Here is a 65,947-nt window from a genome sequence, read left to right as displayed (position 1 = left end):
GGCGTCTTGAAATATATAAAACTATTAATGTAGTCTCACCTAATAGTTTAAACTTTTGGGTTGAATTGATTCTTTATGGACCTCTTCCACCATTTTGTTTGCTTCACTCTGTGAGATTATAGAGATTATAATATAAGATAACAAGGTTTTTCTTTGAATGCCTTTCTAGTGGTGTGTAAATGTCAAAAAAGACACTATTCGCATGATAGAAATTTCCCTTATGACCGGCATCTTCTTTCTTTCATGTTAATTGGTTTTACCAAATGCTTTTCAGTATCCGTATTTCTTTATACACAAGGAGAAAGAAGTTTTCAAAGAGTTGGACTTTTATATATATTTGTTTTAAAATGAGAGTTGACCTATCAACAAAATGTGAAAAATGTCATTTACCTGAAAATATGACAACGTCTGTTTGTAGTTCATTAGGTAGGTAGAGAATACCCAGAGGTGCGAGATAACTCTCTTTAAGAAACTCATTAAAGAACTCAATAAAATAGTCCCGTAACTTCGAGAGAAGAGATGCCTCCTAATAAAGGGGGTCACAATGACCAAGCTCGTGCCACTCTTTATCAAAATCCAAGTTAAAATTTTTATTTCCTACACACATATAAAAGTGTGTGGAATACATACTCAAATATAAAAAATCATTTCATTGATGTCATGAGCGTATTTTAAAAGTTATATTAATAATTTTATATTATATTTTTTTATGTCTTTTCATAAAGAAATTTATTATCACTAGATTTGAAGGATAAATTATACAAAAAAAAATTTATATTCAAAAATTTCACAATATTTAATTATTTATTAATAAATTAAAATGATAAAAATAAATGTTAGATTAATAAATTTATATTATATTTTTTTTATTCATGAAAAACGAAAAAAAAGCACTTTGATTTCCTACTCAATTGAAACTCAATACAAAATAGAATCAGGACGAATGCACTTGACTGTGAGATAAGAAGGACCAATGGTCAAATATATATACGAGAGAGGATCCATCTACCATCACTAAAGTATACCACCTTTATAACTAACTTGATCACCGTTGGATCAAAATTAAATCCAATGGCTCACGATTAATCTTTATGGGGTGTTTGGTAAGAGGATTACTTTGAGATACCCAAGAAAGTGAGGGTGGGTTTTTAAGAAGACCATTTTTGATAGCACATTTGGGAAAGTGATTTTCCCGAGATTTCGTTTTGTGTGTAAAATGTAAACCAAAATATCACCCAGAGGGTGGTATTCTTCGATTCCCATGGGCTGAGAAAACTTCTCAAACTTCGTTTGACAAAATTATCCACCTATCTCTCTTTGTTCCATGCGTCAATCGAGCTTTGACCCAATAATGATTTTTCAGCAGCTTGGAGAGGACACAAAAGTTGTCGAGGTTGTTGCTCTGTTGAACAAAGGAGATGAGTTACTGTTAATTCCGATCCTGACCTTGCCTGATCCACATCATTCAACCAAAATCAAAAACAAAACAAGAAGGAAAAAACCAGATCAGTGAGATTGAGTAGAGTAATGAATCAAAAGAATAAAGGAAAACAGTGATGATTATTTACCCATGACCGGAGAAAAAGGAGAGTGAAAGAGAGGTGTAGTGGAGTGAGTAGAAAGAGGAAGAGAGAATGGGTGAGAGGAAGTGAGAATTATAAAGGGTAATTTTATAAAATCACTCTATATTCTTGGCAATATTTTACAATTAACCAAACATAGCATCAGAAAAATTAACCAAATATTCCCGAAAATATTTTGGCCTAACAAACAGCTTTTTGGTAATATTCCTGAGAAATTCAGTTTCCCACCATATTCCCGGGAATTGTGATTCCCGGGGTGAAAAAATTCTCCTTTATCAAATGCCCCCTATAATCTTAATTTTTTACCTTTCATTCTCTCTCACCTTCTCTCATCCTCTGACAACTCTCTCTTAGTCCTACGTCCTCTCTATGGTTCTTCCAAATTCACATGAAAAAATGATATACTTATGTACAGGGTGCTGCACAACACGATACAATGACGCTTTTCTTCCATTCAATTAATCTCTATTCCTCAATTCCATGATTTCTTTCCCTTTTTTCTAGGGTTCACAACGCTCGCTGAATTTGTTTTTTTATAGTTCAAGGTAATGTTCTTCCATTTTTACGATCCTTCTCGATTTCATTTTTTTACTTCGCGAATACTTGTTCTCCATGTGGATCTATGATGGGTAATTCATTCAAGTAAGAAAATGAAGCTTAAACATGCTTCATTTGTTGAGCAAAATTCCAAATATTTGAAAAATCAGGGAATATTGGTAAGAGACGCTATAAACTTGTTAATATGCATTCTTTTTACTTGTTAGATGTTGTAGTGTCATGAAAGTTTATCTTTGTTACGTCATTAAGATTTTTTTTTAAAAAAAATCATGTTCATTCCCTCATCTCTAATCTTATATTTCACTGATACAGAGCCCAAAATAGAGATTTTCTATCATTAAACACAATTTTTTCTTTCTAACTAGTTTTTTTATTACCATTCCTTGCTAGGTGATATCTAATCTTAAGATCAAGTTATTATTGGCAATGTTTTTAGAAACACAAGTTTTAGAATCAACTGCCCCATAACAAGGCAAAAGTGGTAAGTTTCTTTATTTGGTATTCGCCTCTACTATCTTTTATTCATCATTTTTTCAACCAATTTTTTTAATTATTTTATCGTGTTTGGTTTATTTTTAAAATAAAACACCATAGAAACATTTCATGGATGATTTTTTGTTTTCTCATGTTTATAATACAATAAAAAACATGTGATGAGTTGAATAATAGGCTAAGATGTGTCTTGAAACCGATTCTAGTGGTATTTGACAATTGCCAAGTTAATGGTTTTTCATTTCTAGTACTATCATTAAGTTCAACTAGATTTTTCTTCTGTCAAGTTAATGGTTCCCCCCCATTCTTTTCAGCTATATTTTAATGAATCTTCTTACATTTTACAAGGATGGATATTCATCACCATATCACAATAGCTCATCCAATAGTTTTTTGGAAATAATTTTTGCTTATTATATCAACTTTCTAGATTATGGAATTATTAGCTATTGTAAATATCTTCATCTTCAGGCATTATCTGCATGAATTATATGATCTGAAGACACATATCAGCCTACTATTCAATTATTAACTGATTATTTGGTATCCTTTTTTATGAATGCTGCAACAATTGCAAGAATAGATAGTGAATGCACATGTGTGGACTCACAATACCCGTGCAACAGATGTGATGCATATATTCGCTGGAATTAATACATAAGAGATATGTCATTTGGTTATATTAATGCAGATAAAATTGTTGGTGTTGATAAAGGGGAACACAACTTAGTTCTTGGACACAGAAAGCAGATTAAATGAGCAACTAAATGGCGAGTCAATTATTAAATTAAAGGATTGTGAAATGGTTGAATTTCATGTGATTAGTCTTTGTAATAAGGGTTCCGATCCCATGTAGATCAAATGAAAAGAAGAAAAAGGAGAAGAAGAAAAAGCCATCCTTATAAGAAGAGAATCTCATTGCTTGTGTCATTAGTTTTAGTGTTTATGTTTGATTGTGTTATTTGTAATAATCTAAGGGCTGAGAAACACTTGTAGTCACTGAACTTTCATGTTCATAATAGAGGAATTGTGCATGTATCATTAATCTGTTAAATTAGTTCTCTAACATGTTTAAGAGTAATGGTATTTATGCAATCTTTTCCTTTAGAGACTTTCATATATTGTACAATTTGCTCATGTTCAAGCAGCCTCACTCAAATTATCTCATTTTAAACTCAATTGTAAGCACCTGTTAAATTGAAGCCGGCAAGTTATTTCAGGTGTAATATTAAAACCAACATGACTAAAGCTAACATAATGAATTCCATAAACATCTTAATTTTTGAAAAACATAATATGATTGAAACTAAAATAAATCTAGATGTATTTCTTTGCATGTGCACTTATTATGTCCTTTTTTTTTTACAATTTTTACAATTATTAGTATGCTTTGATGCTTCTTTAATCCCGCTACGAATCCTCAATCCCTGTGAAGTGTTCTAGAAGTTCCTTTTTTGCCCTTTCATTTGCGAAAGGCAAGGATCCTTCAAGTTCATCATAGAAGACTCTTCACAATTATGACCAAAGTATTGTAAGTCAGAATCGTCAACACTACTACTCTCCTCGGATGTTACAAATTTTTTTGCAGCAATAGAGAGAATCAATACCATCACAAATAAATCTAAATGCTTCACTAGAATTACATGTAAACTCATCAAGTATAGAATATCTAGAGCGTAGGTGAAAGCTGCAAAAAAGTCTATCTCCATCAGTAACACACATGTCCTTGTTTGTACTTAATATAACATTTCCTTCCTTGCTCCAGCGATGCAAGATGAAGTGTTCAGGGATTTGCTCAACATTTTCAATCAAAAAAATAGCAAGAACATGCCAGCATAGGATTCCTATGAAGTCAAAATAAAGGCAAGAACAATCAGCTTCTCTATTATAAGGAAAATCACTCGATATGTCATCTTCCATTTCATCAAGCATGTCATTTCCCATTCCATCATATTCCATTTCATTCAACATGCAATCATCACTGAAGTTAATAATATCGTATGGATCATCTTCAATGTTGGCCTTCATTAAAATAACATGTAAATAATAAATAATAAAAAAATGGTATTATAAAAAAATACAACAATGGATTCTAAATAGACATATATTAACATATATATTGAATATTATATAATATTTCTTTTATTAAATGTTAAAAAAAATTCATAATAAAGCACAACATGGGATTCATGGCTATAATAAAGCATAATATAAAAAGAATTCATAATAAACATATATAAACGATGGATTTTAATGTAACCTTATATTTTACAAGGATGTATATTCATCACCATAGCACAATAGCTCGTCCAACAGTTCTTGGAAACAGTTTCTGCTTATTATATCAACTTTCTAGCATTATCTGCTTGAAATAAATATGATATGAAGACACAACTCAACCTACTATTCAATTCATTTAACTGATTATTTGGTATCCTTTTTTTATGAATGTTGCAATAATTGCAAGAATAGATAGTGAATGCATAGGTGTGGACTCACAATACCCGTGCAACAACTGTGATGCATATATTCTCTAGAATTAATACAAAATAGATGTATCATCTTTTAATATTGTATAATATTTCTTTTATTCAGTGTAAAAAAACGAATTCATAATAAAGCATGACCTGGGATTCATAGCAATAATAAAGCATAATAAAAAGCAAATTTATAATAGGTAAAATAATATCTAAAATTGTTGTACATGTAGCAATGACAGATGTATGGTTATGATTTTCCACATTTAATGCTTTCACATTTTGTATGGTTATGATTCCCCACATTAAATGCTTTAACCTATATATATGAAAAATTTGTCACTGCTGCACGTAAAACGGCTGCAGAAAAATCGAACCCTTTATAATAAACATATATAAACGAGTTCATAATACCCTCCCACCAGTAACTGAACATGTGGTTCGCATGTATGCAAGATGATTGGATTCATGGCAAAATGAAATATGTTAACAAATGGGAACAAACCTGCAATTTCGATAGAAAGCGAGGTACAAATTTATCATTCTGTCATGTGCAATTATAAGACCTAGAAAGAGGATTGAGAGAAAGAATGAAAGGGTAAAAAAATTAGGATTATACAGATTAATTGTGAGCCATTGGATTTAATATTGATCCAATGGTGATTTAGTTGGTTGTAAAGATGGTATACTTTAGTGGCGGTAAGTGGATCCCTCCTATATATATAAGCTTCTAACAGAGAGAATAAGTGGTGGGTCCCACCTGTGAAGGGAAAAAAATATTGGCACGCAAAATGAATTATTTGTAACATGATAAAAGATTTCTCCTACAACAGAAAAAGAAACACACACACTAATAGAGACAAAAATCAACTTCTCCTGCTGCAGGTGGAGAAATGAATTTTCTGCAGACATGGGAATATGGTGGGGGCCACTTAAAGAAAAATAAAAAAATAAAAAAAAGGGAGGGGGATTTTTCAATGTCTCTGCGGATGGGGGAATAGTTTTCCTACAACAGGAGAAACTATTCCCCCCATAAATATGGATTTCAAATCTTATGTGCCCATTTGATGTCTCCGAGCATGTCCCCCAAATCAAACTTTGACAACTAAGCAAAACTACACGCCTCTCTTTGAGTTAGGGTGTTCGCTGTCTAGATTGAATCAATTTTGAAGCAAGAATCATCTGATCTAATCCCTTCAGTTTGTATTTTTTTCCAAATCCAATCTAAATTTATCCCGTTTAGATTGGATCAATTTTTGATTTTTCAAAAAGCCTAAAATTTCAGCCATACAAAGTTACAAAACTACTAAAAAATTCAAGTCTTCAAACTCATGAAGATTTGAAATAGAATAATAGACAATAAAAAACTAAAACAATGTAGTTTGCTATCAATAACATCCAATACTTTAAGTCTACAAAATAACAAGATTCCAAGTCACCGTCGTTCTCTTCCATACTTCACTCTTTTATCTTTCTCAATGCTCACTATGTGTTCTTCAAAACAACTAGCAAGACAACAACTTTAATGAAAATAAAAGATTAAGAGAAGGTTAAAGCAACAATAAATTTAAAATAAATACATGAACAATTGAAATAATAAATACCAAATTAAGGAAAATGGTATTAGCGAAATTTCAAAAATAATAAATACATAATATATTGGATCGGGTTTCACCAACCAAACTGAAAATCGATCCAATCAAGTTAAAATATGCGCTTTTTTTTCAATTTTCGGTTAATTTGATTATCGGTTTTTTGGTTCGGTCACCGCAGTTTGAATCATTTTGGATTGGTTGATGAACACCCCTACTTTGAGTTGGCATTATTTTTAATTTTATTTGCTTGTTAATTTTTAATTTGGAAGACAGACTTGGGGACATGAAATTGGGACAAAGGAATAAAATCCATAACAAATAAACTCTAGTTTAATGCTTGTGTAACATGTAACAGCACTAATAAAGACATGTCAAATAGAGGATACCAAAAAAAAAAAAAAAACAGACATGTCAAATATAGCATAAAGGAAGGAGCATCTAAAATGAAGTTCGGCTTGGTTGTAAACAATGCAGGACTTCCCCTTGGGCTGTTATAGAGGTTTGGTCTTAATTGAAAGCATGTACACTCTTTGTATGAGACTTTTTCCCCCCTGATATCTTTGTATCAGACTCAAGGGACTATTTATAGTAACTTAATTGAATGGACTGGCGCAAACCTTTTATTTGGGAATTGGGCCGATCGAAACTTAACAGTCTTTATTCAATAATAGCATTTAGCTAATACATGGATCCCACATCTTTTGGAACGCTTAAATTTTTAGAATTTATTTTTTTAATTCAATTAAATTTTATTTTTGAAAAAAATAAAAAATTAATTAATATAACTCTAGATAAGTTTTAAGAAAATTATTTGTAACAAATTAATATATATATATATATATATATATATGAGGTAGGATACTTTGACATCAATGTCAAATTTAAAATTTGACACCTCATCTTAGAGCCATTAGATCAAAAAATATCAACATTGATCTTTTTTGATCTAATGACTCTCAGATGAGGTGTCAAAGGATCCTACCTCATATATATATATATAAATATGGAAAATTGTTTATCCTTTTAAATGACACAACTTATATCATTTCACTCTCACAAAGAGATGGGACTCACACCTTTATCTATCTCTTCCTCTCTCTTAAAATGACACAATTTTACATCATTTAAAATGACACACACTTTACCTTTATATATATATATATATATAGGGAAAACATTTTCTCCTTTTAAAGGAGAAAATTTTTCTCATGTTAGTGACTCACAATATAAGTGGAGCCCACAAAATAGTGGAGAGAGAAAAAGTTTCAAGGTGGGACCCACTTATGCTATGAGTCACTAACATGAGAAAATTTTCTCTTTTAAAAGGAGAAAATGTTTTCCGATATATATATGGGTAATATTACTCTCATGTAACATGAGAGTAGTTCTCTCATGCTACAGAGAGAATCTAAGTAGGGCCCGCTATTTAAAAGAAAAAAAGAAAAAGAAAAAAGAAGGGGCACGATTTTCGAAATGAGAGAAAATGAGATAACTACTTCATGTAAAATGAGAGTAGTATTTCCATATATATATATATATATATATATATATATAACTTTTTTTTTTTTGAAATATTCTAAAGAGGAGTGTTGTTTCCCTCCGACAAAAAGGTAAGAGAGTACAAATTCTCCGGACTATATTCTGAGTGTTAGGATGGTGTGTTTTCATGGTTTATGCGCTGGTTTCATGATCTTAAAAAGAAATAATATTCCACCATATAACAAAGGTTTATAGGCAAAAAGAAGCAGGGTGTACTCCAGTGTAGTCAGGGGAATAATTCTCACCCAAGTGAAAAAAGCTGGTGTAATGTTGGAGAACCATATTTACATTGGAAGGAAGAGTGATAAAGAAGGCACCTTTCCAAATACTCTGTCAATTGGTACAACCTCATTGGCTTTTCTCAGAGAATCACCATTATGAAACATTCTCTGTGTCCACCCATGCATGGCAGAACAAGAAAACCAAACAACACAACACATCACAGACAAGAGTTGATAATCTTCTCTCTTCCGAAATGGCTTCTTACTTCTTAGACATATCTCCGTGTTCCTATATGCGTGTACCTGTTGGTTGTCTCTTGGCTTAGGCTAAACTTTGAATGCATAATTGTATAGACAGTATAGAGAACCCCACATTCTTCTCAAGACACTTATTGCCCTTCTTTTCTTTTTATGGTCCTTTTTCTCTCCTTTGCTTGGGCAAAAGATTCAGAATATATCATTATAGCCTAAAGAGACGCATTGAGAAGCTAAATTCTAAAGAACGGAAAACAAATTTTTCTTTTTATGCTCACCCATTTTTAATCCTGAGAAGAGAGTATTTGAGACTTGAAAATTGTATTCATAAAACAATAATTTTGAGCCTTATAATCATTTAATAAATATAATCGCTTCATTTCCCCCCCAATCTTGATTCAAGCTTTGGGTTGTCAAGGAAATGGGCTTAAATGGAACCACCCCTCTTTGTCCAATCCCAGAGCCTTTTGTTAATTCTATCAGTGGGCTACCATCAGCCATGCCTTAGCAAAATCATTCAAAACAAGAAATAAAAAATTGCTTTAAGTTGGTGATCATTTTGACTGTCTTCTAAGATATATGGGCTTTTTTTCTTATATTTTTTTATTGTTGTATAACAACTCACATTAATAACTTACATATTTGTTTGTGGGATAAAATATTATACTTATCTTTTTTATACTTATTCTATATAATTCTCTTTAATATCATTAAATTATAATGAGAAAATAAAATGGATAAAGATAAGTTGAGATTATAATCTAATAATATTGGAGAGAATTAAATAAAATAAGAATGAAGAAAACATCAAACATAATATCTTATCCATCTACCCCTCTCTTTTTTCGAAGTTCAAAATGGCTCTGGTTAAGTTACAAGTTGATTTCTAAGGCTAGCAGTTAGGCACCGAGTGGTCCAAAATTAGGGTGGACACTTTTTCCCTCCCTCCCAACTTAAGATTTTGACATTAGAAGCAATTTCACCACATCCCTGTATAGCTTCTATAGTTCAATAATTCAGTTTAGCACATGCACTTCTTTTCAACCTTTTTCTTTTCCTTCAGGGAACCGATTGAAAAAACATTGTCCACGCCATGACCCCAAACTTTTCAGCTTTTCAAGTCTTGGCCCCGCCAATTAATTGTCAATCCCATCCCACTTTATAACTAACTTGTTCTATGTAGCGTCCATTCCTATTTCTCTTTGACTTGTTTGCCTCCTTAGTGTATTCTTTTCAAAACATCAAAATTCGGAAATTTCACTAACATGTGCTGCAGTAACTATAGCCTACCCATAGCTGAAAAATACCTAACTTCTTTTCTTCTCCAACTAGCCAACTAGCCAACTCCCAAATATGTTTTATACAATAATTAAGGTAAAAAAAGAAAAGTTAGTCACCATCTATATATTTCCCTTAACTTTCCTCCATGGTTAATCTATATGCTTTAATCTGGTTCACTTGATCAGTTGCTATCAGAAAGTGACTTAGAAAAACCAAATGTGCAGACAAGCCCTTCCATTATATGGTTTCTGCGAGGCAGCATCCTTATCTATATTTTCTGGTGCTAATAAACACATAAGTACTAGACTTGTCCATTTCTGCCATCAATTATATTTTTCTGTTCTTAAAGACATCAATTTCATAACAACGCCTTGTTCCATAGGCCATAATCAAATATATCCCACATATAGTCATCAACCCTCAATTTCTTCTTTATACATGCTCTGTGATTTGAATCTTTACCAAATCATGGGTTGTAAGTAGCACATGTCTACCATCTAGAAGGGCCAGCCTTGTTTTTCTTATTGAATTGATCTTGATAGCTAGCTTGTAATGTTACATCTTCCTACCTTTGTATGACCATATGTCTTCTTGCTTACAAGAAAGGAAATGAAAATATTAATGTGATCATCAATTCCATGCTACTGCTACTCTTCATTATAATATAAAGTAATTGAAGTATGATGGTGATGTGACTTATGAAAAAGATGGGGCTATGAATGATACAGATAACTCTTTGAAAAGCATACAAGATATCAAAGAAATAGCTTCCTCTTTCCGGGTGAGATAGCCTTATTGAGGGACATTTTTGTTGACTTTATTTGGTGCGTCTCTCTTAAAATTTGAGCTTGACATCCCAGTCTGTGCTACTTGAAAGAGATGCATCCCCGTAAAAATGTGATAGTTTTAGAATACTTTTAAAAATGAAATTATACTGTCGCTGTTAAATTATAACTTTTAAGTTAACAACACACATGCATGTTTAGTCTAAGAAATAGTATTTGAATAATTATTGCTATCGAGTATAACTTTTGAGTTAAAAAGTTAAATGCTTGATTCAACTATTTAATAAAAACCCTTCACCTGAATTTTTAAAGTGAGATAAATGTTATCTCATCATACTGAATTTCACTCATACTTGCCTCACACTTAGAGCCAGCAAAACGGGCTCGCCGGCGGACTGAATTTTTCAACTCATCTCAAAAGCGGAACCGGGCGGACTTATTTTTTGGCGGGTATAGACAGGCCAAGGCAGATCAAAATAAAATAGGCTTGAGCCAGGCCAACCCGCCAAACGGGACGGGGCGGGCTGAGTTTTTCAACCCACTTTCAAAAGCGGGGCAGGGCGGGCTGACTCATTTTATGACGAGTTGATGGCAGGCCGCCCACTTTGCCACCTCTACTCACACCTAGTGGGGTACAAATGTTAAAAATTATTATAATTTTTTCTCACTCCTTTTTGTGGAATCTTATTCACCTATAAATTCCCCCTCATGCTATATATGTATTACGTGTAAAACCAATTGCCACATTTTTCCTTTTCATAACCCCTTCTCATTTTGGGCAACAAATAAACTAGTCCGATAATCCCATATCAGGAAGAGATTCTCTTTGGTCTACTTGATCCATGCAGTTTATGCCATGGAAACTTTTAATTTGGTGATTATAGGGGGGAATTGATTTAGGCAAAGATCAACAAAAGATTTGTACCCAGAGTATATCTTTTGTTAAGAGAAGATGACCAAGCTAAAGGGGCTAAAAATAAAAGCAATAATGTACGTGCATAAGAAGCACACACATGTGTTTCTTTGCTACTCTCAGGTAACGTGAAATAAAATATAATTAATTCATGAGAAATTATAGTCAACGCTTAAGCAATTTTGCGCTTCATACTTTTATTCATTTGATGCATGGAACTTCTTTTTTAAATGTATGATTGTTTTATTTAAATAAATAAATAAAAAACTAAGATAAGCAATGAACTTGACCACATGAGCGGTCAAGTGTTTCATCTTGCTTAGCACTCTCCTTAATTCACATCAAATATATATTATTTCATGTAAATAATTAAATAAAGATTAATGAATTTGCACTTAACAATATTCAAATGATTAATTCAACCTGTGCTTAATATACTTGCTTAAACTATATAATCATTTTTTAAAATTCTATTAATAAGATTTTAATATATCTCTATATATTAAATTAGATAGAGTACACTTTCTTAAAAATAATCTAATTTCTTAATTTATTATTGCTTTAAAAAGAATATATTCATCTGCTGGTGAATTTTGACAAAACACACACCACATAACCATATGATTCTTATATATTTCTAGTTTGAACTATATTATTAATATTTTTAAAATTTACAAGAAGTTCAACAAAAAATAAATACGTTTTCAAAGTTTTGAGAAGTAAAAATTAAATAATTAAAAAAGGGTAAAGGATTTCTCCAAGTCAATGGAGATAAGTTATCTCCGGTGAGCCCAAAACGACGTTATTTTGGAGCGAAAATCAAGGTATTTTTGTAATTATAATTTATTTCAGGATTATAATAATCTTTCTCATTATAATTTTTTAACCCAAAATGACGTCGTTTTGAACTCATTGAAAATAATTTTATCTCCGGTGACCGGAGAAATACTTTTTCCATTAAAAAATTGAATACTTTTAAATTCACATTTAAGAAGCAAAAGAGAAAGGGAAATTATGAAGAAATAAAAACGAAATAGTGAAACGGACGCAAGGGAATGGGCCCTGAAGCATGGGATGGAAGATGAAAAGTGATGATAAAGGGTTCACACATGCATAGAGTCACTAACATTAACACATGGAAACCAAAACCAACTGCCACTATGAAACAAATAATTTTTCATGATTAAAATGCACAACACTAGCACCCACTCTTTTTGTCATTGAATTCAATAAAGGTCAACTTACATATAAACCCCGTGATATGGATCCATTCAAACCTCCACTAGCCATTTTGGATTACTCCCAAAAGGACCCTTCCATGAGTTTTCCCTACCTTTTGTCATGCTCAAATTATTTTGTCCCTCTGCCCTCACCTCATCAAGCGATCGCAAACATTACATATAATTAACTCTTTTTTTTTTCTGGTAAAATTGACCCTTGACAAATAAGTTCCTTTTAGAAACCCTCCACCACCCCCAACCTTACCGAGCAATGGAAAATGTTTATTATTTAAAACATTTTTCTCTCGATGGAATGAGAGCATGTGTTCGATCCTTCCCAATACTATTTTTAGAAGAATTTTATAGCCTTAATCCTGGATTCTCCCTATTTTTGGATGTGTTATTATATAAAATATTTTTCTCTCGATGGGAGTGAGAGCATGTGTGTTCGATCCTTTCCAATACTATTTTTGGAAGAATTTTATAGCTTTAATCTTGGATTCGTCCCGAACTCCGAATTAGTCCATATGAAACCTATAAAATTACCAAGGAGAGAAATAAAAAAAAATATAAAACCTTTTTCTCCTAGTAAAATAAAATTTGATTATTTTTACCCAACCTTTTTTACTTTATCTCGTAATTTCCTTCTAGAAACCCTCATTCATCCTATGAAAAACCCAACTATATAAAGATCCTTTTCTTTTGGTCCAATCCCAATTTATACTGTGTTACAAGGCATCCAAGGAATTCCAAATTCTAATTATTTGTAGATCATCATATCTAATGATATCCCCTCTTTTAACGACTTTATTAGAATTAGAGTGTGCTAATTGATAGAATTGAACATCAACTCAAAATTTTGGGTTCAATTTCTGATAGCGGTCAGTTATTGATCATAGGAAACTTAAGAATGAGAGAAGATGAATTTTCCTAAAATCTTCTCCCGTATAGAATTTGGAACTAACTTTTCAATTTCAATCAGTCATTTAATTAGAGTTTCAGAACGTTAATCAGAGCCCAAATCTTAAACATTAAAAACTTTCTCTAGTATGTAACCAAAAAAAAAAAAAAAAAAACTTTATCTAGTAATGACATTTTTACTTTTCCTAATGAATTTAATTCTGGCCACTTTAAAAGTTAAAACCCCTCCTTCTCTATTAAAATGAAACGCGGAATTCTGTACTTACAGGGATTAAATAAGATACCTGCTGAGCCATGTGGCTTCAACATTTTTTTATGTCCCAAACCCACCTAATGAAAAGCACATATTGTGGACACACCACTTTAGGGCTCATGAAATTTCTTATCTAGTATTTTTTTCTTAAAAACAAAATTAGTTTCCTGAAACGTTATTAGGTTTTCTGCCCGTTAAGGATACTTCTAACAGAAAAGGGAGACCTTTCTTTGATTCTTCTCTGTAGGAATCCACTAAAGCACCTTTGTACTATTTGAAAAACAAATTAAAAGCCTAATGACAAGGGAGTGGGAATACTTTTTATTTTCCCCCTTGGAAGCAAATGATAGAGTACTACAGACTACAAAAACAATATTGTGTACGATTTGCATTACTATATGAACCTATCATATAACCACGCAGGAAAAATATGTTGTTACACCCACTAAAGGGAAGAGCTGAGCTGAAACTGATTCGCACTTTAACACAAAGCATTTGCAAATCCTGACAAATGGAGGGAATGAATTGGTAATAATGCGTATCCTTTTTTTTTGTATGCCATTTCTTTAATCATTATATATCTGCTTTATTGTGTTTGGCATCTATAAGGTATAACAGAGCATGGAAGCTTCAATATCTTTGTGATCAAGAACTTTGTATCCTACTTTAAATTACCCCTTTTTCAGTGAGCCATTGGTGGGTTTATATCTTGAGGCAGCTCACAACTAGCTGGAACATTCCTTTACCTGCTTGATTAATTAATTGCTTCTTTTTGGTGATATTGAAATGAATTTGCATTGTTTTATTTTCAATCTTATTTATCTTGGATCACATTATTCTTGGTTATAAAATTAGCGCATTTATTGATTAGTTACTCCCTCTCTTTTTTATTTATCAATATTTAAGTTATCCAATTGCAGTAACTCATCATTTCTTACAATTCTATTCTCATTTGTTAATTTTTTTTTTAGGGAAATGAGTTTCTACAGTTAGTTATAGGAGAAACTCATTCTATCTTGCACACACAACAAAACATCCCTTTACTCTTTTTTTTTTTTTTTAATATGGTGGGCCCCACAATTTTTTTCTATATGTAGAAACTCAGGATTTTTCATCTAACATGAGAAATTTATACCTCTTTTTTTAATGATGTTATTATTTATTTATTTTTTGAAAATATTACGTCGGTTCATCGACTAGTCTGATTCGGGACGGGTAGAGGATTAAGGTTTTAAACCCCTCCTAAATGTGATACTGGAGAGGATCAAACACATACTCTCACCCTCAACTGCTCAGTTTTCATGCGCCAACTGAATTATCATTCTTTGGTACGATGTTATTGAAATATAGATAAACTCGCTATGAAAAGCCTGGCAGAGACTTAAAAACTATTAAGTTGTGTTGCTCATGACACAAAGGAAGATATGAAGTCAAAATTTTAGTATATTTTACAGAAACTGGTTACGTTTACAACTTTTTTGTTTACAACTCTTACAACCTCAACTATGTTCTCTCCCGGGAGTACACTCTCCAGTAGTGTACTCCCGGGAGAACATAATTGAGATTGTAAGAGTTGTAAATAAAAAAAGTTGTAAACGTAATCCTCCCCTATTTTACAAGTCAAAGAAATAAACTTTGATGAGTATATTTTACTTCTCTCACTGTTACAATAAAAAATTGCTCCTGTTTATGTATATGTATCTATTTATATATAATTAAGAACAAATAATTAACATAAATAACTTCACCTAATCACTAGGTTGTCCATGTATGTCTGTTGGTAGAAATTTGCCTACAAAATCCCAGTCTAGATGATAAGATTTGGCACTCACAACTGGTAGGATTTTGAAATTATTTGCCATTATTAGGTGGCGCTTTAATCAAAGAAAAGGTTAATAACGAATTATTAAAGCCAAAAGTTGCCTCTGATCTGAGGGAATGTATAAATTAGTCACTAAGTTACCAAAAGGAGGGGTTTAGAAAGTCATGCTTGGTAGTTGAGAATTTGGACAATACTCAAGTGAAAATGGCCAGGTTGGGAAATTGGGGTTTTCAAATAGCTCTACTTGTCAACTCATGGGAAACTGTTGGATGTGAACTCATTGGCAAATTGCTAATTTACAAGAACATGAGCAGGACAGGGGGAAAAAATTACACCAGAAACGAGGTTCGTGTCTTGTCTCAGTTGAAAATGATAAAGAAACATTCATATTAAACAAAAATGATCAATCAAGTGAGTATAGTCAAATTCGCATTCCTCTGCAGAGAAAAAAAAAAACAGATCAGTCCCTTCTTTTTCTTCTTTAATTTGGATAGAAAAGTAAAGTCAAATTTGTACATATTAAATTTCTCACTGTGATTGAGAAACGCTGTTGTTTAGTTAGGGGTCATTTCCTCCATGCATGTCATTATTTTAGAATTCAGATGTGAGTGATAAAATTTTGCATGGAGATGAAAGTATAGAATATATGAATGAAAGTATGAAACATCTAATACTTAAGGGTTTTTGGTTTAAATATAGTGTCGGATTCACTTAGCCAATTAATGTGTGTATGATAATTTTTCTCACCATGTGTAACAATCATTTCTCTATTTTACTTTATATATGTACTGTTGGTGGTACATAGATATGTCCCATAAAGATGAAGTATGTTAATATAAGGGTGCTCATAGTGATAATGGTAGAGATCAAAACATTGTAGAGGCTTCCTATGGTGTGCATAAAAAGGGTGTTTGTGTATGGTAAAGATGGCTCTGTATAGGGGTAGAGTAATAGCATAGGTAGAGAGTGAAGAAGCCCTTCCTCCATGTGTGAGGGGAGTATTTAGAGAGGATAGCTCTCTCCAGCATGGGGGAGCGAACTGATCAGTCTCATGAGCTGACTCATCAAGCCATGTCTTGTCCTGAGACATGACATGTTGTCCACTGTCAGTGTATAGGGGCAGCAGTGCAGGAAAAGTCCCAGTGGTGAGCCTCTATGACTTGCCATAGGTGCCCTCTAGAAGGTTCTAGATTGCGGGCTTTATCCTGCTTAGAACACTGCACACTATGGTAACCGGCCTAAGCTGTCATACATCTTGGTACCCTGACTCGCAAACTACCAAGCTGGGGGGCTTCTGTTCTGGATACCCACTTAGGCCTAGCAAGATTGGGGCCCATATCACTAAGCCTACAATCTAGAACTTTTTAAAGGGCACCCATGGCAAGCCATAAAGGCTCACCACTGGGACATTCTCTTTCCTTGTACTGCTGCCCCTGTAACTGACAGTGGGTAGCATGCCTTGTCTCAAGACAAGACATGGCTTGATGAGACAGCTCATGAGACTGACCAATTCGCTCCCCATGCTGGAAAGAGCTCTCCTCTCTGAATACCCCTCTCACACATGGAGGAAGGGATTTCTCCATTCTCTACCTATGGTGTAACTCTGCCCCTATGCAGAGCCATCTTTGTCATACACAAACACCCCTTTTATGCACACCATGGGAAGCATCTTCAGTGTTTTGGTATCTACCATTGTCACTATGAGCACCCTTATGGGACACTTCTATGTACCACCAAATTTCAACAGTACAATATCCAAATAGGAATCTTTCTAAATAAATACAAGAAGAAAAAACTCACTTTAAAAGGTAAACTTAATTAAGAATTTTTTATATTAAAATATTCTTTAATTAATTATTTATATTATTCAAATTCTTTTCCCCTTATAGAGACATACACCAACTCGGGAAATTTTTTTGGGTGCACCAGGACTTTGTGCTCCTCCCATTAAGAGAATGACATGTGGATTAAAAAAAAAATCATTTTCTTCTTTCTCCTCTATTTTTTCTTCTCTCTCCTAATTTCATTGGTTTGTCCCACCCAATAAAAAATGATCCGGGAGCACTTCAAAACATCTCCAACTCTGAATGTTTACACTTTGGCAATCATGCTAATCCCTAAGGCGAAGCTGACCTTACGAGCCTGTTTGGATCCTCTCTTTTTTAAGCTAGAAGTTACTTATAAGCTAAAGTTAAAAAAAGAGCTTAAAAAAAAGCTAAAAGTTATTTGGTAATTACATAAAAGTTTTAGCTTAAAAGTTATCTAAAAGCACATATTTCAAGAAAATTATTTCTCTCTATCTTTATAACTCTTTATTTAAAAAAAAAGCACATAATTCAAGAAAAGCAGATAAGAGCTTAAAAAAAAGCTCCTCTTAGGATAAGAGCTTTCAACTTTTTTCTTCATTATTTTAGCTTTTCATTATAAGAGTTTTTTTCAAAATCTGTTTGGCCTAACTTATACTTATAAATAATTTATAGCTTAAAAAAAAAAAATCCAAACAGGCACTACATATAATTGCAAGCATATTTTAGGGACAGTGACCAAAGTACCACGCTTGGACAAAAAAATTACCAGACTGCCACGCCAACAGTAAATTTGTCAAAATGCCACGCGGCATAATTCTCTACACAGTGTAGCGAATTATGCATGCAAGTAATTCGCTACACAGTGTAGCGAAATATGCCACATCAGAATGCACAGAACCAAAAATGCCACATGTCAAATTTTGAGAAATTCGCTACATAAGGTAGCGAATTTCTCAAAATTTGACATGTGGCATTTTTGGTTCTGACGTGGCATATTTCGCTATACTGTGTAGCGAATTACTTGCATGCATAATTCGCTACACTGTGTAGCAAATTATGCCGCGTGGCATTTTGACAAAATTTACTATTAACGTAGCAGTCTAGTAATTGTTTTGGCCAAACGCGACAAAATAGTCACTGTTTCCGTATTTTATGCCATTTCAGACATTATCTTAATTTGAACAGTAATAAGCAACAAGACAATTTGCACTGCTCAAGAAATGGAAAAGCTCTGCTAACGTTGGCTTGCTGAGTACTCCTCTCGTTTCTTAACTTGGAGCACATTGATAATATCTTTGAAATAAATAATATATATAATCTTTACAAGCATGATTCCTACAATTTTCATAATCTTCGGACCACACTACATAAGGATATTTGTTAATCAAGTTGTTTTCCTTTTGCCAAAAGTAAAATTATCTGAGCGATTATTCCAAACACATATGAATAGACTACTATGTCTATTACTCTACTTGATAACAAGTTGTCCTTGCTCTCTTTCCTTGATTTTTTTGGGCAGTAGATGTTGAAAGGTGTGAAATTGCAAGAAAAAAGGTGGGTCCATGAGCAATATTGTCACAAGTTCAGTTGTTAGGATGCCAATGGAACCATCTTGTGGTAGAAGTTGTATATGCAACGCATGGAATCAACATAACTCAATAATTAAGATCACATGATCTCTTTTGATATTTAAAAGTGTACAAAAGTGTGCACAGCTAACCACAAGAAAGACAATGGAATGACATAATTGGTGTCACAAAGCACCACTTTTGAGAGAAGTATTTGAGTGGACACTTGAGTATTTGTTGTATTTGATATTTGGGTTAAACTTTAATCATCTAACCTATTGGCACAAGAATGGAAAACCATTTATTACGGTGTTATCAAATTCCAAACAGTCATGGTTGCGGGTACTGGATTAATGGATTACTAATTTAATTAATGAGTAATTGATTTAACCATTAGAATTAAATATATAATAAAAGAGTTTGGTGTTTGTCATTTTAAATGACATAAGTTATGTCATTTTAGGAGAGAGATAGACACAGAAAAATGAAAATCATGGGAGAGAGAAAGTGAGTGATTTTTTTAATTTAAAATTCAAATTTTCTGTGTCTGTATCTCTCTTAAAATGACATAACTTTCTGTCATTTAAAATGACAAACACTTTTCCCATAATAAATATAAAATTTTAAAAAATTATAGTTAATAAATAGAGTTGGTTCAGGGTAAATGTAGTAAGTTATAATTCACATGGTCTAGATTTAAATTCCATTGATAGTATTTTTTAAGTATTTTGTCAAAAATTCCACAAAATTGATTTTTTTTTTTAAATCGGTGCCCGTTGAAGCCAATTCATGACTAATTCTCCAATTTTATACAAGTCAAATACATAACCAATTCAATACTTAAAACGGACCAATTGAGGGTCCAATTTACGGGTCAACTAGTGGGACGGATTAGGTCGATTTTAATAACACTACTTATTGATATCACCCTTAGGGCTTAATTAATAGCCATGATAATTTACTTCTCTCAATACGAGAAAGAGAGTTGTTACCTCTTTTTGACCTTCTCAATTCAATGGCAGTCTCTCTCCCCCGAATTTGCCTGATTATAAGCGAATACAATATCATTGTGCTGTGAAACTTGATTTGTTAATTGTGCCTTTTTTTTAATGGAAATTTGATCACCGACCCCTTTTTCTTTACACCTAATCTTTAACAAACAAAATGAAAGTTTATTTGACTTTTCCCCTTTATTTTATTTCATTCTTATTGGATGTTGGACTTCTTGTGTAAATGGCAGGGCCATACCTCTATAATCAAGCCCTTATTTTATTTCTTTATTTATGTAACGCTCAAGACAAGAATTTGATTTATAAAATTGTTCTGAAAGTGGAATTCTTCGCCATATAATATATTATGTTTTCCTTTTGTTTTTATGTGTCCTACAAATCCAATCTCTCAGGGATTTTCATCCTACTCAATAGTGGGGCCAAATCAAATCATTCTTAATTTAGTTTAGAGGAGTGATACATTTACGATAGTGCATTTTCTTTTTTCTTTTTTCTTTGGTACGTACGATAGTGCATTTTCTGTTTTCCTATTAACTTGTAATTTAGGGCAATAAATTTAAATATTATATGAAGCCTAAACATTTAGGGCGATGGTCCAAGTCTCTCCTTTATAACTTTTGCTGTTAAACGGAGAATATTTTATCATGATTATGGACAACAGTTATTGGAAATAGAGTGTTTCGGAAAATGCATATCGACACAACAAGTTATACGACAAATTATAGTCACAATTTCTTTTAAATTTAAGAAATTAGTTAATATTTTAATTCTTAAAAAAATTATATTATATAAGACATCCATGGAGTATAAAATATCACCAGATAAATATAAATTTTTATAAATATGATGCACATGTACAAACTTTTAATCAAATTATGAATTAGGTCGGTAGGCAACTTTTTGTACAAAATTATTTATTAGTGTAAAACCGTTGCTAATTTATAGTTATTTGTAATAGCTTTCCTGATCCTTGGTTAATTTTAAAATGTTTGCATAGATATCATAGAAAATTAAAAGATTAGTTCATATTTAATAAATTTGCTCATGATTAATTTAATCACTACTCTGAAATATATTGGAAGATTGTGAGAGATAATAATTTTAAGATTGAATCCGAGAGTAGAATTAACTTACACCAGTGTAAAAGGTCTTATATTCAATTTCAACAATTAATTTTTATTTATATTTAACAATTCTAATTTATTAATCACATAAGCCGTGATTCGAAACTGGAATCAACTTATTCCGATATAAAGTTATAAAACTTACACCCAATTGTTAATTTATTTATATTCAATAGTTTTATTTTATTAATCACATTAGTCGTTAAATAATTATTTCTCAGTTCCACATAAGTGCTGCGAATGAGTGGCATCTGGCTTACTCTTCACCGTAATAATAAAAACAAGGTTTTTGACATAATTAAAAAAAGTGAATAAGATGAATATACTTTATATTAAAAAGCATTTAATTGAATTTCTTTGGATAAAATAAAATAAAGTAAAAATGGTCAAATGAAACAAAGAAGCCACGAAGTCAGCCCGCAAAATCAGTAGTAATTCAAATGTACACGGCATGTGCTAAGGCGAACAAAACATTTTTCATCGCATGTATTTGAAAACGTCACAATAAGTTGATGACTTCTGTAAAATAAGTAAAATATATAAAATGACCAAATAGTGTAGGAAAACATACACGAGAAAAAATAAAGGGTATGTTTTTATCATGTTATACTCCTCCTATTTATATATTAAAAATTATGTTAACATTTATTTATTTCTTTAATTTTTATTAGGAAAAAGTTCAGAAAAATTTTATGCTATTGCTTTGAATCACTTTCATCTCTATACTTAAAATTAATTTCCTTTTTTGAATTAGAATGATTTAAAGAGTAATGTTATTTTTTAATAATGAAAATTATGAAGGTAATTTAGAAATGAGTTGCGACTAATAGTGAAGCGGTAGGTGATCCATACATGAGTGATAAATGTTTTAGAGTTTGCTTTTTCTACAATTATTGCATATAAGTTATCTGTGGTAAGTCCAATACGACGTCATTTTGAAGTAAAAATTATGGTGTTTTTGTAATTTTAATTTATTTCAGGATTATTATAGTCTTTATAATTATAATCTTTTAATCTTTTAATCACAAAACGACATCATTTTAGAAGTAAATGGAGATAACTTATATGCATTAGCTGCATAAATATTTTTCTGAATGTTTTATAATTACCAAAAAAAAAGAATGAATAAGAGTGTTAACTCATTGGTAAAGTAATTCATACCATCGAGCTAGTTTTAATAAATAATAAAATAAAGTATACCAATTAAAATATTAAGAAAATATACTCAATAAATTATCCATACGAAGTGAATAACTTGTTGCAGGCCATTTATGCATGCAGTGCATGGCGTTGGCAACAACTGGTTAAAAGCCCAAACAAGTTTGTATCAGAAGTGACTTTCTCCATTTGCAGTTTACGACTTTCCCATTTAAGTTTCAGATTAACATATATATCAGATATGCAGCGTACCTATGTACCTATTCCACATCAGTGGTCGATAGGTTCAGTGTCAACTCTCAACTCTCTCACCCATATGGCCATATCCATGTCATGTGAGCTTTTCAGAAACTTTCTTCCCGTACAACAAATTTTCTATAACGTGTATGAATTGAATCTAGCATATAGATAAATGTGTTATTCTTGTAGTTAGATTACACAATTTTTTCTTGTTTAGTCAGTCAATATATGTTCTGGATCAATATATTATTGACCATGTAACACGGAGATTTTGATATTATATAAAGAATTAATTCAACCCAAAAATTTAAATTGATGAATGAGACTATATTAATAGTTTTATATATTTCTATGACATTTAATAGTTAATTTTCTTCTTTCTTCCTTACACATGTGTCTTTGTCACATAAGGAATTAAGTTGCCTTGCATAAGAGTGTGGAACTAGGAGAGCTTTTTCTGTACTCATGTAGTACTTACATCCCTTCCAAATGGAAAAAAATATTAGGACTTGAAGAAAAATATAGTTAAAAATCTGAATTTAAATGGAATAAAAAAAATTATTTAGAAAAAAAAAATAACGACTTGAATACTCCTGCATTGGAAAAAACATCCGGGAACTACTACATGGCAAAACAATGGGAAAATCTTTCTCTCAATTATAAATAGCTCATTCTTCCATTGGGTGGACATCTTCATCATCACACTCAATTTTGTGTTGTTTTTATGCCGAGTTACGGACATACACAACAAAATTGTGTCATTGCACCTTTCACTTTATTCTTAGCCTTCGTATGAAACCTTATGCATGTGATTTTTGATTTGAGCTCTTGTTTACCATATTAATGCCTCAACGATGAATGTTACATTGATATACTTTATCAGTTCACAATATTTTCTCATTGTAATATAGATTACTAAATTCATATGAATATTTTTTAATACTAATAATACACCTACTAATGAATGCATATACTTTTAGCTTAATCTACGGTATACCATAATTGTATTTCATTAAATATTTTAATAATAAATATTTCTTTACTTAATTTTACTTCGAAGTCAAGCACACATCTTTTACGTGAAAATAAAAAAAAATCATTACAAATCAAATTAATCACATCACATATTAATTACAAATGAAATATTGGGGCGTTTGATAGAAGAAAAATATTTTTTTTACCAAGGAAATATAATTACTAGGAATATAGTGGAAAAACAAGTTTGACAGGAAAATTTAAAAAAAGTTGTTTGGAAGACCGAAATATTACTGGAAAAATTGGATAAAATTTTATGAGTGTATATTTGGTCGAAGATAAAATATTGATGAGAAAATGAGTTTAAATGACCAAAATAACCCTTTTATAATTTTTGAATGTGAATAACCCTTAGAATCAAGGGTATTGTTGTCAATAATTTATTGCTCTTTTTTCCATTTTTCCGGTTATCTTCAAATACCACATCACAAGTGGTATTCTTGCATAGTGTATTTGGTCCCATTTTACAAGCAAGTATCGAACGCCAGACAAATAACTTTGATGGTAAAATATTCTAATGTCCTGTACCAAATACGATATAAATGAAATACCAATCTCATATGCCTATTTATCTTCAAACATAACTCTTACCAAACACTACCCTATGTTGCACGACACCGACACGGGATATGACACGACACGACACTCCGATATGTTAATTCTAAAAAAGATTAAATTTCGACACGTTTTGATATTATATAATATTTTTAATTTATGTAGTGTATATTATATTTAATATTCAATAATTTAACAAAAAAATAAAGCTAAACTTATAATATTCATCAATTTTGTAAAGAAACATGCGATGTCCTAAATGTTTATATTAAACTCAATAAAATAATAATCGTAATCCAACGAATCTAATAGTGAGAACTCAAAATGTAACGCAACGTAACCTTTAAATCTTTTTTGAGTCTTTACAACGAATATTGGAGTGTCAAGAAGTGTCAAAATATCGATGAATGTCGGATACGATACATCTTTACAACAAATATTAGAATATAAAAAAGTGTCAAAATATCAATGAATGTGAGAGACAATACCTCAAAAAATTTAAAATGTCGAAATTTCATAGACACTGCCTATAGTAAATACCCCCAACCGTTTTCAGCCTAACACAAGGGGGAAATTTTTTATTATTTTCAAAAGAAACTAGTGGTGATGCTCATTGGCAATTACCCCATTTTACAATCCAGGCTCTTTTTCAGGTTCGACAATTGCCCATGGATGTAGGGTACTGAGCCACTGAGCAGAACAAACAGAGCCTTAGGCGAAGACTGTACGGTAAGCGTGAAAAGTCAGAAAGAAAGTAATCCTAACATATGTCCTTTTTTTTGTCCTCCCTTTTATCTGTATAATAATATTATTATGTTCAGATAATTACTATTTTTTCGAATTTATTTTCTTAGTTTTCATGTCAATCCGATGAAAAGGAAAAGCTACTATTGTTTACCCTAATGTATTGATCAAATTATTGAAACGATGCTACTGACCACAATCGGAAAAAAAAAAAGAAAAAAAAAAACTCTAAAAGCTCAAGAAATTTAAGCGTCAGAATTTCAGGAACGATATCGTTTTTAAGCTAAAAAAGGACCTGACCGGTTGTTGTTTCTGATCTCTGTTAAAATCAGAGAGTGATGTAAGTAAGATGCTACTTTATAGTCTCTGATGATACAGACGTTAATTATAATGTTTGAAGCATAAAATATGAATAATGGTCTATTATTTTAATAAATCATTTAATTTGCTGTCTCTTTCACTACTTAATCAAAATTTGTAGGGATCTAGAAACATTGATCAAAGTGTCACTATTTTTAAAAAAAAATTATTCAAATATCACGCGAACAATATTTTTTATCATACTGTCAAGCGACGTAATTCGCTACGACCGATAGTGAATTATGTTTGTCAATAATTTTATGACATGTGGCACATTTTCGCAGAAAAAATTGACCAGACGAAATTCGCTACTAGTGGTAGTGAATTTGGTACACAATGTGGCCACGTGCCATGAAATCATTTGCGAATGTAATTCGCTATCAGTTGTAGCAAATTATGTCGCGTGACAGTCTGATAAAAAATACTGTTCACGTGGCATTTGGGTAAAAAATTCGGCAAAGTGCTACTGTTTGGCAAATTTTTTACCCAAATACCACGTGAATAGTACTTTTTCTCCGGACTGCCACGCAACGTAATTCGTTATGATTGGTAGTGAATTATGTTCGCCAATAATTTTATGAGACGCGGCATATTTTCAGAGAAAAAAGTTGATTGGACGAAATTCGCTACTAGTTGTAGCGAATTTGGTATGTAATGTGGTCACGTGTCACAAAATCATAAGCGAACGTAATTCACTACCAATAATAGCGAATTACGTCACGTGATGATCTGATAAAAAAAATACGATTAACGTGATATTTAGATAAAAAATATAAAAAATTTGCTAAACAATAACACTTTGATCACTCTTCCGTTCTCTCCAGGATTGCCCGACAAATTTGGTATCGTACTTGGCTTTCTTCAATTTTAGTACATAGGATTCCTAAAATGTTTCAATGTTGCTGGGAATTAACACATCTGAGTTTCGATTTGCAGCCTATGAATACGTTTTATGGTTTTCTAACCGCATTTTAAGTTTTTAACTAGACACGTATTGGCTTTATGTCATTAACCACTTTGTAAAATTAGATACAAGATAAAAGAAAACAATTTTAGTGGTGGATGTGTGGAAATGTTTTCTTTTGGAAAAAATACCGGTCTTTTATGCGACACCAAGCGGAGACAGAGAGACCAAGATGCAAAGTATTTTTATTATTATTACTATTTGTTTTGTTTTCATTATTTTAGCAAATTAACTTCAAGTTGAAGCCAAAGCTGAAGAATATAAATTGATGATCATTTATTTATTTGATTACAAAAAGGGGTTGTGTTAAAAAAATAGTTTTACTCTTTTTTGTGTTTTTTTTATTAATGAGTTTGAATCTGTTTCAGTCAAAAATTGATCTTCAAGTTTTCAAACTACAGTGTTCTTTGTCGGGTGGAAAATCAAAACTCTCTCTCTCTCTCTTTGTGTGTGTGTGTGTGTGCATGCCTCCAAATTTTCTCTGTCTAGGTTCTCACCATGTGTCACTTTCGGTGTGTTTTTTTACAGAAGAAGCAAAACTGAACATTAAACCACTAACAGTGGCTGTTCCCACTCTTGACTCTCAGAAGATAATAGGATCATGGTATTGAGGAATATGCCAACAACACACAACACCACCACCACCGCAACCAGCAACTTACACGAACAATAAGAAGAATGAACGAAGAATAAAAAGTAGAGAAATTAAGAGTGAAAGAACCCCATCCATCATACACAGATAAAGACAATAATTAGAAAAAGGATTAAGAGAGAGAGAGAGAGAGAGAGAATAGAAAAGTTAGTTAGCGTGAGAAACATGAGAGCACAAAAGACAGGTAAGAGTTAGATAATAAAGAAGAGAAAGAGGGGGTTGGGAAGTTGTGCATAAAAAGCTAAGGGAATTTTTCAAATGTCACAAGATTCTGAGGAGATAAAGACGATTGAGCAGTGGAAATGGTCTGAAATGCAAGGCCTTGAGCTCGTGTGTGATGATGATGCTAATGCTACTCCCACTTCCACTTCCACTTCCACTTCCACTTCTCACCCATATAAACCCAATCCACCAACGTTAACAGGGTACTCTGAGGCAACAAAGGCAGAGGAAGGTGCTAGTGCTACTCAACAAGGAGTTTCAAGGGTAATGGAAACCTCTGAACCCAACAAAGATGGTGTTGGTGTTGGTGTTGGAAAGAAAGGTGAGAGTGTTCCCTCTGTGGGGTTTGGGGACCTTTTTAGATTTGCTGATGGGTTGGATTACATTCTCATGGCAATTGGAACGGTTGGAGCAATAGTACACGGTTGTTCTTTGCCTATCTTTCTTCGGTTCTTCGCGGATCTTGTAAATTCTTTTGGGTCCAATGCTAATAACGTGGACAAGATGACTCAGGAAGTGGTGAAGGTAACAATTAATAACAGTATTCAGAAGTTCCATGGCTTTTTTTTTTTTTTTTTTGTGATTGAGATTTTGGAGTCGTAATGTGATGAATTATTGAGAGTTTTGAGGTAATGTTTTTTTTTGCAGTATGCGTTTTACTTCTTGGTGGTTGGTGCTGCTATATGGGCATCCTCATGGGCAGGTGAGTAGAACTAAGCTTCTGCTTTGGTTTTCAATTGAGTTCCATTTTTTAGAGTTGTGGATGATGTAAAAGAGGTTGGTGTTGTTGCAGAGATTTCGTGTTGGATGTGGAGCGGAGAGCGTCAATCAACGAAGATGAGGATCAAGTACCTGGAAGCTGCGTTGAATCAGGACATTGAGTTCTTTGATACCGAGGTTCGAACATCCGATGTTGTTTTTGCAATCAACACTGATGCTGTTATGGTTCAGGACGCCATTAGTGAGAAGGTGGAGTAGCAAATTGAGCAAGAGTTTTTTTTTTTTTTTGTTTCATTAGATTGGACTAGTTTTTTAATTGGGTTGTTGCTTGGTGCTTGATGTGCAGTTGGGGAATTTCATTCACTACATGGCCACGTTTGTTTCTGGTTTTGTTGTGGGTTTCACTGCTGTTTGGCAATTGGCTCTGGTCACTCTCGCTGTAGTTCCTATGATAGCTGTGATCGGAGCCATTCACACCACCACGTTGGCCAAACTCTCCGGCAAAAGCCAGGAAGCTCTTTCTCAAGCTGGCAACATTGTAGAACAGGTAAGAGTAAGACACCCCATGTTTCCAAAGTTTCAACTTTCTGAGTGTTAAGAGACAAAAATTTGAACTTTTGTTGTTAAATAGCATGTGGGGTTTTGTTCATATTGCAGACGGTTGTGCAAATCCGAGTAGTGCTAGCCTTCGTTGGGGAGTCTCGAGCATTGCAAGCTTACTCATCAGCTTTGAAGGTTTCTCAGAAGATTGGCTATAAAACTGGGTTTGCAAAGGGAATGGGATTGGGTGCCACTTACTTTGTTGTTTTCTGCTGTTATGCGCTTCTGCTGTGGTATGGAGGCTATCTGGTTAGGCATCATTCCACAAATGGAGGACTTGCCATTGCAACCATGTTTGCTGTTATGATCGGTGGATTGTGAGTAGTGCATTATTTTCATCTTTTAGCAAAAACATAGTGATTAAATCGTTTTAATTTTGATTTATTGATCAACACAGGGGTTTAGGCCAGTCTGCACCCAGCATGGTTGCATTTACTAAGGCCAGGGTTGCTGCTGCAAAAATTTTCCGTATAATTGATCACAAACCCGGTATAGACAGAAACAGTGAATCTGGGTTGGAACTTGATACAGTTACTGGACTTGTGGAGCTGAAAAATGTGGACTTTTCTTACCCATCCAGGCCTGAGGTTCGGATCCTCAATGATTTCTCCTTGAATGTGCCTGCTGGCAAGACCATAGCTTTGGTGGGTAGCAGTGGCTCTGGAAAGAGCACTGTTGTCTCCCTCGTTGAGAGATTCTATGACCCAACTTCAGGTAAACTTTGATGAATTTGAAAGTTACAGTTTTTATTTGAACTTGTTTGGTTTAATTTTGAGATTGAAGTTTTATGCTAGTTTTGGTTGTAACATTGCTGAACAACTGTGCAGGACAAGTTCTGCTAGATGGTCATGACATTAAAACTTTGAAGCTTAAATGGCTGAGACAGCAGATAGGATTGGTGAGCCAAGAGCCTGCTTTATTTGCTACCACAATTAGAGAAAATATACTTTTGGGTAGGCCTGATGCAGACCAGGTTGAGATTGAAGAAGCTGCCAGGGTTGCTAATGCACATTCCTTCATCATCAAACTTCCTGATGGCTATGAAACCCAGGTTAGTCAACTGTGTTTTGTGAAAATGGCTCCAGGAAATGCATGTTGTGTGATGATGATGGCACTGTTAAACCAATCACTTCATTGGATTTGAATATCTAGCATGGAACTATAGATGCATTGGATTGTTTCCACCGTGTTCTTGTCAGTCACTGTTTTAATATTTTAAAATAAAATATACATTGTTAAATAGAATAAAAAATCGATAATAAAAATAGAAATTATTTATCTCACAATTGTTACTGTTGGTAATGAACATCATACTGAAACAGCTTAATGTCTCGACTATTTATTTGGTCAACAAGCAAAACTCTTTTTCTTATTTTTTATTTTTTTAAATGTGAAATTTGTTTAGAGGTCAAAGTCAAGAAGTGCTTGCTCGTGCATTGCATCTGGAAAAGACCAAGAGGGTAACATGCTTCAGTCAACCATGTGCATGTTCATGCTTAAGACAAACAACCAAGCTGGAAATGCGCAGAATAAAACAAAAAAAAAAAAATCTTCATTGTATGGCCTCCATAAGAATAGATAATTTCTGCACGAGACTATTAATAAACTAATTATGAATTGATAGAAGGGATCATATATATCATATATGATAATTTAAGGATGATGGGGCAGAAACTGCTAATATATTCAAGACAATTTTAGTCCTAGACTAATTTAATTGAGATAAGTTTGCTCCCAATCTGGATTATTATAAGACTTTTAGAAAATGGTAATTTGTTAAAGTAATTTTTGATAAAGAAAAAAATTATTTTGTAATGGCAGGTGGGAGAAAGAGGATTGCAACTTTCTGGAGGACAAAAGCAGAGAATAGCAATTGCAAGGGCAATGCTGAAAAACCCAGCAATTCTTCTCTTAGATGAGGCAACAAGTGCATTGGACTCTGAATCAGAAAAGCTGGTGCAAGAAGCCCTTGACCGGTTCATGATTGGCAGAACAACTCTTGTAATTGCCCATCGCCTCTCCACTATTCGCAAAGCTGACCTCGTAGCTGTGCTTCAGCAAGGAAGTGTTTCTGAAATTGGAACTCATGATGAGCTCTTTTCTAAAGGGGAAAATGGAGTCTATGCCAAGCTTATAAGGATGCAGGAGATGGCACATGAAACTGCTATGAGTAATGCCAGAAAGAGTAGTGCAAGGTAACTAAAGTGATAAACTGTTTGAAGTTCATTTTCAATGTCTATGAGAGTATATTCATGTTTTTAACTGCTAGATATTCATGACACTTTCATTCGCAGGCCTTCAAGTGCAAGAAACTCTGTGAGCTCACCCATAATTGCTCGGAATTCTTCTTATGGCCGGTCACCATACTCGCGGAGGCTGTCTGATTTCTCTACATCTGATTTTAGTCTGTCCCTTGATGCATCACATCCAAATTACAGGCTTGAAAAGATAGCCTTCAAAGAGCAAGCCAGTTCCTTCTGGCGACTTGCAAAAATGAACTCTCCTGAATGGCTTTATGCTTTAATTGGCTCTATAGGTTCAGTTGTTTGTGGATCCCTTAGTGCCTTCTTTGCTTATGTTCTTAGTGCTGTCCTCAGTGTCTATTACAATCCAAACCACAGACACATGATCCGAGAAATAGACAAATATTGCTACTTGTTGATTGGGCTTTCATCAACTGCACTTCTTTTCAATACGTTGCAACACTTCTTCTGGGATATTGTTGGTGAAAATCTTACAAAACGAGTGAGGGAGAAAATGCTGACGGCAGTGCTCAAAAATGAAATGGCATGGTTTGATCAGGAGGAAAATGAGAGCGCTAGGATTGCTGCAAGGCTTTCTCTTGATGCCAACAATGTTAGATCAGCCATTGGAGATCGAATTTCAGTAATTGTGCAGAACACTGCACTTATGCTAGTTGCTTGCACTGCAGGGTTTGTGTTGCAATGGCGTCTTGCCCTTGTCCTCATAGCTGTCTTCCCTGTTGTTGTAGCAGCCACTGTTTTGCAGGTTTGCTTTTTCACATTTCTTTTTGACATGCTTTGCAATTCAATTCTGTATCTTCATTATTTGTATTGTTTTGGGTTTTGTACAGAAAATGTTCATGACTGGTTTCTCTGGTGACCTGGAAGCTGCTCATGCTAAGGCCACACAACTAGCAGGTGAAGCTATAGCCAATGTAAGGACTGTTGCAGCCTTCAATTCAGAAACAAAAATTGTTGGCCTTTTCTCCTCCAACCTTGAAACTCCACTACAAAGGTGCTTTTGGAAGGGACAAATTTCTGGAAGTGGATATGGGATAGCTCAGTTTGCACTTTATGCTTCCTATGCACTTGGTCTTTGGTATGCTTCTTGGCTTGTGAAGCATGGTATCTCTGATTTCTCTAAAACAATCCGAGTTTTTATGGTCCTCATGGTATCTGCCAATGGTGCTGCTGAAACTTTAACACTGGCTCCTGATTTCATCAAGGGAGGTCGAGCCATGAGGTCAGTCTTTGATCTCCTCGACCGTAGAACTGAAATTGAACCTGATGACCAAGATGCTACTCCTGTTCCTGATCGTCTTCGCGGTGAAGTTGAACTCAAGCATGTAGATTTCTCTTATCCCACACGCCCAGATATGCCAGTTTTTCGTGACCTTAGTCTTCGTGCCAAGGCTGGTAAAACTCTTGCACTTGTTGGACCTAGTGGTTGTGGTAAGAGCTCAGTCATTGCACTTATACAGAGATTCTATGATCCTACATCTGGTAGGGTCATGATTGATGGAAAAGATATCAGAAAATACAACCTCAAGTCCTTAAGAAGGCATATTTCTGTGGTACCTCAAGAGCCTTGCCTGTTTGCTACTACTATTTATGAAAACATTGCTTATGGACATGACTCAGCTACTGAGGCTGAGATAATTGAAGCTGCAACTCTTGCCAATGCTCACAAGTTCATATCTGCTTTGCCTGATGGATACAAAACATTTGTTGGGGAGAGAGGTGTTCAACTGTCCGGGGGACAAAAGCAAAGAATAGCAGTTGCTAGGGCCTTTGTGAGGAAGGCAGAACTCATGCTTCTTGATGAGGCCACAAGTGCACTTGATGCTGAATCTGAGAGGTCTGTTCAAGAGGCTTTAGACCGTGCCTCCTCAGGAAAAACAACTATTATTGTTGCACATAGACTTTCAACAATCAGGAATGCGAATCTCATTGCTGTTATTGATGATGGGAAAGTAGCTGAGCAAGGTTCACATTCACAGTTGTTGAAAAATCACCCTGATGGGATTTATGCACGCATGATTCAATTACAAAGGTTCACACACAACCAAGTCATTGGGATGGCCTCTGGTTCAAGTTCTTCAACAAGACCAAAAGATGATGAAAAATAAGGCTAGCCACTCAAATGAAATTACCAGCTACAGGAATATATGCCATATACCACCCATTATAATTATTGCCATTTTTTTTGTCTTGACCAATAGTATAGTTTGTGTATCTCCCTACCTTTCCCCTCCTATTCAAGAATGTATCTTCTTGTCTTTATGAATCTCACTAAGGAAATGACGAAGATGCATACAGGAACGAGATTGAAATGGATGATTAGTCTCTTATGAATTTATTGAAAGCCTCTTTTTTGCATTTTGTTAGTCACCTTTGCTCTAAAGAATCAACAACACGGCAGGAGGATATCCTTCAGATTACTAGAAAAAGAAAAAAAAAGAATCAACAACACTAATGAGTCTATATGAGCAACTCAATATCTACTGTCTACTGTACTTAGTAGTATAAACAAGTGCTAAACCTACTCCATTTGGCTGCACCACAAATGGATTTGAGTAATTATTAGAAGTGCTTTTTAAAAAAAGCACTGTCATCAAATTGAATTTATTTCCAAAGAAAATGTGTTTTCTTGAGGTAATGCAAAATATAAGTGAGTTTTATATGTACATACCTAATTTATGAGCAATTTTTTAGGTGTAATACGAGCTACGCTTAGCATAATATTCTGTTAAAAACGCAAAAAAATCAATCTGCCCGTGAATTTCGAGTTCTTAAGTTTAAAATCAAGGATAAGGCAACTATAAAATATATATATATATATATATATATATATATATATATATTTGCATAAAGATGTGTTTATCGTTGATTTAATTTAAAATACATTATAATCTTAGCTTATTAAAATTCAATGGTTAATACGCCATTACTTTTATATTTTGTCAAAAACATACAAAATCCATTTGGGGGTGAATTTAGAATATTTCATATTAAAATAAAGGATAAGGTTACTTTAAAATCGACTTATACGTTGAAAAGTGTATATATCTAATTGTTGATTCAATATAAAGCACATTAAAATATGTAATAGGATATTATGTCTACTTATTTTTATGTTTATTTTACTTATTTTTGTCCAATATTATTAGATTTTGATCTAACGGTGTTGGAAAAGAATAGATGAAATAGACATAAAAATATGCAGCACAATATCTTACCCTTTAAAATATTAACATATTAAAATTCAATAGTAAATGTATCATTACTTGTGTATTTTATAAACAAACTCACTTTTATGTTTATTTTATTTTTCTTGCTTAAATCATAACTAGGTGAAGTGTTGGGTTGGGTAGTGAAATATCCTACTAAAATCCTATCACTTTCCACAACACTGATAGAGTGGCGGTGGCCTTGAATGCAAAACTGGGACTCTGGCACTTTAGCTTCTTGACCATTTCAGAAACATCGCAATCAGATATCCAAATTCAAGATGATGCACGATCCTTTTCATGGCAACTCTAAATCTTATATGGTCCTCATCCCAATGAAATGCAGGCGCATGTGACGGAGCTTGTAGGGGACAAAAATCAAACCACATGATTGTGGCACAAACGTGCATGACTTTGAGGTTGATCACTGAAAACCGGAGAAGGATCGATATATATATATATATATATGGAATGAGTTTGTGGACATGCGTGAGAAAATGACACAAAAGGAGGAGTGTCCACGGTGCTAGCTTAAGTGCGTGTTATCCGTAATGGGGACCAAACTTTGGTTGCTTTGTTGAGAAAAAAAAAAAAGGTAAAGATATGAATAGCAACATACGGGGTTTTATTGAAAGTGGTTTATTGAAAGTGGCTCCTTTGTGGGGATGACATGCTTCACAGTACGATAAAGAGCCTCAGCTCATGTTTAATGATAGTGAGTTTGGTAAGCCTTTTGCTTAACGACAAATTTCGGGACATTAACATATGCTTCGACCCTGATATGGTTTAATAATAATTGAGATATTATATGTGCTTTCCCCCCCAACAAAATAGACATAGTGTTATCACCAAATAGAGAACCCAATGAAAGGGCATTCATTATAGAACCAGAGGCACTGGCCTCGTATACCGTACAATTGGGTGAAGTTGACGTGTTCCGAAATAAGCCTGTGTTATGATGAAAAAACTTTCGTTCAGTATTCAACTGGGTACATCGTTTTTTCCAAAAGGAAAAAAATTTCAATGTGGGGGAAATTTTTTTTTCAAAATTGATGAAATTTTTTCTAAATATGAAAAAAAGATATATCCAATTGAGTACATACGATGCACCAAAAGTTTTGTCTATTAACCTGTTTAGCTAAAATGGGCCACTCATACTTGAATCTATGCTAACTCAAGATTATATTTCATAGCCCAAGTTTGTTTGGCTGGGGCTAGTTAATCCAGATATTTGATACAAATGAAAATATATTGAGGGCTGAATTATTTAGCCTTTTGAAATTAGTATTTTTTATATTATAAGAGATAATTTTATATTCTACATATATATAAAAGTGTGTAGAGAAACATTAATCACTTAACCTTTACATCCAATTGGGAGATGTGATAAATTTAATATGGCTTAGGTTGACGTTTGTTTGACATTGGTGCTATGATTCGATAAGCACACTGGCAGCTCAAGAGTAATTACATGCAAAATTGAAAATTCATTAAATATTTTATTACTTGATGAGTACTTGTCCTCTCCTTTTTTTCTTTCTTAGGGTTGATGAAAAGTGGTCTGGCATAAATCCAACTAGTAAATTATGTGATATAATTTTAAAGCATCTCTTTTTGGGATCCAGTTAGAAAATATTTTGATAAGCATCTTGACCTTGGATACGAAAACCCACTCGTTTACAAAATTTGCTTAGCCAATACCATAAAATAAAATGATATCTGGGTAGACCAATGTGAATGTGAGCCAAATATTAGGATCAATGCAAATGCAAAGGCTAAAAAGTTGGTTAGGTTAGGCTTAAGTACAAACCTCAAAACTAAAATGTGCTTGCTTGTGGACATGGTATGTGAAACAGGCTTAATAGAGATTTTAAAAATAGCCAATAATAACAGATCAATAAAACAAACAAAAAATATTGATAAAATCCTATCTTCCATCAACACACAGCCCTCAGCTTCTTACACCCCCCCTTTTACCAAAAAACAAAGGAAAATAAATTAGAAATACATTAGCTTTGGTCGGTTATTTGGCATACATGCGCATACCCATCCCTGCAGCTAATTCAGCATCCAGGTGAGTATGTGGGGCAGGGCCCACCATTTGCTTGACACTCGACTCCTAATCAGTAATATCAAATATCAGGTATTTTGATTTATTTATTTTTCTTAAAACTGTTTTAAATAATAGTGATCAAAATAGGTGTTTTTTGTATTTTTTATTTTATTTTGAAAGTTAAAAGTCAAAATACAAAACAAAAATAACTCAGACATGTTCTATAAATTTGATTTTAAAAACAAAAAAATTATTATTATTTTAAAAAAAAATTATAAAATAGATACGAGTTTTTTTTGTTTTTTTTTTCTCAAAACCAAAAAACCTTTTCTAAAAATAGTATTCAAACATGGCCATTATATCTTCCACGTTAAACTTCTGTAAACAAAGTAGATGAAAATAAGGGTAAAACACAGATTACTCTTTTCACCAAAAAAGAAAAAAAAAAGACAGATTACTCCCATTTAATTTCATCTTTGTCACTTCTCATACACTGTTTATTCTGTAAGACATAACCCGAGGTTTGAAGCGAAATGAAAACGTTAGGGAGTTGTTACATTTAACGTCCACCCCCATGCGCTTCTAACATGAATCCCAAAATCATTGTTCCCTTCTTCACCAATCCTCCATCGTTGCAGAGAGCGATCACTTGAAGGCTTTAACTGCAACACAGGTTCTGCAGTTTGAATATGTGGGAAGGACCCATGCCAATTTAAAGTGATGAAGATGGTGGGAAGCATCAAATGGGACTTCAGAAGACAATCGATTAGGTAGAACTGAAGACAGCTGGGAGTTTTCCTGCATTGTTCGTCTGAGTATGTGGGAAGGACTCAGGCTACTTGATATTCCTTATCTTGGGGATAAAATTAATATTCAACCAAAATAGAGAAAAAGATAAATTTGAGTAAAATATTCATTTAAAATGAGAAGTAACATTACATTACCCATTAACATGTTAATGTTAAGCTCACTATACAAGATAAATTAAAAGATGAATTGTTTAGACAAACTTATTACACGGAATTTTTGTAAAACTTAAAAAAAAAAAATAGGGGTAGGTTATGTCAACTACTAATTTAATCTTCCTATTTTTATTACCATTTTTTAACCCTTGGATGATATATAAATAAGTAGTTTCTAAGTACATTGGATCCCACTCCCAGAGAGTAAAAAGAGAGGAGAGAAAAAAAAATAAAGAAAGTAATGAAAAGTACTTGGAAATCATTGATTTAGACACCATACAACAGACAAAATGATAGTAAAGGTAAAAGGATTGGATTAGTAAACAGTATAACCTAGCAGAAAAAATGTTGCATCACTCTAATAATATACTCATTTAATTAATGGAAGTACTAAAAGTAGGCTCACTTTTTATTAATTATATTAACTCGTTTAATCTAGTAAAGTATAATTAATTTTTAAAAAAATTATAAAAAATCGATGAATACATTTCGTTCATAAAAAATAGCGGTAGAGTTTACCCGAAAAAAATTAAATAGCGGTAGCAGCATATCCACTTTACTTCAGAGCCCATGAACTAAATAATATTCCAAGATGCCCTAGTAGTTAGGGATACGTCATTTACAGTCTTGATTACTATGAAACCTTATAAGCCCATATACCAACTCCCATAATAGTTGTATAAAGGTCAAAGTGCCGCTGCTGGGAGCCTGTATGAAATACATATGTACGGGGAAACCTAAAGAGAATACGAATTTAACAGAATAGAACATATCATATGGAAAGTTACAAGCCCATGACTATAGCTTTACTTCGGTAGATTATATTTTTTTAACTTTTAATTTTTATTTGGAGAGAGGGGTGAAGGTGTCTACATTCTTCAATAGGAATATGCACTCCTTTAATTAAAATAGAAAAAAATAAAACTTAATTGAAAACAAAAAAAAATGGATAAAATAAAAAGTCATTTGTATATCTTTTTTCCAAATATAATAAACCTGGGAATACTGAAGATATCTTCCTTCAACAGATTTCGAAAATGTTTTTCGCTGTTTGTACCACGCCCTAATTGGTCCCTATGCTACAACTTAAGCCATATGTACTTCCAAAAAAAAAAAATTGCTACTATATATCTTTTAAAATAAAACGATTAAAACAAACGCACTACTAAACGCAGCTTTATACATTTTCTCTTCCAATTTCAAAATGATCCTTAATGTAAAATTGCAGAGACGCGTAACCATACATATTGTTAATCTCCCATATCCATAAAAGCTAGGGAAAAAAGCTTCGCGTTTTCTGTTTATCCGCCCGGACAACATTCACGATTATTATAGTCACTGCCCAAAAAACACCCTACACATTTCTACCTTCTAATAAATCTTGCATTTGGTAGAAATAACCCTGACTCTACCACGTTTGATTAGAAATCTATTACTTTCTATTTTGTTTTCGTTTCTGTTGGCTGCTGATCAACCACGTCTTACCATAACACAGACCCATCACGATTGCATTAGGCATTTAATGAATCCAAAACGTAAACTGGACGTGCTGCGTCCATCTGACACCCTTGGACGTGCTGCTGTAACCAAAGACTAGCATTTAGTACACACACCATTCATTCAATAATTTACCTCCGTACGATAAATGCAGTCATGCTAATCTTGGTTCATTATGGTTTGTCAAAATAATTTTTTCCCCTTATTTTTGGTCCAAGGAAAGGTGGTCCACAAGAGGCTTCACAGGGAAGGAATAGGAAAGGATGATAAAGTGCATCGGACCCCCACTCTCGTTTTCCCACCTCTCATTGCATGTCCTACAGCTCTATCAATTGAGTTGTATCAAGGGGATGTCCAAAATGAAGTTTTAACGGACACATTCTAAAAGAATAAAAGGTATACTTACAACTACAGCAATTACATGCGTCCAAATACGACAATAAAGACCCAAAAATCCACAACTCAATCGAATCATGCCTCCAGATTGATATAGCTACAAGGTAAGCTCATTTTGCTCACGATACTACAGTCAGCAGCAGAATAAACATACATTTTAAGAAAATATAACCCACCCGTTACTTATAACAAACCAATACTTCACCATACATGCAAGTCATGTCTGAAAAGTGAAAGCATGGTAATGCAAGGGAGCAAGTCCTAGTAAGGTACACAAGAAAGAAAAGAAACACCAGGCATCATCGTCCAAGATGACACCACAAGGCCTGGGATGGTTAGGCACACCTATAAAAAGGTTCTATGCATGATTTGTCATCCAATCCGCAATACAGAAAATATGATCTGTCGAACATTCAATACAAAGGACTTTTGCAATTGAAGATAAACTAACCAATAAGCTTATCCATATGAAAAGAGAGAAAAAAAGAAAAGAAAAGGGAGTAAATAAAACTATGATATGCAGGACATAAAAAGACGACCACCATACTTTTCTTTCCCAGAAAATACTGGCCTGTCTGCTTGATGCAAATGACCAAGTGCGTCCAGCCATCCAGTATACAAATCTAAATTGCTAACTTCAAGGGAAAAAAAGGGATATTACTACAGTTAGAGAGTCAGATTTAATTGACAAGCCAAATCAGAACTATTGTCCCTTCCAAAGTAGGGCAATAATGATTTCCTTAACCCAAAAAACAAAAAGTTTCACTAGTCTGCCATCTAACAAGCATCACTATATATTGAACACTGCAATCTAATGCTCCCTTATAAAGCAGCTAATGTGGACCAACCAAACAAATCTGGAAAATGTTGGTTCATACTGGGAAAACATGGAAAGGCATATACGCATAGCTATATCGAGGATAAACGCATGCCTTTGATAACTGAAATTAAATCTGAATATAGGCTGAACTCTGGAACACTAGCATAAAAAAGTGCAGAGAGAATGAGAGAATCAGATAGTGTAAACCAAGTATGTGGACAGGCAGGACCAAATCAAGATATAGACATAAATTTCTGAAGCTTTCTGTTTAGTATGAGGTGTACCAAAATTATCAAGACTTAGATATACAAAATGCAAAGTAAGTTTCTTTGATTAATTAATCACTTCAAAAGCAATTCACATGCTAATGAAGTTTGTGTGAAGGGCATATATGTCAAGGCCGTCCCATAGTCCAGATAATAATTGACCCAAACACATGAAACAATAGACTTCCTATATTAATTGCTCCAGACGTACTATTACATATAGCAATTATGGATGCAACCTCATATACCCTATCCTACCGACTAAAATACTTGAGAGATCTCATTACTTATATTATCCCTGGAATGTAAAATTAACTGGGAAATTCATTTGTTTTTTCCCTTTATGATCTCTAATGGCTAAAACCAAATAAGTGAAACAGAATGAAGGCAGAAACCATGCAAATACACTCTCCCCTTTTCATTGGTTAAACATCTAACAAGAGTCACTATACAGCAAAATCAGCAAGCTAATGCTCCCAGCAAGGCATAATGCAATTAAACTGGACCAACCAACTTAACATGAAATCAACTTGCCCCACATGGGTAAAACTTCGATATACGTATAGTTTACCTTTATTGAGGATACATGCAACCCTTTGACAACTTACAGAAAGTCTGATCTGTGGCCGCATTGTGGTACAGTAAACAGGTAAAACAGTGAAAGGGCATGACTAAATCAAGATACAGACATAACAAAATTGACTGAGCTCATAGTTTTGTTCTAGATGTAACGAACTAATCAAGACTGATACAAATAAAGGAAAAGAGATTTATGATTAATTATCCATATTAAGAGATCATGTTCCAGATAGCTTATACTAGGCATAAGAGTGGGTATTAAGACATCCCACAACTGTGAAATATATGGGCAATGTACCCTTTACAATGATTGAGTAATCCCCCCCCAGCAAGCTAAACTTTGGAGTTGAGTTAAGCCCAATTATTCTAACATGGTACCAAAGCTTATCCTGATAAATTGTCCTGGGCCACCCGCAAATGTCCAAGCCTCTTGTAATTTTCATGCTCCAGATAACTTGTCCTGGGCATGAGAGGGGGTATTAAAAGATCCCACATCTGCTAAATATATGGGCAATTTATAACGATTGAACAATCCACCGCAGGCCAGCTTGGCGTTGTGTTAAGCACAATCATTCTAACAATTCCTTAAAACAACTACATGTTTAAATGCTAAAAAGCTCCCGCTATGCGCAGGGTCTTATATAGGTCTATACTAGGCAACTTTACCATGCATTTACAAAAGCCTGATTACATGATTCGAACCTATGTCCTCTAGGTTACATGGCGACAACACCGCTATAAAAAAACTATTTCAACTCAAAAGCTTAAATTGTTAAGTGAAAGCCACATTAATGATTTTATATTATATCTCTCTAATACGCCCCCTCACACGAGAACTCATTGGGCTTGAAGGCTGAATAGTGCACAGACCCCTCCTACCTATACTAAGAAACTCCACAATATTTATTTATTAATAGAATAGAGGCGGTGAGGATCAAACTCGTGACCCTTTAGTCACAAAAACTCTAATACCATGTAAAGCAACCATTTCAACCTAAAAACTTAAGTTGTTAAGTGAAGACCACATTAATGGTTTTATATTATATCTCTCTAACAACTACTATTATGCTAAGGCACCTTTGCGCCACATCAGCAACTCACATGCTAAGAAGTTCATGTCAAGATGTTAGGCCAAGGCTGCGCTAGACATCCGACTAGCATAATTGACTCAATAATGGCACACGAATAATATACTTTCTATATTTATTGTTCCTCAGCAATAATGACACATGAATAACATACATCCTATATTAATTGTTCCTAAGCAAAACTGACACACAAATAACATACTTCCTCTATTTATTGTTTGTTCGCTACCATTTCACGCATACCAAAGACATATCCAAGACTAATAAACAGTTCTCTAAAATTGGAAGCAACCTTATGTAACCCATCTAGCAGACCAAATCATTTTGGACGTCTCATTACTTTTGTAGCCGACACGAAACATTAACTGGGCAATTTGTATTTTATTTCAACTTCCAATGGCAGAAGCCAAGAGTTTAGCAAAATAAAGGCAGCAACCATGAAAATGTACACTCCCCCTCTCCCCATGATAACTTGTAACAGACAACTCAATGATAAGGAAGCCGACAGTATAGCTGAAGCACTTGAAAATATTGTTCAAGTTGAGCTTGAGTGCACGCAAAAATAGAAAGGTAGACATTTTGATAAATCCAAATAACTACAAGGCGTTCCAGAACAAACACGCTATCTGAGTCAGACATGAAAATATATCAATTTTATATGGTAAATTTTCCCAAGTGGTCATTTCATAGCATAATATGCTTCGTATAATTTCTATTAAACCAGAGAGCACAAACCAGCCATAATTTGGGATTAATGCAAAACAAATTCAACTTTAAAATATCTAAAATGGAGAGTAGACCCTTCTGATTACTTCTATGGAATAGTTTCAACTTCAAAACAGGCTACAATCAGATTAGCTTTTCCTTCTTAACTATCAGAACATTGGAAATGAAAAGAAATAATAGCACTTTACAAAAGTATCCCTGAGCTAAGTAACAAAAAGACATCATATATGTTTTATGTATCCCTGAAAGGAAAATGAAGATTTAGAGAAATTAAGTTTTAATACAGGAAATAAAAGGAAAGGATGACAATCATCTCATATCCAATAAGAAGTTTATTGCAGAAAGAAAAGTCTTTCCTTTCTCATATCCAATAAGAAATTTATTGCAGAAAGGAAGGGAACTATTCTTCTTTGTCTGCCAAATGTTTCAAAAGGAGATTATATGCTTTCTAATTTACAATACCCTAAGTAGAGACGTTGCCGTCAAGCAACTCCGAAACTTTGATATAAAATAAAAACGTACACCCTCTTCTACTTTATTTTACCCATCCCACTTTTAGACAGTTGTATCAAACTTTTCAAACAAGGGATCGTCTCCATCATTCTTCTACTTCACTCTCATTTTCTCTTCTTACCTCTTCTACATGGATTTAAAGTATTTTGTAGTGAAATAAAAAGTACTTTAAATTCTTTCACCAACCTTTCCCAAACAAATCAATCACAAAAGCAAATCAACAAAGTTTGATATGATTGAATATGCTCCAGCTCACAAAAGAACAAAAGCAACATATTTGAAAGATAAACAGAAGATAAGAGAAAATTTCAATCACAAAAAGATCGTATCTAAGCCTTACAAAAGTACCAAAAATGCCAGCTTGACTCTATTGCCTTTTATCTAATATTTACTAGCAATATAACACAATCTCATAAATTAGATCAAATACAAGAAGTAATTATTACTATGACCAAACCATCGACGGTAAAACTCTTGAAGAAATTGTCGGCAAGAAAAGACATATCCAGCTATCAGGTAGCTACGTTGCAGCAGCATCGCTTGCATGAAAAACGTGTCTCTCAAAAAAGAATAGTTCTCCCCTTAATAGCGCACTCATCACACTACGTTCATCCACCTAAACCCAAATGCATGTCCTCATCTTCCTCCATTGCGTTCTTCCTATTTAAAGTAAAGGTTTCATCTCCAAGACACATCACACCCACTTGATCTGCCTGCAACAAGTCACCAACCCATCCAGCATTTGCCTCAGCCCCCAAGTGACTACTTCAGGCTCTATATTCCTCCATAATTACAACCCCAGAAACCATGAGAAACCTAATCTTTGAGGAGACTGAAGGCGTTCCAGAATATGCTTCAAGTAGTCTGCGCTATGCTTGGCAATCAATACGAGCCCCAGTGGTCATACCACTCCTAAAACTAGCAGTCATTCTGTGCTCAGTTATGTCAATCATGCTATTTGTTGAAAGAGTATCCATGGCAGCTGTAATTCTTATTGTCAAAGTGTTGAGGAAGAAAAAATACACCAAGTACAAGTTGGACGCCATGAAACAGAACATAGAGAGAAACAAAAGATACCCCATGGTGTTGATCCAAATACCTATGTATAATGAGAAAGAGGTAACCTAGTTTTTTAATTAAGTCTTGCAAAGAATAAAGTTTTTAGTATGTTATATGATATCCATGCATATTTACTACCATTTAATATATGATATCCTATCCTATAATGCTGTCCTTTTATCATTTGTAATTAGTAGAAACAATTAAGACTGGTTTTAAATCGAAAGAAATCAACTAGATTCTGTCTTCTCACATTTATCACATGTCATTAATAACTAATTCCCTTACTCCTACTTTCTCACTTTTATTCATACATTTTTTGGGTTATTTTTTGCACTATTTAGTTTTACCAACAAACTCTAGCATCTTTCAAATATCCTTATTTTAATATATTTTAATATCTATACAACCATATACATCATTTTTGCAATCACTAATGTCAGAAACATAATCATGTTGGCATAACATTAATAAATCACAGCTAACTGACAAAGTAAAGGAATACACAAGTCGGCTATGCTTGTCTAGACTAGAAATGTGCAATAAGAGGGCTACAGTAATGCTGGTGATTATTAAAGAACAAAGATGAATTACCTAGGAAAAAAAAATCAATTTTTGTTTCCAGGTCTACAAGCTTTCGATTGGAGCAGTATGCGGGCTTTCATGGCCAGCTGACAGATTCATAGTTCAGGTTCTTGATGACTCAACAAATCAAGTCCTAAGGGTATCTGATTGATCCAGTAAAGCTTCATTGCAGATCCCATGTGTTTGTGCTGTAAATTTACAGTAACCATGCATTTTCAAACATGCAGGAATTGGTCAAATCGGAGTGTCACAAATGGATGCAGAAAGGTGTAAATGTCAAGTATGAAACAAGGCAAAATCGGAATGGTTACAAGGCAGGTGCTCTAAAAGAGGGATTGGAAAAGCAATATGTTGAGGATTGTGAGTTTGTAGCAATATTTGATGCAGATTTCCAGCCAGATGCAGATTTTCTTTGGAGGACAATTCCTTATCTGCTTGAGAACCCAAAGTTGGGTTTGGTGCAGGCGAGATGGAAATTTGGTAAGTAACTGGTAAAACTAACTTGTTAAATTATTGCAACCACATCAGTGTGACAGTATGCCTTATTCATGAGCCCAGTAAATCAACATTTTTTAAAACTGTTTTGATGTTTGGTCTGCACAGTGAATTCAGAGGAATGTATGATGACACGGCTTCAAGAGATGTCACTTGATTATCACTTTGGTGTTGAACAGGAAGTGGGCTCTTCAACATACTCATTCTTTGGTTTCAATGGTAAGTTAAGATGCTCATCACACTAAATTCAGAGAAGCACCTTCGCAGATCGGCTTATTCAAACTTCCTTTATAACATATAGGGACAGCAGGGGTTTGGCGGATTCAAGCAATAAAAGATGCTGGAGGATGGAAAGACCGAACTACAGTGGAGGATATGGACCTTGCAGTTAGGGCAAGCCTGCAGGGCTGGGAATTTGTTTTTGTGGGTGATGTGACAGTGAGTTATCCATACTTATCTAAATTCTTTAATACAATATCGTGTTCTAAGCTAGAATAACCCATAAACTACCCCATACCCCCTGGTGGGGGGGGGGGGGGGGGTGTTGTTGCTTGCTAGGTCAAAAATGAACTGCCAAGTACATTTAAAGCATACCGATATCAGCAGCACAGGTGGTCATGTGGTCCAGCTAATCTCCTTAAGAAAATGACCAAGGAAATCCTCTTTTGCGAAGTAAGTAAATCAACAGCTAAAAACAAATTCAATTCCTCGTAGAATCAAGATTTACAAACTCTTATACTGATTGAAAACTATATGTAACATCCAGAGGGTACCCCTTCTCAAGCGACTTCATCTTATCTATGCCTTCTTCTTTGTGAGGAAAATAGTTGCACATTGGGTCACGTTCTTCTTTTACTGCATAGTTATACCAGCTTGCGTGATAGTTCCAGAAGTCAATCTCAAAAAGCAGATTGCCATATACATCCCAGCAACTATTACAATTCTAAATGCAGTCTCCACCCCGAGGTAATGGGTTTCTGACAGCAGTGCAAAATTTATTTAGTTTCCCTCGGCTATCTTAATTATTCTACATTCTTTTATAATGGGACAGATCCATGCACCTACTTGTACTCTGGATACTCTTTGAGAATGTCATGTCACTCCATCGAACTAAAGCAGCAATTATAGGACTCTTGGAAGCAAACCGTGTCAACGAATGGGTTGTGACTGAGAAACTTGGAAATATGATGAAACAAAGGAACAATGCTAGGCCATCACGAACTTCTCGGTTTCGAATTATAGAGAGGTACCAGCTGCATTGCAGCTAGTTTGTCTAAATCAATCAATTTATTCAACCAACACCACAAATTGCCATTGAATCATTCTACAATTCATCAATAGGCAAAAAGAGCAATAGGAACACAACCATAATATTTTAATTACTCTTTTTTAGAACATTTTGGACTTAAGATAATGTAGTAGATAACATTACACTATAAGGTAAAGGATGAAGTTATGATATTTGACTATTTCTCACTATTAACTCATCTGATGCATACTTATGACCCTTTGCTTTAATCAACAGGATCCACCCATTGGAGATTATAGTGGGGATGTACATGCTGCACTGTGCAATCTATGACCTGTTATTTGGACACGATAATTTCTTTGTCTATCTGCTGCTGCAGGCAGGGGCTTTCTTTACAATGGGATTTGGGCTAGTGGGAACAATTGTACCCAACTAAAGCTTAAAGGCAATTATCAAACTATTAGTGTATCAGTCAGTACTGTTTGTGTTTGCAAAACTAGTAATGCTATCCGTAAGCATAGAACTGATGAGTAGCTACAACTTCCTACCTAGTAGAACCAATCCACATGGGTATCATGGCCTCTTTGTTCCATGAACATTAAGTACAATAAAAGTTTATATGTATGTCCAAAATATGCAGCTTAAATTAGTCTATTGTTTGCTCAATATTATATTCGTGAATGAATATAAGGGAACAACTTGTGAAGTTTCTTTCTCTTCTAAAACCAGCTTAGTCTCACAATCAGCAAACGATGGGGCTATGTATCAACCACGCCAAAACATAACAAGAAAAGATAAATATAAAAATTGAAATTATCCATCAAATTATTGGACACTGAAGTCCCGACACCACCTGAAAGAGGAAAATCCTACCATGTTCACTCTCTCTTGCTCTTTCTCACAAGGATGGATGCCTTTAGGCTATATGAAAAGAGGGAATCAAGATAAGTATAACTTCAGTAAACTACTTACTAACTTAAAGGTGAATGAACCGATATTCCTATCAAGTAAAAACAAATTTATGAAAAAAAAGAACTCTAACCATATGACCCACTCTTTCATTGATGTTTCTCCTAAATATATAAATGAAATTATAAAGAAAAGAAAGGCATGCAGCTTCACTCAAACTCCATACCGCATCATTGTCATTAAGTTGGTACCTCCAAGCAAATTCTGTCACTTCAAATATGTCAGTAATACTGCTGAAACTTTTCCTGCTTAATGGCCACAGACTTTTTAGTTTTAGCAAGCATAACTTTTACACTACTATCCTCTTCTCACAGAGGCATGCAGTAGCATTCACCATAACTAGTTTGAACAACTTCAACAAGCTTAATAATTTGTCCCTATTGATGAAAAATCAAAGCTTCCTCATTCTTTTTTAGTTTTTTAATTGAGTTCATTGGCTGCTGCCAATCCCAACTAGTTTGATATAAAGGTGGTGTTGATGTTGATGAAATATCGAAGCTTCAAATCATTCAACTTCATAAACTTGGGAATATTATTTGACATGTTGATTCACCATTCATCATATGCCAAGATTTCTTAATTTGTACTGAACCAAACCTATTGAATTGTGCTCCTTTCCTCTTACCACATTTACTGATTTGAAAAGAAAAGCATTATATACGGACAAAGAACTCACCAGAATCATAGGAAGCATAATAACATTCTAATCAAATAATTTAAAAAATAATATACATAAACATGAATAACACCTTTTCCCCCAAACCAGTTGGCGTCGGTGATCGATGAACCAAAAAATAAAAAGTAAAAAGAAAAGATTGATGAAAAAGAAAAAAAAATCAATAAATAATAATAATAATAATAATAAATGACAAAAAATGAAACATATAGAGAAAAATAGATTAAGAGGAAAAATAATTAAATAAGAAAAAACACAAACTAGAAAGACAGATAAATAAATAATTAAATAAATTAATATAGGGAACAAGGACTTAAAATAATCTGGAAAATAGAAAAAAAAATAATCTGGAAAATAGAAAAAAACGAGTCTACTCCTCCACACTGCTTATAGCTTCCCTACACTCTGTCCTAAGACACACCATCCTCCAATCTAGTTTCCCCTCCATTAAGTCATTAGCTTTTCTACTACAGGCAGAGATTCACATAGAATGCCTTTCAAAACTTTTAGATAAGACCATCTTGAAAAATTGTTTAAGGCCACAAGTAATGATAAATTGGAAATATTATCCTAACGATGACAAATGTTGAATGCAGCAGTCTACGGCTTAATGAAAATAGATTTTAATAACTATAAACCTCTAAGTGTAAGCATCTTTGGTTGCTATAAATGAGCAGAAAAGCTTTCAATTGTAAGTTGAAAGGATCTATTATCAAACAAATCATTCAATTCCAGAATTCACGTGAAAATTCCCTCATTGATCTATCCACAATATACATGTGTCCTCATATATATATATATATATATATATATATATATATAGAGAGAGAGAGAGAGAGGAGAGGGGGGAAAAGGGTAGACAATATGGGCGAAGAACTTGATTGGATAATGTTAGAGAAGTATATAAACCATTTTACCTAAAAGCTCAAGCTATTAAGTGAAAGCCCATCAATGGTCTTTACATTATAGAGACCCTCACCCACTAGCTTAAGTTGTTGGCTGAGGCTATATCAATGGTTTATATACTTCTCTAACAGAAACAAGTGAAAATGAACAGAAGCAGAAGCTTTGGTAAATGTATATGTATAGATAAATATGTGTGTGCGCATGCAGTTTTGTGAGTGTATATATAAACAAGTACCCAAGTAAAACCAAGGTAAATGAAATACCGATAATGAAGCTAAAATACATAAACCAACAAAAAAAGTTCAAATTCTGATTTACTTTAGATCATCCAGTTTAACTTCGTACTGCTCACCAGTAGAGAGAATTTTGACACCAACCATACCCCTTTGCCACTCAGAATTCCCCACTAAAACCAGTCGCTGAGCTTTTGTTCGAGCTGCTCGTTTAAAAACCCTAGAAGAGAATAAATATGAAGAATAAATATGAGGATTTATAACATCATATCAGAAGATATTCGAGCATGCTTTAAGAAAAGGAAACAAAAATAATGGAAGAATTTTATACCATTTGAGTGGTTTGCTTTCCAAAACCAATTCAACACTATGTCCTTTTTCTCTGAGAACGTTAGCAACCATAGCAGCACATCCTTGAAGATCTTCATCCAAGGCACAAACAATGTTATCTATTTGCAAGCTGAACTCTGGTAGGAGACCCTTCTCTTTGAGCAACTGTTAAAAAAAAAGGGAGGTCAGGCATAGTTGAAAAAGGAGGAGAAACAGGAATCTAAACAGCAGTACTGAGGCTAAAATTAATATATCAGTTGACAGCACAGATCAGCATTTTCAAAGAAACTCAGCAGTCTTGACTTGAAAGCAATAAACAAAATGAACAGTATAAAGCAAAACCATTTAAGAAGCTTGAAGATTCAGTACTCAAGATTCAAGATTCAAGATATAAAAGCTGTACCATAAAGGTCCAAAAGAAATTTCTACTGCACAGAAGCTGGGAAGGCATGGATTTTTATTTAAAACATTCAATTCTAACCCATCTGGATCCATCGAAGTTTTTCATGAATTTCCTCCTTTAAAAATCACTATCGTCTTTGCTCCCAAAACATCTAGATTGATACCAAGAAGCAAGAGCTGCTCAAATTTCTCAGAACAAACCAACATCATTATTAGGCAAGCTGTGCAACTTAGAAACAGAATATTATTGCTTTAGGAGCTTTCAAAACATATTATACTGACATTAAAAGATATGCTTTCTAAAAAACTGCTTGTATAGAACTATAGATAATAAATGACATTACTATATTCAATAGTTTTACACGTTTTGATTCACTGTACCTGTTTCGAAACTTAAAAATGTGTCATAGATTGAGGCAGAAAGGAATTCAAAAAAATGTACAAGATGGTTTATTATGCATAACATTGGTGGCTTCCCATTCCTCTTGCTACTGAAAAGTTATAGACTTACTTACTTCCACTATGACTGCATCCCCAAATCCAAAACCGCAAGCAGCAATGTCATCAGCACCAAAAGTTGAGAACAAATGATCATATCGGCCACCACCACAGATAGCCCGTAGCTTTCCTTCTCGATCGAAACCCTACTGAAGAATAATTTAATCATTTGAAAGAAGAAAAGTAGTACAACAGGCAATTTATAACATAGCTAGAAATGAACACACTAATAGGAACCATTGCAATCAACAAAGTTTCCTGTTTTTCTTATTGTGCAAATGCAATGGAAAGCATAGTGAAGAATGCAACTTTTTTACAGCAAAATATAGCCAGTAAAACTTTGGTGTACTTGCAAGCATTAGTTATGTTCTCTATATAGTATCTACTCTTTCTTTTTATTTTTGTTTTATATCAAATAATGAAGGGATTAGTGTTTATCATATTGTAGGAGATAAAATTATCTCCTACACACAGATAAATGTATGTGGAACCCATATTTTCTTTTTCTCTCTCTTTTCTTCATATGGCCCCACATGGGTCCCATACACTTTTATATGTGTAGGAAATAAATTTTATTTCCTATAACATGAGAAACATTAATCCCAATAATGAATTCATTAAGAGAGAAAAGAACAAAAGAGAGAATAGGATTTCATATATGCATTTCATCTTCTTGGAGATCATGAAATAATATTATCACCAAGGATCTTACATGCCACAGTATCTTATGTGAGTAGGTACGAACATCACAATATCTTGTTAAGAACTACAAAGTATTCTTTTAATATATTCAGGGCTATGAAAAATTAACCCTGATTATGGTTTTCATCATGCACTTCAGCCTTTATTTGCCAACTTCAATAATTATACATGTCTTCAGTGCGATTATGCGTTAAGAGTATAAATTTTAAAACACAATCCCCAAGAAACTTCACAATACCTTTTATACACTTGTTACAGAATCAAGTCATGTTCCAATGAGAAAAGTATTGAGATACGCAACAGAGAGGCAATCCATACGCAAGAATTTAGTCTTCATGTAAACAATAACATCTAACAAGTATTAACTACGGAGAAAATCTAACCTCAAATACAATGCCAGTGTAGTAAGCAAGGCCACGAACAACTGATGCATCAAATTGAAGCCATTTAGAGTAACCAAACTTTTCAGCAAGTGAGAATAGCTGTTTCAGATCGGCAACTGCTTCCCCATTGCTTCCAAGTCTCTCTAAATACAACCAAATTAAGATTTCACATAAGTTGTATGACTTGTTTTTCACAAACTAATACAGATTATTTAAACATAAATAAGCTTCAAGAAAAAGGTAAAGCGAGGAGAATATTTTTGATATCACAAAGAGGGATATCAACATCAACTACACCTTTATCCCAAATAAAGAGGTATATGATATGCAAAAAAAAAAAAAAAAAATTAGAAACATAAATGATATCAAGTAGCATATAATACAAAATGGGGTCAAACTCCATGAGAATCTATCAAGCTAACCAAGTTTCTAAAATCTCACCCAGGATATCAAAAAGACAAACAAATGTAAGATATTCTCTAAGAAACAGGAATGAATCTTTCATGGGAGTAATTGGTGAGGAGCTGAACAAGGTTTATAGCCGTAGGAAGAGGACTAAGATTGATCTTTGTGATGAGGCTGTTGATGATGATATTGGACCTACAAGTGATAAGGCTGCTGATACTGGTATTGGGCCTAAAGCAGATGCAAACGTTGGGCCTAGGCAAATGACAGATGTTGAGGCTGATCCATTGTTGAATGCTGATGTGGATGGTCCGTTAACATGAGCTGAGACAGTGCAATGAGGAAACGAAATGAATTATGCCAAATTGGTTATAACAGATGAAGGAGTCTGTAGGGAAGAGGTTGTTAGAAGAGAGAGAGTGTAGTTGGGAGTGAGTAATATATGTTGAGGGTTTGTAAAAGGAATACGCAGGAAAAGAGTAATGCAACCAATTCAGTGGTGAATTGTGGGAGGAAGGGTACTGTGGAGTCCCTTCGTTTATTTTCCATTTGGGTTCTATTTTTATTTTCCTTCAAGGCTATGTCAGCCATTGTTAAAATGTCTCTTGTTGTTGATAGGAACTTGACTTGCTTTGATATTGTTTGTTGAACTGTTTCTGATTTCTATATATACAAAATTGAAGTTTCATCAAATAGACATGCCATGACCTAGGAAATGATATTTCAGCATCAAGAGCTATCACGTATATTCTTAAATTTGTAAACCTACTCTCAAGCACAAAGGTAAAACGTAAAAGCCTAAAACTGGCTATTTTATTGTGTTTTTCTAGCATTGACTACAAAATATAAGATTTTCAGGAAATTTGTTATACTACTGGAAAATTTCAGAAACAATTTACAGCAAAGGGTGAACCTTCCAACTCTGTCAATGACTTTACATAAAGGACTTGCAATAGCTCCTGGACAGCCTCTTGTGATACACCAGCAGCTTTCAACTCTTTCTTTATCTCATCAACTGGAATTTTCTCAATCTGTGCAAAATTAAAAATAAAAAACAAAAAAATTATTAAAAACAATTTTCTTTGGGATCACGATCATACATTTACCTATAGAGACAAGGAAAAATGCCAGAAAATGAAATTTAAGTCACTACAAAAACAGACATGAATTACAAGTGGGTAAAATCATATGTATCCAAAAAGAATGGATTAGAGGCTCCCCAGACTATATGACCAGCTTAGGACCAATAAAAATATGGTTGAAAAATCCATACGTCAACATCAACATCAACATCAACAACACTTTTATCCCAAATTAATTGGGGTCAGTGGTAGATGAACCCACATGAAAGATACAAAACAGTTGTAAAAATAAATAAAAAAACATAGTAATATATATATATGTGTATATAAATAAATAAAAGTAAAAAAGAAAGGGAAATGAAGAAGTGAGGGAAATGAAGGGGAAAAAGACTAAAAAGGGACCATCTGGAAGATAGGAATAACAACGGGTCTAACCCTCCACCATACTTATAGCTTTTCTCCATACGTATAAGTATAAAGGTATTGGTAGGAGAATGTTATAAGTATCTCGCATATCAAACAATGAACATAATGCAGTACTGCATATGTTCTGCTCAAAATAATTATTTGAGAATCTTACCTTAAGATGTTGGACTCATTGGCAAATAAAATGACCATGTTTGGTTGGTTAATGGAACTCCTGAGAAAATATTTCAATATATATCGTCTTTTTAGAACCATCAGTGATAATACGAAGTTACCCACACAAGCAAGCAGTGGCAATGTGAATGTCCCGGTAGTTATGAAGATAGAGATGGTGACAGTGATGTAGAGGCTTCATGATGGTAATTGTGGTTACAGTGGTAGAATCAACAACAACGACGATTATGGTGATAGTGGAGGTGGTGGAAGAGGTTGAAAACTAAATATTTCATGATTAGGACAGCTTTCATGAGGCTAAAAACTGAATTTCCACCAGTACAGACGGGAATTAGTTCTTCACACTTTATGATAAATTGATTCCCACGAGAACTTAAGTTTGCAAAGAACACTAAAAAATCGCTGATAACTTTAATTCAAGCATAAATTAAAAAAGAGTAAATACCCTTTTAGGTCCCTAACAAAAAATACGGTCCCCACTTTAGTCCCTTACAAAAAATAATTAGTCTCGAGGTCCCTAACAAATTCAAAATGGACCCATTTTAGTCCTTTTAAGGGACTAATATGGGTCTTTTTTGAATTTGTGAGGGACCACGATTTCAACTAAATGGGTCCACTTTGAATTTGTTAGGGACCCCGAAGCTAATTATTTTTTGTAAGGGACTAAAATAGGAACCATGTTTTTTGTCAAGGACCTAAAAGGGTATTTACTCATTAAAAAATTTACAATATCGGGCTCCCCAGAATTTCCCAGAAAAACATTTGCCATTTTCCAGTTTGAGCATCACAACCTGACGCATTCGAAGGTCAAGGGACTTCAAGAATATAAATGTGGGTGATTTTATTTGAATCCTAGTCATAACTTTGCAATAATTCTCCTGGGAGCAATAAATTAAATTACATACATGTATGTATATGTATTACATAAACCTAACTAAATCAAGCACTGTTTTCTATATCTCTCTTTTTATCTTGGTATTAAACCGTTGGCCCATGATGAGTGTGCTGCCGTGCCTCGAGAGATTGAGCATTAGAAATAACTCATGGAGCAACTCTTGACAAAAGTACTGAGAAATGGCATGGCTTTTTTGAATAACTCTGGGACGAGGTGGAGCTCATGGTGACTCTTTCTATGCAATGCAATATGCTGAATGAACAGTTTGATGGGTGGTCTGTTGGTAGATAGTCCACAAGAAAACTAATGTATTTATTAGAGATTAAGACAACTTGTTCCCCGGCAAGGTGAAGATTGGGTGACATTTTTTTCAAATTCCTGTTTGGAAAAATTTTAATGCCGTAAAATTTTCTAGGCATTGGGTTGGATGAAAAGGAATCCTACAATAGGGAAAATCCGTATTTATGAAACTGAGAAACAGAAAACAAAGACAGAAACACCTGCTGATCTTTGAGGGCCTACTTCCTCCCTTCCCTAAGGCCCCAATTCCTTAATGAACGATTGCCTAATTCACCCTCTCCCCCTCCAGCCTTTTGATCATTTCCCTTGACAGATTTCACGCCTCACTTCCATCTTCCCTCACTCCTACCTGCCACGCATGCAGGGTGATGGGCTATGATTAGTGGGCCCAAGTTTAGCAATATAGTAAATTAGTTAGTTGTTAGAGAAATTATTCTAGAATATTCCTAAAGAATAGAATAAAAGGAGTGTGGGGAGGGGGAGAGGAGATTATTGAGTATTTTGGTAAATTGGGTTTTGGAGAGGATCTCTTGGGATCTCTTTGGCCTTGGTATTTTGGCTTGGGAGTGAGTGAGATTTTTGGTGCTTTATTTGTTATTCCTTTATATTTCTTGTATCTCTATGTTATGCTGAGTAGTTAGCGTCTCTGTAATGAATACTTATATAATGGAAGCATTTTACTGTTCAATTGTGGTTATCTTTGTTGTTGAATATTCTGGGTTCCATCAATTTGGTATCAGAGCATTTCCGATCTAGGGAGTGCTTTCTGGTCCAGATCCAGAAAAAAACAAAAAAAAAGAAAGAAAAAAAATGAAATGAAATTCAGATTTACTGATGTTCCAAAATTCTTTGGAGAAGAAAGAGATGATGCTTGGGGATGGCTGATCGATTTGGAACAATATTTCCAGACGAAGGAATCAATGAAGATAAAAAATATAGGGAAACGGTGAGAGGGCTAAGAGGTAGTGCGTTCAATTGGTATCAAGGTTGGAAGTGGTTGAATCTTACCGCAAACTTGAAGAAGTTTGAGAAGGCGTTCATAGAGAAATATTTACCGGAAATTTTATTGGTAGATGAAGAGCCAGAATCGGAGCATTCCATTCTAGAAGATAAGGAGGGAATCACAGCTCTAAAATCAGATCCAACAGTTGGTGGTAATGAAATAGCAAAAGAAGAAATCAAAATAGGAGAAGAAAAAGACACGGCGAAGGAAACAGAAGTTGAAGAGACAGAAAGGGAAGAAGCGGAAGACGCAGAAGTTGAAGGCGAAGAAGAGGATGACAAAGATCCAGAAGCGGATGAAGTAGAGGGAGCAGAAGATAAATACACAAAGAAGGAGATGGGAGCGGTTGTTCGCAGTGGCTTGACGGAAGAAATTGGAGTTGAAATCTGTTTGCACCCATTGATGGATGTGGAACGCATGAAGACAGGGGCGCAACGTTTCGAGGAGAGGGACGAAGTGTTACCTCATAGTCCTGGGCCTGGATTTGCTGAATCAAAAAAGCGATTTGGGCTGGCCAGCAATGAAGCGAGAAAAATGGGTCAACCCGCATTAATGAACAAACCCATTAATCAGCAAAGGACAAGTGTGGACCGAGGTAATGGGCTGGGTCTTAACACATGTCAGGGGCCTACTAATTCCCAACGGAGGTCCAATAGTATGGGGGGAGGTCGAGTTGGGCCTCACCACAGTCCTAAATCACCAGCGGCCCAAATCATTAAACCAACCCATGAAATACAATCTTCAGCAGTTAGTGTGGGCAGTGTGAACCCTAATCGATTCATAGGGGCAACAATCGACAAAAACAATTCCACCCAAGGCAGAGTGACGACGGCGAGCAGCGACCAAAAACACCGACGAGGAACGCGATGTGGAAGACTAACTCAAGAGGAGCTGGACTTGAACGGACAGAACGAGGGGCTGGTTTATGAACAAGACGGGTCGTCGGAGGCAACAAACGACAGTGACAGGCGCGGGCGGTTCCTGTGGTTGCCGGCGGCGGAAGTTCTACTGAGCTTTGGAAACTTACAAAGACGATGGATGGAGGTTGTGGATGGTGATGGAGTAATGTTAAAATTACTGAGCTGTTCATTTGGGTCAAACCCAATGGGTTTCACCATGGGGTTACACGACCAGACACATTTAGGCTTGAATAACGGTGATTGTGGCCCGAAATTTTTGTTTGGAAGGGGCCAGCAAAACAAGAAAAAAACAGAGCATGGGAAATATGGAGATATACCTTGTTTCATGGCCAGATATGTGCAGTATGGAGAGAAGGGGGAAAGGGGATCCGACAATTTTTCAGTTTCAAGAGTGACAGGATCAATGTTCTTCAAGCAATGGGACCCTGGTAGATGTTCAATTACATCCCCTATTCTCTTCCTCACCTTGAGGACAAGGTGAATTTTGAAAGGGGAGTATTGATGGGCTATGATTAGTGGGCCCAAGTTTAGCAATATAGTAAATTAGTTAGTTGTTAGAGAAATTATTCTAGAATATTCCTAAAGAATAGAATAAAAGGAGTGTGGGGAGGGGGAGAGGAGATTATTGAGTATTTTGGTAAATTGGGTTTTGGAGAGGATCTCTTGGGATCTCTTTGGCCTTGGTATTTTGGCTTGGGAGTGAGTGAGATTTTTGGTGCTTTATTTGTTATTCCTTTATATTTCTTGTATCTCTTTGTTATGCTGAGTAGTTAGCGTCTCTGTAATGAATACTGATATAATGGAAGCATTTTACTGTTCAATTGTGGTTATCTTTGTTGTTGAATATTCTGGGTTCCATCACAGGGTAACAACCTAAATTCCTATCTTAACCCTTAGCCACCTCATCAGCTCTGCCCTAGTAGGTGTATGAGGTCAAAAAATATCAGTCTATGTTGCTTGGTAATTACAAACCATTAGAAAAAACAGGAGATATCATAATCTCCTTATCATATTTGTTTCTCGATAACAAACAAAGATCAGGAATCTTAGAGCACCATCAACAATTAGAAAAATAAACTAAAATAGCAACACTATGCATAACTCACTTTATCAATAATGACGCAGACCTTGCCAAATAAATTGTCAGGTATTGAATAATGTTTCAATACTTCCTGTAGAACCTGTAAAGCAAGGAAATATACAACAGAGTGAAAGGCTATTACATAACTAAAGCAATACCTGGAACCACACGAATTAAGAAAAATTAAGAACTAAACTCCTAACACGGTTTATTGCAGACTCTGCATACCTACAAAGGTGAAACAAACTACATGCAAAAATTGAGATAACAACACTTCACAACATATGATAAATTAATTGCATCATTACATGAAGATAAAGCAAGCATGCCACCAAAACAATCCTCAATAACAAGCATAGCAAGGACTTGAATTGTAATATTGTACAGAAGTATAGGGTAAAGATCTCTATTGTACTCCTGAGTCCTAATAAACTAAGCCAAGTCCAGTGAACAAAGCTTTGACAACACGTGATGTTAGAAATGAACCTTCAACCAGAAATCAAGCATATAGCTAAAAAGGTTTTGATAAATTCAATCTATCATACATCTCGACAAGTTAATATATAGATATCATATTCATTAAAATTGAAGCCAGAAACAACACTGAGCAAAATAGACAGGTTTTAGGAGCAGGCAGGACATGATACATGTCAAAGAGTAATATTAACTAACACAAGCCCTTGAGAAAATAAGGGGAAATGCAATAAAGAGCACTGTGGAAGGAAACTAGGAACATCATTCGTACAAAGAAAATAAAATATGCACCTTTCGACTAGAAACCTTAAATCCAACATCTGATTCTGTAATTCCTATTCGCTTGAACAAAGTGACAATAGAAGATATAAGCTCTGCTTCAGCCTACAAAATAAAAAATAAAAAAGCTTTGTGAAAAATGTATACAAAGGATAACAGTCCAATGCATTCAATAATATCATTAGCAGTACCATCATTCAAAATCATAAAATAAGGTACACAATGTGAACCAACCATGAAAATTTACCCAAGGAAGCATGCCAAAGAAATAAAAAACAGCACATCTCCTGACTTTATTGTGAGGAACATCCAGAAATTTTCATTAATTTGAGACTCAACTACAAATAGAGAGAGAAAGAGAAGGGCAAGAGAGAGAGAGAGAGAGCAATCACTTATCAGAGGATATCTCACAATCATAGTTATCAATCCCTGATAGTGGCATAGACCAGCTGACCACAAAAACGTTATAGCAAGATAGCAGATAGTGGGATGGCTGCTATACCAAAGATTAAAAGTAGAAGATAATTAATTTATACTACACCTGTATACATACTTGAAAACTAAAAGAATTACCCAAAATTAAAGACATGCTCATAATTAAAAATCGAATCTCATAGGTAAAAGGAGTTGGGAAAAAAAGAATAGAACTCTGAACTGTGAAGCTATGATGCCTGATGTAAACAGGGACCAATGAAAGGGAAGAACAGAGATGCATGAAGAGAGACCTGGCCGAGACCCAGAGAGCAGAGGTCTGTAGGAAAATGTCGGGGTTAGCCAAAAACAACGCCAGTGCAGTGAGTCAGTGACCAGGAATGAAACTGAGGTCACACTTCGGCTTCTTCATCAAAAGAGTCACAATGAGTGTCTTTTTTGTTGAAACAGAAACCCTATATATTTCTGATGGAAAATGACAACAAATCATGAAGATACAAAATAATGGGTTCAAAGACTTAGAAGACAGGGTAAAAAAGGGGTTTTGCCCCTTTAACTAGAAAGTGGCCACAATGGCCGCATTTTTAAGGGATAGCAGCCACGACTGGAAAAGGCTCCCTCATAGAAACCTTATAGAGGCCTGAGGCTGCAATGCAGTTGCTATAGCACACTATTAATAACTATGCTTAAATAACTGCTAAACTAACATAACTAAAACGTCAAAACTATAAATTATAAATTCATAACACCTCAGTGCAATGCTTTCTGGATCAATTGTTAAACATTTGACCAGAAAGAGGGCATCCCATTGCTTCAAAAAGTATGCATGGCAAGCAGCACATACCATAACCCCAGGAACACCAATGATATCCATGTTCCACTGATAGTGCTCACGACGACGCCCCCTTGTCATTCTCTCATACCGCCAACATTGTCCAACAGTGAACCACTTCAATGGCAGAGACACGGACTTCCTGGAAAGAAAAGAACAAACATGAAGATGAGAATTTGGATTCACATACAAAAAACAGGAATAGTTATATAAGTTAAACTATAATTTTTGAGACAGACTCAACATCAAAATTACAAATATAGGAAAACCTAAAATGAGCATATCAAAAATAATTTTACCCTTTCTGGATCACCAGCCTTGCCAAAGAAGGAGTAAGTTCAGGCCTCAATGCAACACGACGATTACCCCGATCTTCAAAACAATAAAGCTGCACAATTGTAATGTATATATTTTATCATTTTATCAAAATTCCTTGGTATTCTTTCCTTCTCTTTTAATAGATTTTTTTTTATTTTAAAAAATATTTAATCATAATGTTGATTATTTAAGACAAGCATGCTGCTTGTGTGCCACAATTGCTATCAAAGTACAGGCACCACAGGAAAACTTTTGCTGCCTCGCATAGAAAATCATCAATCATAAAGCCATGTACAGGTCTCACATACCTAAATTATGGTTGTTCCATTAGGAGAACTAAATTGATTACCTCTAAACACCTTAAGGCCACATCATTGCTCTATTTGCAAATGTTATTTCCCAATGAAGTCAAAGAATAGAATGATGCTAACAGGATTCACTGTACATAATCTATTGTCAGATTTAAAGTATTAACCGTCCAAAAGTAGTTGAATATATGATGCAGAATAACAAAGACAAGCCTTAACTGCAGAAACAGTGAAACACCAAGGTCATTTACCTAAAATTTTAATCAAAAATAAATGAACTTCTCCAAATGAATTTATGAATTAGAAAATAATAAATGGTTCCCTTGATGATATCTCTGGAAGACTGCAAGTGGAACAACACGACTCATGAAACCATAGTTCTTTCTGCTGCTCCTGCAATTACATACTAAAGACCTGCTCCAAGCTTATCTACAACTAAAGCAATGAGACAAGGAAGAATATGTCTTTGAGACTTCTGAGAATAAAATCTGAATAAAATATTTCCATCTTGTACGTTATCATCCAAGAAGATGCTACACAAGTAGCTCATCATAGACATCTAATAGCATCACTAAAGCTAAACTGAGAAACACTCAGAACTGATCTTTGTTCCAAGCATATTGAAACTTTGAAATGCAGAACCACTATCAGATAAATTAGAGGTACAAATTAGATAATTAGTCTTCAGTACAAGCAATGTCAAACCAACAAAATGAAGAACGATTAGCATAACCATTGTCCACTGACATTATCTTTGCAAAAACGCTGATGGATTTATGTCAGTCACAAACCAATAAAAATTAGGAATTTGGAGTTTCAGTGCATTTTCTGTACTAATGAGATTTCAACAGTGGGATGTTTGTATGGACAATTCTTGCAAATCCACATATCCTAACAATATATTCATCAGGCTATAATAACCGGTAAACGCATTATTTATGTATATACTCACTCAGCATCTCAAGGAAAGAATAAAGCGGAAAGATTACCTGATCCTTAATCTCCTCTCCTGCTTTCCTAGTGAACAATGCCTCCGACTCAAGCACCGGAAAATCAACCTCCTCAAATCCATACAACCGCGAAACCTAATCCTCGCAATAAACATACAAAAGAAATCAGATAATCAAGCTGAAGCATGCATAGCATAGCATATCATTGAGCAATTTGAGTGTAAAATCATATACCTCTTTGAAATTGTTGAAGAGCCAGTTGCGCAAGCGCATGTCTTCGGGCGGGAAATCACGCGTCCCCTTGGGAGGGTTCACGTCGATTTTCTGCATATTACCGGTGACCTCCGGACCGGGAGATAACGCACCTGACCTACCACCGCTCGGAGACTCAGTCTCCGCCGCTCGTGAAAGCGCAGAACAGAGTCTGGCGCCGGAGAACTTGCCATTCAATGGGACCGGCGAAGAAGAGAGTTGGTAGCTGAGCGAGCGGAAGATAGGGTTAATGTATGAATTGAAGCGAGGTTGCAGAACAAGGAACGAGCACGAAAATGCAGTTGCAGGCATAGTGGTGGAAGCTCAGCTAGATGGATATGAAAGAGAGCGCACTCGCACTTGGTTAGAAAAGGTTCGGAATTTCGAATATGATACTATTGGGCCTTTTATGTTGGGCCTCCTCCTCACTCTTCCCAAATTTGTAGTAGGCCCAAGTTACAACATAATTATCACCTGTTAGAATGCTGTGTAGCTTTGGGGAAGAGGGTTATATGATGCCTTCAAATGCATATAATAAAGAAGTCAAAACTTACGTAAACAAAGAACTCAGTGAGTATTATCAAATGGTGGTAGTTCAGTTGGCGCATAAGAGCTAAGTAGGTGGGGTGAAAGCATGTGTTCAAATTTCTCCAGTAGCACCTTTGGAAGGAGTTTAAAACCGTAATCTTGTACCCGCCCCGAATCGAATTAGTTGTGAAGCAATGAACCGATTGGAATATTTAAAAAAAAAAAAAAAAACTCACTGCGTATTTGGGGAGTCTTACTTTTAGTTTCTCTTCTTCTTCTTTTTTGTACAAAGTTTCTCTTTTTTCTTATAAATAGATTATTAGCCATATTATAAAAAATAAAATTTTGTTATAATAAATAAAAAAGACAAAAGCTAAAAACTCTTAAAAGGAGTTTTTTTAAATATATATTAGTTCTTTAGTTCTAATATTTTTTTCTCAGTTTGACCTTTATTCTAAATGCATTATTTATCAATTTTACTTTTTATCTTAATAATTCATTTTAATAAAAAAATATTTCATTTCCTTTCCTTTAAAATACTCAAAAAATTTATATAATCACCAAGCAGTTTTTAGCTTTTTTTAAGTTTCAACTTCAATTTAAAAGTAACTTTTAACTTAATGAGCTTTTAAAAAAATGACTTTTTATGCATTGTTTTTTTTAAAATAAATTTTTTTAAAAAGTAAAATTATTTTACGTTTGGACGTATGATCTGAAAATCACTTTTTACATAAAAAAATTGTTTAGATGTTAAAATAAAAAAAAAAGTACTTTTTATATATAAATTTACATTAAAGGATAGATAAAATAGGGATAAGGAGAGATAAAATAAGTATGATAGGATGAGGTTAAAATTGTATTTTAAAAATTTATATTATCTTTTTTTCAAAAAAATTAATTTATATTATCTTTTAATTTCTGCTTTTTTCAAAAGCAATGGCTATAAAAAAAAGCAGTATTTTTTTTTTTTTTTTTTGATAACAAAAAAGCAGTATTTTAACTTTTATTTTAAAATTTGCTTTTTTAAAAAGTTGTTATCCAAACATCTAAAAATTCTCAAAAGAACTTTTATTTTAAAAAAAAAAGTAACTTTTTTATAAATAAAAGCTCATCCAAATGAGCACAAATCACTTTTAAAGAATTAAAGATAATTAACTAAAAAGGTAATGACTACGTCAAGTATTTATTAACAAATTTCAAATGACATTTAAGTGGCTTTATAATATTATCAAAGGGTAGATCCAAAAAAATATATTAACCAAGGTACATCTACACGTTTTATAATTTTATCCCACCCAAAAATAATGTAAGTGCGTAGTAGCAGAGAAGAGGAATTTAATGAAGATGTCACGCGTCTACGGAACATAAGAAATTGACCCGTGTTACACATTTTTGTTGCAGGCAAGGCAGAGAATCCCATAGAAAAGGGAGCATGAGTTTGCATGTATCACAATCACGATCAATATGTGCAACACGGTTTCCTCGAAGTGTCGTTTGGTCCGTTGCCATTGAGAATTTAAATTACTGGATCTCACTAAACTCGCGTAAGTTCAGTTCGCTTCTTTTATAGACAAATTTTAACCGTCATCCACTATCTCAATCTCATGCGTCGGCAAAGACCTTCCTCAGAAAACCACAAGTCTCGTTGTGTTTTCTCCTACCATGTAGTTCCTTTTTATCTTCTGCAGACAATTTTTATTCAAACTTCTTAATTTGTATTTTTGTAAACGAATTATATTGTACACATTAATTTAGGTATAAATCCTTCGGTAATGATTATACAGATGATGCCCCTTGAAAATAATCCACCAAAAATATCTCCATGTTGGAGATAAAATATTCCTTGGAAAAAAGTAGGGTAATATTACTCTTATGTAACATGAGAGTAGTTCTCTCATGTAAAAAAAAAAAAGGGACACGGTTTTAGAATTGAGAGAAAATGAAATAACTACCTCATGTAAAATGAGGATAGTATTTTCCAAAAATGTATCTGTTCACCGGGGAACAAAAAGTAGCACGTTTTGTCAAAATCACAATAAATTATCGTTTCAATGTGCATCCGCCTCGTTCTTCTTTCCAAACTACAAGCATGAGAATCAACTCCCTTCAATATAAGATACTACTAATTAAGCCCACTCTATTTGTCATCAATCTTTCCCTTATATGACACGACAATATTAAAAGTCTTAAAAGTTGATTAATCAGAGGGTGTTTACAATTGGAACTGATTCAATCTTAGATCTCATGATAAGTATCCCATAAGTATCCGTTTGATGGGTAAAGTGAAACATATTTTTATAAAATTTCGAATAGCAAAAAAAAAAATATTAGAAGATTTTTTCATGCGGAGTTTTTTTTAACATGTATATCAACTTTTTAGAACATAATATAAGTTATTTTACCAAATAATTTATTTCTGGAAAAAATATTTATCCTTTTAAAGTACAGTCATTTTAGTTAAAATGACTTTTTTAATATTTAAATTAAAAAAAATCGCTCACTTTTCTTTTATTATGATTTTATTGTGTAACTTTTTCTCTCACCATAAAATATTATAGTTTTGATTAAAATGACATAATTTTATGTCCTTTAAAGAACAAACACGTATTACCAAAAAATAAAAATAAAAGGACAAACATTAATCCCTTTATTTTAGCTTGAGTTTTAAATAACTTTTAAATTAAAAAATCACATAATCATAGAAAGCTTTTAATTTTTTTTTTAAAGTTTTATTTTTAACTTTATCTTAAAAATTATTTTTAACTTAAAAAATCACCTAAAAGAGGCTTAAAGTCACATCTATAAGTTCTGAACCTTTTTTATTGCATGTTAACCTTGCCTTTGAGTTTGATGGAGGAGAATTTTTTTTTTTACTCATAATTATGATTCTCGAAAATATGATAAAAAAGTGAGTTTTTTTTGAGAATATTACAAAAAAAATATTCGGTGGTCCAAAATATTACCAAGATTTTTGTCAAAATTTTCACATCTGATTTTTTATTTTTTTGAGAAAGTGAGAATACCACTTTCTGGTGATATTGATTTATATTGTATACACAAAACAAAGTTCTAGGAAAATCACATTTTTGGAAAAAAAATTCAATTTTTTTCTACCAAATATGAATAAACTAAATTATCATCCTCAACTTTTACGGGAATCTAAAAATAAACCTTCTCTCAAACACAAAGGCTTATTAGTTATGGACGTTGAATCTTTTGTATAAGGTGTCACTCCATCTATTTATGTTGTTAAATTTATTCACTTTGTTCGGGATTCATGGGTCCCTTCTAGCAATATGGAGCAAGTCTGATCCACCTTCAAATATAAAACCCTGTGAATACAGATTAAGTTTCAGATCTAATTCTCTTACAACTCTAATTCTTATTGTTGTCACTATAACACTTATATATTCCCTTTCACTTTTAGGGGTGTTTGGTACAGGAGAAATTTTTATTTATTCGGAAATCTCGATTTTCAAAAATATGATTTTTACATTCAGTTTACAATAATATCTGAAAATTTAAAATTTAAAAAAATTCAGTTTCCCGATAATTCGGGAAAAATCCGTGTACCAAACGGCCCCTTAGGCTCTAGTCTCTTTTCTGTGTACAATCTGCCATCACTTATAATTGTCTTTTTCATAATCATGAAATTTTTAAGGTACACTCATCACATCACTGACTTAGTGCGACGAGCCAATCAAAATTGAAGAGAAAAAATAAAAGTTGTACAAAGAAGAGTAAAAAAAAAAT

General features: G+C 34.0%; 3 protein-coding genes across 5 annotated transcripts; 2 read left to right on the top strand and 1 right to left on the bottom strand.

Moving 5' to 3' along the window:
* The first annotated feature begins 27,241 nt into the window (after positions 1-27,241).
* On the top strand, positions 27,242-33,233 carry LOC133291507 (ABC transporter B family member 1). Its single transcript, XM_061489779.1, has 10 exons — positions 27,242-27,880; positions 28,004-28,058; positions 28,149-28,324; positions 28,422-28,622; positions 28,733-28,992; positions 29,073-29,389; positions 29,503-29,726; positions 30,497-30,870; positions 30,970-31,684; positions 31,770-33,233. Exons 1-10 carry the CDS (start codon positions 27,392-27,394, stop codon positions 33,045-33,047), a joined length of 4,089 nt encoding a protein of 1,362 aa, XP_061345763.1. The 5' UTR covers positions 27,242-27,391; the 3' UTR covers positions 33,048-33,233.
* Positions 33,234-43,855: 10,622 nt separating this feature from the next.
* Positions 43,856-46,872, top strand: LOC133291517 (glucomannan 4-beta-mannosyltransferase 1). Its single transcript, XM_061489790.1, has 9 exons — positions 43,856-44,167; positions 44,733-44,831; positions 44,920-45,172; positions 45,296-45,406; positions 45,489-45,625; positions 45,746-45,859; positions 45,954-46,153; positions 46,239-46,433; positions 46,713-46,872. The coding sequence occupies exons 1-9, from the start codon at positions 43,856-43,858 to the stop codon at positions 46,870-46,872; spliced, it is 1,581 nt and encodes a 526-aa protein (XP_061345774.1).
* Positions 46,873-49,157: 2,285 nt separating this feature from the next.
* Positions 49,158-61,985, bottom strand: LOC133291505 (histidine--tRNA ligase, chloroplastic/mitochondrial-like). 3 transcript variants are annotated; one of them, XM_061489777.1, is made up of 11 exons: positions 61,649-61,985; positions 61,454-61,549; positions 60,138-60,226; positions 59,851-59,980; positions 58,587-58,679; positions 57,847-57,921; positions 52,854-52,971; positions 51,536-51,678; positions 50,468-50,596; positions 49,552-49,715; positions 49,158-49,440 (listed from the first exon to the last, which is right to left on the bottom strand). In XM_061489777.1, the coding sequence occupies exons 1-11, from the start codon at positions 61,976-61,978 to the stop codon at positions 49,302-49,304; spliced, it is 1,506 nt and encodes a 501-aa protein (XP_061345761.1). In that variant the 5' UTR covers positions 61,979-61,985; the 3' UTR covers positions 49,158-49,301. The 3 variants fall into 3 exon arrangements, 1 of the variants encoding a protein (XP_061345761.1); XR_009748805.1 differs by having other exon boundaries at positions 49,302-49,440; positions 50,464-50,596; XR_009748804.1 differs by lacking the exon at positions 49,158-49,440 and adding an exon at positions 49,954-50,129 and having other exon boundaries at positions 49,585-49,715; positions 50,464-50,596.
* Between the last annotated feature and the right edge of the window lie 3,962 nt (positions 61,986-65,947).

This window comes from Gastrolobium bilobum, unplaced genomic scaffold, assembly GCF_033153095.1.
Source record: "Gastrolobium bilobum isolate Gb01-03AN ecotype WA unplaced genomic scaffold, APGP_CSIRO_Gbil_v1 utg3161, whole genome shotgun sequence".
Classification (NCBI taxonomy): Eukaryota; Viridiplantae; Streptophyta; class Magnoliopsida; order Fabales; family Fabaceae; genus Gastrolobium; species Gastrolobium bilobum.
Note: the sequence above shows the minus strand (reverse complement) of the source record. Positions and strands in the feature narration are given on the sequence as shown.

What these genes read in the sequence shown, in the direction of transcription:
- LOC133291517 (XM_061489790.1), top strand. Translation starts at nt 43,856, where the DNA reads ATGAGAAACCTAATCTTTGAGGAGACTGAAGGCGTTCCAGAATATGCT. An exon ending in AATGCAGTCTCCACCCCGAG is followed by an intron (nt 46,154 to 46,238) that starts GTAATGGGTTTC and finishes ATAATGGGACAG; the next exon opens with ATCCATGCACCTACTTGTAC. An exon ending in CGGTTTCGAATTATAGAGAG is followed by an intron (nt 46,434 to 46,712) that starts GTACCAGCTGCA and finishes TTTAATCAACAG; the next exon opens with GATCCACCCATTGGAGATTA.
- LOC133291507 (XM_061489779.1), top strand. Translation starts at nt 27,392, where the DNA reads ATGTCACAAGATTCTGAGGAGATAAAGACGATTGAGCAGTGGAAATGG. An exon ending in GCTGTTATGATCGGTGGATT is followed by an intron (nt 28,993 to 29,072) that starts GTGAGTAGTGCA and finishes TGATCAACACAG; the next exon opens with GGGTTTAGGCCAGTCTGCAC. An exon ending in TAGCAGCCACTGTTTTGCAG is followed by an intron (nt 31,685 to 31,769) that starts GTTTGCTTTTTC and finishes GGTTTTGTACAG; the next exon opens with AAAATGTTCATGACTGGTTT.
- LOC133291505 (XM_061489777.1), bottom strand. Translation starts at nt 61,978, where the DNA reads ATGCCTGCAACTGCATTTTCGTGCTCGTTCCTTGTTCTGCAACCTCGC. An exon ending in GAGAGGAGATTAAGGATCAG is followed by an intron (nt 60,227 to 61,453) that starts GTAATCTTTCCG and finishes ACAATTGTGCAG; the next exon opens with CTTTATTGTTTTGAAGATCG. An exon ending in GGGATGCAGTCATAGTGGAA is followed by an intron (nt 49,716 to 50,467) that starts GTAAGTAAGTCT and finishes TTTTTTTAACAG; the next exon opens with TTGCTCAAAGAGAAGGGTCT.